Raw genomic sequence first — 54940 nt, 5'->3', positions numbered from 1 at the left:
ATATATGTGCAGCCTTCTAGGGAGTAGTGTCCTTAACGAGTTGATTATGGATGTGTTAAATTACAGTACAGATTCATTAACAAAATAGCCTTTTTTGTAATGTTTCACATTTCCATAAAAGTATAATATAATTTATAGTTAAATGTACACATGCATGCAACACTGTTCTTGATATCTTAGTATTGTCATTTGCAAAGTACTTCTATAACATTATATTTAATAGTTGCTGAATATAGAAAGAGTCTTTGCCCACTGCACATGAAAACACAGTCTTGTTAGCTGGTTATGGTAATATACATGAAAACTTGCAATTACTCTAAGTGCGGAGTTATTTTCCAAGTGTTTAGTAACGCAAGGCCATGGAGAATGGATAAAAATAAGTTGCTGAGTATAATCAAAATGAGTTTCTGAAAAGGCCATTAAAAGGAGAGGGCTCTGCTTTGCCCATATGGTGATGGTCAGCACAGCCAAATGACAGCCTGACAAAGTTTCTGCCAGAGGAGCACAAGAGATTGCCCCCATGTATTGATGGGGGGCAGGGTGGGGCGCGTAGCTGGGAGGCCACCCAAGTAGAGAAGAACCTGCATGTTCCTGCTGACCTTTGCACATTAACAGAACATTTCCTCAATTTGCCTCCTGTGTTCTTGAAGCACAAACTAATTTCCTCTCTTTCACACTGGCTTTTTTTTAAGGCATAGCCCCCACTACCTCTTTTTTTTTTTCTCCAAAGACCTTATTTAAGCTCGCTTTTCAGCGGAATGAGAACTTGCTAACCGCAGCTCCGCAAAGCCTGTGGAGGGCAAGTGGGCTGTTCGTGTCTGTGATAACTTCCAGAAGATTAAAAAACACTGGCTAGGATTCACCTTCCTATGCCACTCTGCACTGATATAGCAGTTGATGCGCCTAACTATGGCGCACTAAGAACTAATAACTATTGTCATGGCCTTTTGTCACATCTTCTCTTCACATTAGTACAATTTTCAATGATGGATAGTATTGTTCCTTGGAGTTTTTGATACTTCTCTTAAACAACATGCTTTTAACAAATGAGTTGGCAATCAAATGAAAGCCTCTCTAACACAGAGACTGTACTGCCTAGAATCCAGCAATCCCTCGCTCTACGAGCAACTGTTATATGTGTGTTTTGTTTATACGCAATAAGGCAATTCGTATCTGTTGTTTTTTTTTCGTTTATCAAGCAGATTTTCACTCTTACAAGCTGGGCTCTTGTAAAGCATTGCCCAGTTTCTTTTTTTCTCACATCTTCCAGGATAAGGAATTTTCTTTTTATTTTTTATTACATTTTAACTTTTTTATAATAAAGGCTTGTGTGTTAAGAGCATATAGTAAAGGATATTACCTAAAGTTTATGCATTTGCTAATGACTATAAGCATGTTACTCTACTAAATAGGAGTGTTACTGTTTCTATGCTTTGGGTACTGTTTGGTGCTGTATTAACACAGGAAGTAACGGGAACTTAATTTCTATTTTACAAGTTTTCGGTAATTTTCAGCAGTTTTTCAAGGAACAAATTACGTTTATATTACGAGGCTTTACTGTAATGCATAAATGATCAATAAAGTGATTGAAAATGATACTTGAAATTCCCATAATTTTTTTAAAACTAAAGGAAAAGTACTGATTTTCTAAATTTCCAAATTTTTAATACCTGTCAAAACAATACAATAGTTTTGTTAGCTGGTTATAATAATATACATTATAGCTGCAGTTACTACAAATTTTAATAGAACTTTTTTTTTTCTTGATTGCAGATTTTCTTATATGTAACGGAAAGCAAAATATACATTAACACATTTTAATTTTTTAATGTTTTAGTTTAGAAATTACATAAGAAAATAAGAAGAGGGCAAGTTGCCATTTTTTAGAAATTTCCTTTTTTCTCCCCACTTACGGTTGGTTTCATTTCGTGACTTGAAATGTTTAGTCATTTTTACATTTGATTGTCCCCATATTTGGCTCAGTCTTCAAAAACAAATGCATACGGGGGTCAGATTTTTTTCAGATGTTTCTTACGATCATGCAAGACGTATCACAGATTGGAGAAGAGGTTTTCCCTTAGTATATTTCATGATCTGTCTCTATGGCAAGGTCTAATTCTGTAATGGAGAGAATTTTTTTTCCCTGCATTGGTTTGTCCAACATCTGTGCCCAGCTATAGTCATGGCGTTCCAATCTACCCAAAAAATCCTAGGAGTGTTTGACTCTCCTCAGTTCGGACCAAATGGATGACCATCTCAGTTTTGGCTGTTCATCACAGTCTCTTGGCAGACAAGTGGCAACAGGTGTGGGCATTATCATTACCCACATGGCAGCCATAAGCACACTTGACCTGCGTCCAGGTGCTGCTGACCTGCAAGGCATCGGGTCTGGAAGACTCTGGTGGGAGACATGCATACTGTATTTCCCACTTTTTTGTCATGTGCTGAAAAAAGAAAACATTGGCTAAGTATTATTGTAAGTTATGAGAACGTAAAACATGCCAAAGTGATTTCGCAGGGGATCTTGGGCAAGATGGAACCCATGTGCAGTGACTTTATTCCTCCACTCTTCACAATGATGTCGTTGATTTTGTGTTTAAGAACATTGTACTGATCATAAGCGTAAGAAAGCCAGGGAGGCGAAATGTTCATTTATAATAGAGTTATGCTAACAATAATATAATTATTTGTAATGTTTTGGGCAAATTGGCCCTGGTATAAGTGTGCCCTGTGGTGGACTGGTGTCCTGTCCAGAGTGTATTCTGCCTTGCACAAATTACTTGCTGAGACAGGCTCCAGCTCCCTCATGACTCTGTACTGGATAAAGTGGTCAAAGATGGATGGGTGTTTGAGTAAGGATCAGTTTTGAGCGAGTTCTTATTTGCTTTCAACTGCAATGGAGATTATATTACTTGAGTTGACAAGAAGTTGCTTATTTTAACAGTTCTTGAAAGCTTAGTCAATATGTACTGGTTATGTTGCCAACATTTTATTTCTGTTTTTGCTGTATTTAGAGGAATTGTATGAAAGTATCATTTGTATGGCTACGGAATGACACTTTTATTTTTTCTATTATTTTATTATTATTCTTAAGACTTTGTAAGCCAATTTAAAGACAAATTAGTATATAATACAAAAGTCTCTTCTCTACCCCTGAAATGTGCACAAAAGTTTTTCTACAGGAAAGTAAACTCTGTGAAACAAATAGAGGGTGAAACGTAAAACAATTCGAAGGTTACTCATAAGGCTTGTTGAAGACAATAGAATTTGTACTGCCACCTGCTATCCCTAGTCTTACAATACCTCGGCAGAAGAGGAACAAAGATGACTGAAAAAAATCTTTTAGGGAACCATTCATTATATTGACAAAGGGGGAAAGAAATATATTATCATAATTAATCCTATCTCTGGCGGTGGGTGGCGGTCTCCTCTTTAAACGCTGTCGGGTTCTGACAATACCTGCATGTACACATACTATTGTGTAACAAGGCAGTTTGGAGGTTAAGAATATTTTAAGCTTTGTAAACATTATTCGCTGAACAAAACCTCACTGTTTGTCAGAAGGCTAACTTTGACTGTGTCCTTTCTTATGTGGAAATAGAGAACAGGAGTCCGTTTGAATAAATGGTCTTCAGATTCTTTCCACAATGAAATTCAGAGAACCGTATCTAAAAGAATTTGTAGCTCCAAAAAATGATTTTCAGACAAAATCTCTCGCTGTGTACATGTCCGGCAGTGAATACTGATGTTTAATAATACTAAACTGGTTTTGGAATCACATGTGGATTATAAGGTGTTATTTATATATACATGTTTTTATAAAAAAAAATTTTTCAGTTTTATAGGACTGTCTTAATATTTTTTAGTTAAAATAAAAGTGAAATAATGTACACATCTTATTCAAATGTTGTCAATTAAAGCATTTAAGAGAGGTCAGTGGATGGATGGACTAAAAATATGACAACCAGGCATTATATACTGTATCATGACTTGTGTTCATAGATGTCAATGGCAATAAATTCTAAGATTACTAACAGGAAACCGGTATAGCCTAATATAGAAGCTGAATAATGGTTATTATTAGGAATAGTTTTATTATTTTTTCTAATTTACAGCAAAATAATTGTCATAATAACCCATATATATAAGTGCTAAATCATCACATTAGTGAAAGAATTGATTGGGCACAGATGATGATGACAAGTTGTTGAATGTGAATCAAGAAAGATAATACCAGTAAGAAACCAACATGCCCCATGTATTGAGACAACAATGGCTTTATGCCATTAGTATGTTGGAGGCTGGACTAAGTTAGCTCAGGTGGACTCTTTGTGTAGACCACCCTGATGGATGTCAGTGAGTGGGACTCAGACGTGCAGAATAATATGCTAATTCTTTTGTACAGCAGAGCAACTGATGGGAAGATTCAATTGTGAGGTCTTGTGCACCAGTGTCTAGTCTGTCCAAATTTCATTTGTAATGAATGACAACAACCTGACTGCATGGTGCCACACTGATCAAGCTGTGCCACACTGATCATCTGTAGCCCTTCCTGCAGGCCCATGACAATATTCCACTGTATAAGACACATCCTTATACTCCTGTTGTAACAAGCACTTTCCTGCTAGATGAGAGTATTACAGTTATAATGTGGATGTCCTATTCACCAGACTTGAGCCCCATCAAACATTGGTGGAATGAGCTGGAATGAAGTGTGACACTTAGGGCTCTGAGACCAGTGAACAGACACATGCCTGCCCAGCCTCTACAGGAGGGAAGGACAAAATTGCCCAAGATGGCATCTGCAACATGGCAGATACTTCCTTCTCCAGCCTCCTATGCTATAACCTGTGATTCTCACTGTAGAGCCCTTGTTGATCAGTCCTGGTGATGACAACTGATAGTCACCAAAATAAATTCAACTATGTCATGTACGGCCAATTAAATCTCAGTGCAAGTACAACCAAAATTGATTTTAAAAAATTCCTGAAAATATTATTTGTTATAGCAATAAGTGAAATGTTTATTTCAATGTTCTGTATATATATATACAGTACATATTTAAGACTACAAAAATGTGAAATGCATTATATAGACAAGTTACATACTTTTATGATTTCTCTTGATTTTAACTTGATTTGAAGTCTCTGGTTTCTTCACACATTAACCTGAAACCTGAAGGTTTGTGTGGGGTGACATTTTTTGTACTTCTGTAAAAAGCACATCAAATTAAATCTAGCACCAATTTTACTAGTCTTGTTTGTACACAATTCTACTGTGTGTATGCACTATTCGATTATTGCCGTAAATAACCAATAATTGCAAGTTTTCAAATACGTAATAAGCTACATTCACTTTTTGGCAGAACTGTATTTCTTACTGTATGTTTTTAATCTATTACATTAAATCCAAATTTGTCAGATGAAGCATATATAGAAAAGGTTTATGCTACTTAGTATTCTGATGGTATGTAAAAATACCAAAAACACCAGTGAAATAGGAGGGAATATGTGCTCAATTTATAAGGCAGAAAAAGAATGACAAATGTCGGACAGGAGACAGGCGAAGAATATGTTCTTAAAATGTCAAGCATTGACGTGAACATGATAGAAATTTATGTCCCAAGAGATGTAAATAAAGAGGTGAAACCCTGAAGGCATTCATTCTGTTTTCCAGATGTTTCCAGAGAAGTTTAGCCATATCAAGAGCTTTGAGACAGAATCTGGTCCTTACTCTAAGCAATATCAGTCGTAAAGGGACAAGGGGTAGAGACAGCACAAATTCTTAATTCCACTATTAACTATGAAAAAATTACAATGGTTTGATTTTCTGGATGATGGATGGCAATTATGACCCAGACTTTTGAACTGCAAAGGAGCTGTACCTTATGACCAACACAAAAAGATTCTTCATAAATTAACAAACTGCCTTTTTTTCCAAAAAAAAGGTTAGTTTTTGATAGAACAATTCCCATGTAACATTAAAATGGAATATTGAATGTATGTGGATTGTACGAGATCAATCCTTGTCAATTCAATCCCAGTAAACCTCTTTTCTAGGCTTTTATACAGATTTTGTGCTATAAATGAACATGCCAAGTCTGCTGAATTTTCAATGTATTGACAACAAGTAAATGTATGATATTAGCACAACATATTATTTACCACAGTTATATTTTGTCAGTGCTAAGACATCTCTTTACAGTATTTCTCTTCTTACTGCATACTTAAAATATGTACTGAATGTAACTGCGTAAATCTTTAGGATTCACTTTGCATCCTAGTTCTTATTTTACTGGATTTGCAACATGCAAATAACGATGAATTCAGTGGTTTAATTATTCTCAAATGACAATAATTCTAGGAATGTCTCAGATAACTCACTCCGAAATTTTTCTGAAATATCATAGACCTTTTAGTACCCATACTCTTATCATTTCTGCATTCTCTGGGTTTTTTATACGATAAATAAACCTCATGTTGTCTTTGCACATTGCTGCTGTTGAGCTAGAACCATTCCATGCTATGGAAATGAACATACAAAATTCACTGGGACTAGGGCAGTTTATGTTATGAGGCTGTGTGATGGCAGATTTCTGGACAGCGCATGGTCATCTCCCCAGTTTATTTATTCAAGGCCTGCAGACCTCAGCCCAGACCTCCCTCAGTTTGTTAGGCTTAATGGGGCCCTCTCTACCACACAGGGCAATTCTTCACATTCCACATTAGCTCCAATTTCCATCTGCTTTTTTCTTCTATTAAATTAAACAAATTGGGATTTCAGCGGGTAGGTTACGGGTGGTGCCGCCACCCAAAATATGCATGTGATGGCCATTTGTACAATGAACATTAGCACAGCTGTGTTTAATGTGCAATGAACGACCCTTTACCTATCTGCTGCTTTTGATGCCCCAAGTGTATATCCAGTTGTTCAGTCTTTATACATTTTTGTTTTCTTGGGACGTCCCATATTCAGGTTTTTGAATTTGTTTGAATAACAAATAGCCAGGAAGGTCAAAGTCCTTTTTAGCCTGTTTAACAGAACATCAAGTGACAGATTGATGACTGTGTTTTTCATCTTGATTTGACATTTGACATACAGTATACAGCACATTTGCCTCTATATGATAAATGTGTATATCCTGATTTTCCTTTCTTGATTGATTATTGGCTCTTATGCTTTGATCGTCTATGATAGTCAAACACTAGTAATGTTGTGCTAATTTCGTAGCACATCTGTCCACTACAGATTTATAGCAATGTATAGCTTTATTGCAATGCAAAGACTAATGTTTGTACTAATGTAACGATTCAGTATGTGTAATGTACTCCAAGACAGAAATGGAAATGTGGGTAAGTTTCATGCCACTTTGAAATGGAAATGCCAACAGAGCTGTGCGGCGTGTGCAGAGTGCAGACAACAGATCTATCAGTAGATGGCAGATTAGAAAAATGACTGTACCACCCACTAGAAGAGTTTACAATTGAGGATTTAGACATGTCCAGCCGTGGGGCTATTTTCTGTCATTCAGCACCGGAGATTACTAGATGCTAGTAAGAAGTACACAGAAACTACCTTCAAGAGCTTATTTTACCAAGATGTTAATTCACATGAAGAAAAGAAAAGCAAGCAAAGCAGGATATTGTAGTTCCTTGCAACACCTGAAAGATTAAAGAAACAGACAGAATTAGAAAAGTATACGAGTCAAGGGATATTAAAGTATACTTACATAATTACAATTTAACATTCACGGTACTACACTGAACATTGTATTTGCATTATAGCACTCCTTGTTAACATTTCGGAGGTCCAAAGTACATCAAATGCACAAGAAAGATGTAGAAAGATTGGGTGCTCACACAAAACAAATCAGGGGGATCATTAAACCAGTTTTTAAGACAAGGAAGGACATCTGACCATAACATTGCAGTTCTTGTGCTAAAAAAAACAGTGAAGCTTTGAATTAAGATATTATATTAGATCCCATTATAAATAGTTACTCTCTGAAGAATTATGTTTGGTGATGCCAAGTAATATGGTTAATATTTAAAATGGTTAAACTAAACATTTGTACCTGTGCATTTATTGTCTGTATCAGGGATATTCCGGTCCTGGAGAGCTGATGTGCCAACAGCTGTTCTAGATATCTTTAAACCAGCTGTGCAGCTTTGGTCCAATCAAGCTAATAACAAATGGATTTAAGTTATAAAAAGCTAAGATAGAATGAAAACCTGCAGACTCACCAGCCCTCTGGGTTCGTGACTGGAAAGCCCAGGTCTATATTGCCATTTATTTGTAAATAGATATTTCCTGAAATGGAAAGTCATTCAAGTTACACGGTAAGTAAATGACTGCTAACTGTAAGAGCATCTAGAGATTAGAGGAGATTGTGCCTGAAGGAAATGGCTTTATTTTTACAGAACGGACTGGAATCAAAGAACAACAAGTTAAAACGCATGCTTAAGTAACTGTCAGTCTCTGAATGCAGTGGGATTCAAATAGATTAATTCACCTTCAATATTTGCCCTTTTTATAATCCTCAAACAATGATCAGGTTTGTTGTTAAGTGTCATTCACAATAAGAACTGTTACCAACTGCAAGGCTGTAGAAGTTATTATTATTATTATTATTATTATTATTGTTGTTTTTGATGTTGTTATTATTATTAGCTGGTATCGTGGTGTGTGGACAGTCACAATGGGTGGACTGCAAAAGAGCTGTGTCCTCATATTTCTAGGGTGTAATTTGTGGTTTTGGTTCAAAGAGACAGGGCAGCATTTAAGCAAACTGGACATTGAGGATGAATAATCCTGCCCATCCCATGACATTCACCTATTCCTCTGTTGGGCATAGTTTAATCCCATTTACCACGGGTGAGATTGGAAGGAGTTATTGCTTTATTTGACATGGCACAAACAGTCATGATACATAAATGCTATTGGTATAATTTGTTTGAGCAAACTTTTTTTTATTCTGGTCCCCAAATATCGCATTTCTTTTTCATTAGAGATTGTTCATTACTATTTATATTGTTTATTATTTTATTCGGACGAAGACAATCCCTCTAAAGACACCCCCCCCCCCCCCCCGAACAGTGTCATTCTAAAGCCATAATGCACCATACCTGTAGATAAAATATTAAACTTGAAGATGGACATAAAGAGTAGCAAAAAGGGAATAGAATACATTTTCCTCGCATTTTGTACTGTGAGATATAATCTACGGAATTCACCAAACTAGCTGCTTTTATGTTTGCTGTCGGAGAAAATTAAATGAATTAGACTTCAAGTTTTCCACCGCACCTATTACGTATATATAGGTATGCTGGTTATTTAACGGCTGAGGCATAGCACCAGTAAATGCGATTAATAAGAATCACCTAAGTATCTTCAACACACTATTCACGAGTTAGAAGTCATAGATAAAAGTTACACTTTTACAGGCAACGGTGACAAGTTGTTATATATGCTCTTCGATGTGAGCATGAATATTATTTTTGGTACTGTTTTTCATTATCATATACAGTAGTAATCTATTTTAAACATAATTCGTCCGCACGCTTATCACACGTAGAGAAAAAAAAACCACCTTGTATTTTTATTTTCTAGCAGTTCTGGTTTGGGATCAATAACAATAACTCTATGGACTTCTTAACGAAAACTTTTTCGGCTCATTGATCCGACTGACAACACAAATGCATCCGGACACTCCGCGTAACGTGCAGGTTAGCCAGACCAGATGCATATGAACACTGAAAAGAATATTTAAGGGACAAACGCAGTGCGTTAAAGGCCCCCTTTATGTAAAACAAGGTATAAAATTGATTAATGAGACGGGGGAAATTGAACAACTGCAATGTAAAATTTTTAAAAGTTAATACTGCTAATCAGCATTGGCATAAAATGTGAATTGCTGTCATGCAAAGGGTTAAGTTCAAATGTTGGGATATATTCTCTGTGACAACTAGACCTCAGTAATTGTAAAGTGTAAATAATCCCATCAAAGGCGAACAGTGTGTCAAGGTCTGACTAATCCCTTGTTAATAACGGTAAGCAGAACTCCACCCTCCAATTTCTTACCTTAGGCTAAATTAAGTGGCAACATCGTTTTTTTTGTGGAAATGTTTAATTGCCATAAAAAAATCAAATTAATACTTTAATACGCAGTCACAGAAGTATAACTCTTTACGTTGCTATAAAACAGCCAATAATATACATTCCCTTTTTCTGTGGTCTTCAGTTTCATGCACCGTGACAGTAATCTTATTTGAAAAAATTGATTAAAACCGGATAATCATTAAGATCATTTGGAAGTGTGAGGCATTGCAAATAAACAGGCAACCTTTTGCAAACTTTCACGTAAACAGAGACTCCCAAGAAACATTGAGTTGCGTTAACATAACTGTAAATAAGTCCTAATTTTTTTTCTTTCTCTTTTCTTTTATCTGATTTTGGGGATTAAAAGGAGAGAGCCGTATCTGTTGTGTCACTAGATGGTATGTGCGATTTCTTCTTTAAAAGCGAACTGAACCATTTGGAAATGTGCAGAGCAGGGCAACAAGAGTGCGGGGTTTTATTGAAAGAGTTTTCCTCTCTCTGACGCCCCCTCCCCTCCTCCCCCCTCCCTTCGATGATTTGAAGGACTGTCTGGGTGGTCTCCCTCTCTCTCCACTTTGGTGAGCTGTTGCTTAGCAGCTAATAATAGGAGATGTTTGCAAAGTAATTTGCCTCTTCCTTGGCCAATGAGAACCAGAGCACTTTTCCATCAAACCACCCTTTTCAGGATTTGCAAAGGGGCTCCCTTCTCCAAATGTTACTGCAACGGGATCAGAAGCAGACTTAGAGATCTGCCCGAGATTTTCCTCTGGTTTTTAACTTTGTTTTACAAGATTTCTGGGCGAATGAAGACTGAAGGATCTATAAGGATTTGGGCACATAATGTTGGGATGGAGTTGCAAGACTTTGGCTCAAGGAAAGACTAGAAGATATTCTCCAAACTTTAACCCGGTGGATGCGCTTGTTCTCCTTCTTGGATTATTGTTGCTTTTGCTGAAATCGCAGCGATTGTTCTTCCTCATTTTCTTGTGTGCTTCGTTTTCTTGTTTGGACTATGGCCTCGGATCTCAGAGTCCAAGGGGCCGGTATCTTTGGAGATTTACCCCCAAGTTACACGCGTTCTCCACCGGCTGCGAACTCGGATCTGCTCCGGCGACCCAGTTACTGCCACGCTGCTTTCGCGTTAAAACAGATTTCTAAGGTGACAGAACACTTCTTCTTACAAATTGAGGGCATACCGAATGGTTTATGTCTTTTTATTCGTGTTAAGCTTTTAAGCGTTATACTCTTAACCAACCTTTTTCTTTTAAAAAATCGTAGTATTTCGACTATGGAAACTGAGGGGGGGTGGGGTGGGGGGGTTAAACGAGAAATGTCAAACTAGTTTCCCCCCTTTATAATACTAAGTATGTTTGCTTAAGCATTTCAGCCACAGTGTCACCACTGCCTAAGTTTTAAAATGTTACAGATGTCAAAGTTTCTATTCTCGTAAATGTGCGTTTATACGGATTGGCATATATAATTCTTCAAAGCGTATACGCTTTTAAAGTTTCCGTTCTTAATGATATTTAAGATATAAAAATTGTACATTGAAGCTTTATATCAATCGTTTAGTGTCTATATCAAGTTTCAGTTGCGTGCATTTTATAGTATAAGTGAGATTGTTTTTAAAAATGAAAGGAATCCATAGAACTTTGTTGTGTTTGTTTGAAGATGTGGTGGGTCGCCGAGAGGAATTCACTGATTAAGTTTTATCTGACAGACCCATCACTGAACCGCACGAAGGTTTGGATAGGTGTCAAAACCGGTGTAAAAAAAAAATCTATATCCGCAATTCAGAATAGACAATGAGATTAAAAGATATCCATGAAGGAAAGAAAATGATAGAAACAAACTGGAAAGGTGAATAAGACGTCATGTGTCTTATAACAGAGGGTCCCGTGTTCTGGTTTTCTTGTTCGTGTGCTACTGATTTCTAAAAGAAAATAGCGACAAAATAAAATCGCTTTTATTTTACATTTGTTAATAAGTGACCCTTCTCCGAAAATGCTGATCCGCTCATATTTGAACGCAGATTATGGAGATTCGCAGTTATTTTTTTTTAATAGATGTGCTTTTTAAACAGACACACGAGGCATCACATCCTGCTTCCAGTATCCAGATTAGAGGCGGTGGGTGCGAGTGTAATGACACTGGATTGCTAATAACATGCATTTCTGGTTCTAGATTAGTCATGGATGTGCGCTACCCCCCATGTCTGTCCGTGGCCATGCTGTGGACAGTTCGAAAAAATGGGCCGAAGAGACGGCTAGGGTTTACTTAGGACAAGAACTCCAGGGTCGCAAGCGCCAAAGAGGACTTCTCAATGAATTTAACTTAATAGTGTTATAATACACCTAAAACATTAGCTGTCTTTTTGCTGGGCATATTTCCGAGCTGAACTGACAGAACGTCAGCTGCTCGCAGTGTAAATTCGACAGCTGAAATGATCCATATTTTGCCTCATGAATAAAATACCGAATGTTAACTGAGGATAATATTCCCCTAATTTGATAGTATCATTTCTGATGTTCGCCCATTCACTCTATTCCTTTAGCTTTTATCGGGAACACTTTGCTGGAGACTATTGATAGTTATATGAAGTAGTCTTAACAGTGTAACCCGCGTGTTTTAGCTGTCTGAGAAAATACATTACTGTACGTCGATGGAAAAAACGATTGGTTATGATACTTTGTTCGTTATGAACTATGTTGAAAGTGACAAATAAGAGTGTGCATCTCGTATGTAACACGAAAGTGTGTTTGTTTTCTCTCCCCTCCTTCCAGGGTAAAGCTGTGGGACAGAAAGCCCCGTTGTGGGTTCGGGCGCGGTTCCAGGCTCTTCTTTTTTCTCTGGGTTGTCAAATCCAGCGGCACTGTGGAAAGGTCCTTTTCATTGGACTGCTTGTATTCGGGGCCTTGGCTGTTGGATTGCGGGTCGCTGCCATTGAGACGGACATAGAGCAACTCTGGGTGGAAGGTCAGTAAAAATTTCGGATTCGACTCTCAAAAGGCACGTTTTTAGAAGGGGGCGCAGCTGGTAGCCACACTTCGCACACATTTTTGTGCCGTCAAGGTGGGAGGTAGATAAGAAGCGTGGTACCATCTCAGCTGTCATTTCAGTTGATCTGTTTGCTGTCTATTTCTGGAGAAGGTCAACCATTTATCACTGGTGTGTGTAATGAATATGGTGGCAGGTTTCAAGATTGTATTTTGAAAACAGTTCTTGCAATACTAAACAAACTCAGACATACTGCAGTTTATTGTTTCATATCTTTGTTTTTCGTCGTATATAAAAATTACAGTGCAGTAGCTTGCATTGTCTTTGATTGTACAAATAAAGTTTTGGCTGTTAAAGTGAAATCCGGGGTTTTACATTGTACAACACGTGAGCCACGATTGATCCTGACACAACACGCCGTTTTCGGTTACAAAGTAATTTTGGAGCGCTTGTCTGTTGGGGCGCGTTTCCTCTGTTTCGTTTGACGAAGTTACCTTCCCGTCATCCTGCACGACTGTTGTGGGATTCTCTTATCTTGCACATTTGGACAGCTTGAAGCTGGTGGGGTTTTATTTGGTGTTCACACCCCCAAATTCTTTCTAAGCCCTCTAGGCTTTAGCACGCCGCTGATCCCAAGAGCAGATGTGCTGTGTGAAACGTTAGCCATCTTTCGGGCTCCGACCCTCCCCCATTGCTCCCTGTGTGGTCTGAAACTATTCTTGGATTCCATTCAACAATAAAGGAACCCCCTTTCTTAAAAATAGTGAATACTACTGAAGTTTACCCACCTGTTTCGCGCACGGTAAAGAAATGTTCTCGTTTTAACTCAGCCCTTCCTTTTCTTGTCTTATTGATAAAAACGCAAAATTGTACATGACAGCTTCAATCTGGCCAATAGTTAAATAGCTTACTTACACAGATTCCCGTTGCTTTAAACTCATTGCGGTTTCCCGGAGCACTGCTGTCGCTTACATTGCCAAACATACTCGATTTATTTGCTGTTGATGCGCTTTAATGTTTTTCTGGACGGACGTTTTCAGTATATTTGCCATCTTAGTTGTAATGGCTCTTTAAAACATGATATTTCAAAACCCACTACCAGTAAAGTTTTTACTGTTCTGTTGAAGAATACTGAATCTAGCAGTTTCAGTTGCGTGATGTTTTAAAGCAAACTGATGTTTTCTATTGCTGTGAATGAAAGGCCAATAGCGTATAAAAGTGCTGCTCCTTTAAGAGGCTGTGTCCCTGTTTCTAAAGTTTCTGCCTGCGTTGTTTCCCCCAATAGCCCATTGACAAAGCTGCTCTGAGTTGAATGGAGAGTAAGTGGTTTGGTAACAAGGAGAGTTTAGTTCTCACACACACACACATGAATAGAGAGGGATTCTATGGGGGGAGTTAAATTAGTACACAGAATTCTATATTGCAAACAGGAGGCTGTTTATATGTTATCTTTTACAATTGCTAACACATTGCTGCTGCAGTATAACTGGAGTTAAGTTTGACATGCAAAGGATACCTACACTGTAGCTATTTACGAGGCTTATTGCCATTTTGTGCTTGTCTGAGGATGTCAAAATATTTTAGAAAAGACTGAAACATAATGTTACAAGACAGCTTTCTTTTTCTGCTTTGATTTTCCATGAAAACACATTTTATGTTTTGGAAGCACTTCAATAGGCCTGTAAGGGTTAGACTGGATCTGAAATAAAGAGTATTTGGAAATCAAAATCTGTTGTGCTGCAAATACAAGATAAAGGTATATAGGCTATAGATCCTATTATCTATGTATTTTGTCAGATGTATATATTGTATATATTTGCGCCCTCAAGCATGTACAAAGCTTTGTTCGCAGCATCTAGAATACCCCTTAAATATGTTCCGTGTCTTTGTAAAAGCTTTGCCAGTGTAGCGGCATTCCAGTTTTGTAGGGCATGTGAATATTCAAATCTCCAAAGCCTAACCAGGCACAAATGTCTTGGTTTAGCTTAGGATGTATCTCAGATCTGACCCAGTTTTACTGACTGTTACATCCTGAGGTTCTTTGTTTTCCTCGCACCAAGTTTGAGATGTTGGGCTCTGCATTTGTGTGCTACACACAAGCAGCTCAGCTGGAGCTGAAAGTGTTAAGGTGATGCTCCCTCCTCTGACATAGACCAGCTGTGACATTTGCAGCTTGTGCCTCCATCAGATCTCCAAAGGAGTCTTTGGCCTACACCTCTTGTGCTTGCAACTGCTAAGTGTGTTTACCCTGCATGTGAAATGGGACCACCAGGCAATATTTTAATTGCTTCCTCCTACTTGTCAAAAATGAAGTGTGAATATCTTTACTGTTGAGTAAAGAGCACAAGAAGGTGCTTCCCACATTAATATTGCCTGTTTGCAAGTTCTAGAACAAATATTGCCTTGAAAAATGGTTCCTTGGCAGGCAATTACTGTTTACGTTTTGTTTTTATTTGTTGCTGTGTTTCACATTGAACAGAAGCAGCTGAGAAGACACTACTTAAAAGAGAAGCTTTTGCTCAGACGTAAATTCACTGCAGAATGAAACATGGTGATTGATGAGGTTCTCTAGCCAGTGTCTGGTTTAATTTTTAACTTGAGTAATGCTCATCTGTGCCAGTACACATCAATGGAATGCACACAGTTTACATTTTGTTTTATTGTTTTTTTCTGGGGATTCATTTTTGTTCCTTTGCACTAAATGGCACTGGGGACATCCATGGACATGCTGTTAGGGTTTAATGATAGAAATAAGAACATTAAAGACAGGAAGGAAAACCAAGCACAGAAAGTAAAGCTCAGTTAAGGGGCAGACCCTATAGATAATGGGACTCTCGGTGTATTGTCTAGACTAGGAAGAATGGGATAAAGAAGAGAAATGTTGAGAAGGAACAATGCAGGGAAGCATTTGAAAACTATGTGTTTTTAAATTTTGTTCCTTAGATGTGTATGGTCCGCTACGTCCTACATGTCAAGCTTATAAAAACTAATATAATAGAACTTCCATAAAAAACAGTCATCTCTAGAACAGTGACATACTGATTAGTGCAGCAGGGAATATTTTAGTTTGCATCTAGGGACACGGACATTGAATGCATTGTTAGGATGTTTGAAATGCTCTTTAGGCATGAAGAATTATATTGTGGGTTGATGCATTTAAAACAGAAAAGAAGTGAAATTTAACAGAAAATGTTTAATCCATACTGGAAAACCAGTCTTCCCTGCTTCCAAGCCAGGCATACCCCAGCCGACATCTTGCTTCAATATCACAGAACAGATCCATGTGGGAATTTTCACATCCCACCCTTTCTTGGAAAAAGCGGCTTTCTCATGTTGACAAAATGTCAATCAAAAGAGCATAATACGGCTCAGCTTTCTGGTAAATCCATGCTCCAGACCGTTGAATGGACGAAAAATGGAAGGACAGCTAAATCCATCACATTGAGCAAACATAAGGACATGAACTGTACATGTTTTAACTACGAAAGAGCATCAGTTTGAACTGGCTATTTAGAAAAACAAATACTGCTATGGTTTCTGTTTTTTCAGGTTGTGAAAAAGGGTTATTTTCCTGGCCAAACTTTTAACATAATTGTGTCAGACACATCTCAAATTCTTTACTGCTGTAGATTAGGGTGAAAGGAGGAAACAAAATTCAGACTCTTGTCTTTTTAATCTGTTTCAAAGACCATAGTTTCTGGCTCCCACACCTTGAAGAAAAAGATCAAATGCTGCTTTCTTCACCAAGAGGTGACTTTTTTCGATATATGTTGTCAGGTTTGTGGTGTAACTTACACTTCTTTTAAGATGATTTTCAAACAAATGCATTCAAAGACTAGAGGGATTTAATGTTTTGTGACTTTGATTGTACGACTTGAGTTGTGGCTCTCTATAACGCATCTTGAAATGTTTTATAATGAGACTCTGTGTAGTAAAAAATGGCACGCACACATGTACGCACAGCATGAATAGAAAGGTCCAGATGGAGCACTGCTGACACCTTTTAGGACTCAAACAAACAAGGCTTTCGAAGGAAATCAGTAGATATGTTTGCATTCAGGTTGGTTATCTAAATATAAATGTAAGGTAAATGCAATAATTCATCAAAAAAATACACAGTTCCCCTGTCCCCAGCCTGGTACAAGAGAAAGAAAGCTCTATCAAGTATTATCAGAGGTGAATGGCAAGCCACAGGGCTCCAGCTACATAAATAAACTGTAACTGCTGAGCTGCAGACCTCACGAGTAGAAAGAATAACAAGGCCAGACTCAGCCTGGGTCAGCAGAAAGTGTTTATTCCACACATCCCCTACCTGAAGCCCCCCATCTCTCCAACTACATGTGTAAATATCTATGTATATGGCCATTTTTTGTAAATGGTAAACTATACGTAGTTAAAATGTATCTAGTTCTTTACGGAGAATGGACTAAGGTCCTTTTGCTTATCGTTTGATCGCTTCTGTAGAGTCTAACATACAAATCACTAAACAGCAAATGGGCTGTCCAGCAGTGGGCACAGTATTCATTTATGGACCAAGTCTAAACTCTTTCTGCATTTGTGCAAAGCAAGTATTGGATGGTGTTAAGCGTTATGTCATCACGTTGATATTAGTATTGGTTTCCTTTTTGCTTATGGTGTAGGTTTGTTACACGAACCTGCAGCACGATCTCGCAAATGTTCATTTGATTATCCCTGAATTATGGAGTTTCCTATTGGCACTTGTGGACTTTGTCATTGCTTGTGATACACGTCTCACTTCAAAAAGGTTGACAAGCAAGGTCAAAGTTATTTATTTTTAAATTCAATGCTGTAAAAATGTAATCCTGCATACGTAAACTTGTTGACTGTGTCCAAGGATCTGTGCATTATGCTGACCCATCAGGATAGGTAACTGAAACTTCTGTAAAGCTCTCAATTTCAGTCATTTTTGATCCGTTTTTTTTTTCTGTGAAGAAAGTTAGTTTTCTTTGCTTTGGATCACATAAAGCGACACCAGTCACCTCTTTTTTTGAATATTTTTCCTGTTACCATCTCTCTGCACCATTTCTCCCCTCAAAAAGAAGAAGAAGAAGAAGGAAAAACATCTTCTTGGTGCTTGGAAAAAAAAAACGGTCCCTGGGCTCAATAAATTCATTTCTGGTCTGAATGAAGCCAGCAATGTGGAAAAATTTTGCCTTTCACAACGGGATGAATGTATGTTTCAACCACACATTAAGCCGCATTAGCAGGCAGTGGAGTGCTTAATGCGACCATTTTTCACAGCAGCCAACAGTGGGGATGATTAGCATAATTAGTACAGGCAAGCCTATACATATGGAAATGGCTAGTGCCTAAATGCCAACACCAGTGGAAATTTATGTCAACCCTGACAGGAGTATCAGGTCTGAATAGATCCTAAATGAATCTTTTTTTATGGTGCTTTCCTTAACCTTAACACGTTTTCGAATTCTTGATTTTTAAGTTAATCTTAATTTCAGTTTCATGTTGTGGTAATTTTCTTTCGTCCCTGAATGGTGGGCCTTTCCTATATACCAGAGGCCTGTTTAGGCCCCAAGCATGAAGCAGGCCTCAACAGCATCCCCCTCAGTAATTGAGTCTTTTTCTTCCCCTCTCTCTATCTCTCTCTTTCTCCGTCCCTCAGACTCACACACACGCTGTATTTCTATAGCTAAGGTATGAAGCCACCCCCCCCCCCCCCTTTGCATAGTTTTATTTGGTAGAGAAGCCTTGGTTCTTTGCTTTTGTTGTGAAAGTTTGCTTTATTTTTTCCTGTTTGTTGGGAAACATCTGAAAGACATTCAGAAGGAATGACAAAGGCCTGCATTCATTCTTTGGAGCCTGAGTTCTTTCTTTTAGGAGCTGAGGTGCAGCACCCATCTGCTACTGGATTCTAGCAAAACAGGGAGGTGGGGTGGGGGGTATTAAGAATGAGAAGGGAGCAAAAAGATTTATTTTTAAAAGACTTGTTTTCCTGTAAAAGGGCCAGATTCTAGACAGTCTTAAGAGTACGGTCACAGCTCTGTAAGGAGTAACAAAGGGGAAAAAAAGGACAAGATGTGTTTTGACAAGGGCCAAGCTGAAAAGCAATATGGAAATATTTGCTCTGTAACCCTCCCTGTGTTTTACTGGGGTGGCTGGAACAGGTAAAAATGGCTCTTTCAACACTCTCCCCAGTGAGACTTCCTCCAAAGCAGCATGGGTCCTTTGAGTGGTTTCCTAATCCAGCTAATCTGGTCCACGGTACTTTGAAGGTGGCCCATGCCATGTCAATTGCACCACAGAGCCTAGAGATGTAGAACATTGGAAGAGATATTGTGTGTAGCTTATTAACTAAACCTATATATAACTTAACATTCGTGTCTCTAAACATTAACAGGGATTGGCTAATTTAATATGGGGGTGCCCTTAGCAAATACTTAGATGTCAGTCATTACAGTTTTTGTGGATTTATCCATACTAGACTGGGAGGGGGATCTGATGGTTTCCATTGTGCTTTAAACCAGAATGCAAGGGAAGGAATGCAGCAAATATTAAGATGGGCCACTTTGATACTTAGAATACCATGTTCCATTTCTGGGACTGATTAGCCTGCTTTTCAGAAGTACTAAGTAAAGTGAAATGGACCATTGGATCAAATTGATTAGCAACGGCAGGGAGGAAAAGGACCTGAAAAAAAAACGATTGTCACTAATAACAAATGTTCTTACATTGCCTTGAAATGTGGTATTTCAATTAATTAAAGGCCTTGCATACCTTCAGGAAAACAAAATATTTTAACGGAGGCTATTTGTGGATTTGTGATGATAAAGTCTGTGCTTTTTGATACCACTTGAAAACAAAACTCAGTCATTCAGTAATACAACTGTGGCATATTTTCAGCAGGAAGTCAGTGTAATTTAGGAGCATGTTCTATAACGGACTGGCGTCCCGGTCAGGGTGTAGTCCCACCGTGTTTCCAGTTAGACTCTAGCTCACCGTGACCTTCAAAAGATGAAGCGGTTGCTATAAAACGCCAGGTTTTACCAAAAAAAAACAACTTTCTTTCAGTCTGAGAAGGTTGAAGTCTTCTAAACAAAAGCTAAGCACGTGTGCTGTGTATAAGAAATCCATGGCAAAATAGCAGAAAATGGAAAGAGCAAGTTCTTGGTCATGTATGGCATGGCTGGGTAGTGTTCGTGGTGTTGTTGCCATCCTGAGAAGATAAATGACCTCCCAACAGAAACAAATAAATACCATTTCCGATCCGGTGATAAATGAAACCTGACACATGTGGAAACCAGCATAATCACCTTCGCTCCACATTCTGTCCATAAAAGAGAAAAGACACTGGTGTGTGCCATACTGATACCCCAAATCCAACAAGATAATGTTCTGCATCTTCCCGCAAGGGGCGAGCGTTTCTGATCCCGCGTGCAGGGTGAAGGCACGGTTAGGATGGAGTTGAGTGAGATTGGGCCTGACAGGGCCCAGCCGTGGGGCTGACACCAAGGCACAGGGGGCTGCACCTCAGCAGTTAATTACATGTCACAATTCATACAGCTTGTGGGCCCTCTGCGTTGGCCTGATCCGTGTGCTTTACCCCGGGTGGGATTCCCCCCCACCTCCTAAATCCTGTTGCCATTGTATCTGAAACCATTGTGTTGTTTCTACTGTCCATAGTGTGCACATATGTGTATGTATAAAATTGTCTGACAAGATCCTGGATTTTGTTTCCTTTTTTTCTGGCACGGACAATAACTAGAATTAAAAATATTGGAATATATGTACAGTAAATGCCTATTCCCTCACAGTTACAGTATATAAATATGAGTACTGTGGCATCCATAAACTACAAGGCAGCTAACCAGACTGTAGGGTGTTGTTAAAAGAGACATCTCACAGAAATTCAACAGGAAAGCAACAAGGTCTCAATTTTTTCAATTTAAGGTGTTGCTTAGGACTTCACTTATCGTTGCTCAGCTTTTTTTTGTGTATTAAGAACAAGTTAATACAATGTAATCCCTGAAGAGGGAACACAGAGCGTCTTTTACCCCCCAACATTTCAAATATTTTGGTGTCTGTTTCTTTAAATGCGAGGGCCTGCAGCCACAGAGAGAGCAGGCACCAGAGTTCCCATCTGGTGAGTAGCTGAGCAGTCACTGAGTGGCGGGGCCTAGTCCCTGTCTGGGTGGTCCAGATGGGCGGAACGAGACACAAATAGCTATAATTTACTTCAGGAGCCCTGTAATTACAGAGAGAGAGATTGAAGCTCAGTTCCTGCAGATGCCCCAATGCATTAAAAATGAACACAAAATTCAAAATGAAAGAAATGTGTTTCTTTATAGATAGTATACGTTCTCCATACGGTATATGAATGTCGAGATCGATACACACACACTTGAGAAAGATTCGGAAATGTTATTAAATTGCTGAGAAGCTCCCTATTCAGTAGTGTACTAAATACACAAATAACCTTTAAAATGCAACCAATGAGCATTGAGATGAATAGCATTTGTTGGATTTTTAATGCCTCTTTGTACTAAACCATCACTAGACCTTATATGATAAAAGGTAAAGCAGAGTTCTAATATCCTGCTTAAGATCCATAAGCTATACTTTGAGTCTGCCCTAACTTTGAGAAAGTGTCTAAAACGGCATTGTCTTCTTGCATATGTCTTTTTTTATCTGATTCTGGATTTCAGTCACAACATGCTTGAATGTTGAATAGATACTAATTATTGCGAAGCACGGCTGTGGATGTGACATGTTTAAACTGGAGAAAAGGCGAAATTAAACGAGACAGGGGGAGCTCATTTCGAGACGTCTAGCAGCTACAGCAATCAAAACGCTCCTTCCTCTCGGCGTTGTAAGAAAGTCAAGTTCAATAAAAACAATCGTGACAAGAGGAGTAGGGTAGTGTAAAACACAGCTCGGAACGATTTGTTTGGGTCTAGTCTGGTGCGCTTTGACTTAAGAACAAGCGCAGCCATTTCTCTTAGGCAGCAGTGTAAATTCCAGCTCTGAAGGAATAAATTGCGTTATCAATTAAAACGAAAGGGGGAAGGAGGGGACGAAAGGGGGAGGAGAGACAGCGAAGCTGGCCTCTCCTGGTTGCTGTTCTAACGTAGGATGGTGTGTTAGCAGATCCAAGGGCAGAGCGGCTTTCTGTAGTGCGGTGCGGTGTGTTTCATGTGCCCTTGGCGGAACAGCAGATACCCTGCCTTGTCTTTTCATGCTGGTCCCTCTTAATTAGGGGGTTGGCCTATGAAGTTTCCTCTCAGTGCTTTGATGCTTTTATATAAAATTCTAAATGCCACATGAACGACGTTTATTCTGGTTGTTTTATGAAAAGTTCTCATTAAATGCCTTACTTCCCCAGGGGTTTTTGATGTTGTCATTTATGACAGGGGCTGACCTTTTGAGATACAAAAAGCTGTCATCCTCATGGAGAGACTGGAATTTTACTCTTATGGCATCTTTGTGCGAGAGCGCGAGAGAGTTCCTACAGGCTAGTGTCTTTACTGTATTCACCTCAAACATTCACTTCTAATTGCTACCTGAAAGAAAAGAGAAAACAAGGCAGGTGAAAATGCAGTTTTCTAGCCTTGACCACTCCTGGCAGGATCTTTCAGTTACTACTGCTAGACTTTTGTGATGGGATTTAGACAAGATTCATTTGGCTTGGTTTGTTTCGCAGAAGTAACCCAATGAGTAGCTTTGACTCATTGCCTTGGCCAGATTTTTGTGTCTGACGTTCCTTCAGCTCAAGTTGGCAAAGAGGCATAAATGAGTGTGCGTGCTCAAATGACTGCCCTATTTTTTCTGCATCTGTCTTCAAATGTATTTGACAGAGCTTTAACAGGCATGTATGTGGTCGGCATTGTTTCAGAGATGCGGCAGAATGCACTCCTCAGAGCTCTTCCCAAGGCACGACAACCCAAACAGTGGAGGAATATATATCTTGTAATAATACGGCAGTGAGATTGCCTGCTTGCAGCGTGTCTCTCTCTCTCTGGCGCTGCTGTGGGTCTGCTGCTCCCTGGAGCTCAGCCAGACACTGTGGTTAGAGCTGCAGAGCTATGTAGGAAGTAGAAAATCAATGAGAAAGGGAGGTGTTGGGTGAAAATTAGAACTTACCACATAGAAACTCTATATAAGTCATTCTTACACATATTTATTACCCTGGCTGTAATCCTGTAAATCCTTAAAGCCCAGTTAGAAGCTCAAACAACATCTACACACAAGCCACCTATAGCTCTTTTTTATGGTTTGCTTTCTGGAACCATTAAGTGTGATGCAATCTCTGGTTGTGGTTAAGTATTAAGGATGGATGTGAAACCATCAGGTGGAAAGGCTAGAAGGTTTGATGAGTTATCTCCTCTTGTCAAGAAAGGGAGACATTTTCACCCAGCTGGGGGAACCTGCAATACGAAATGAATGAACAGTTTTGAATATTGACTCAGCAGTAAGACAATGTGCGGTCTTCTGTCTTTGCTACAACTTTGTCACAATTGTGCATACTGTCTCAACAGCTGGCAGCCGCGTGAGTCGAGAGCTGAGGTACACGAAGGAGAAACAGGGAGAGGAGGCAGTTTTCACCTCTCAGATGCTCATCCAGACTTCGAAACATGAAGGCACTAATATTCTTACACAGGAGGCTTTGTTGCAGCATCTGGAGGCAGCATTGGCAGCTAGCAAGTTGCAGGTGTCCTTGTATGGAAAGTAAGTTTCCTTCTGAACGCGTACAACTTTATATTTTAAAACTGCTACGTTGCTTGGAACGTCTCAGCCTCACTCTCATCTTTGTTTTTATTTATTTAGGTCTTGGGATCTAAACAAAATCTGCTACAAATCTGGCGTTCCAATCATCGAGAACGTCATGATTGAAAGGGTAAGTAAGCAAGCAGTTTGTTAATTTGTCTTTGGTTTTGAGGAGTGTGGCTTTCTTTATGAGGAAAACGATGTGAAAAGGATGTAACACGAAGCAGGTAATTATTTTTGAAAACTATTACAATTTCAGCCTCGTCTGGGGAGGCCTGTCATCGTTATCACGATTGTTTCATTGCTACTTCTCTGATTTGTTTCTGTTTCCTTGTTTTAACCCCCAATGTAGCACCTAAATGCAAATTAAAACCATGCACTGCATGGGACGTCTTTACCAAAATAGGCTTTCAGTGTGATTTGTCTTTTGTTAAGTTAACATAAACACGGGAGGTCCATAACAGGTTATCGTATTGTTCTTTGCTTTCCAGATGATTGATAAGCTGTTCCCCTGCATGATTGTGACTCCACTGGACTGCTTCTGGGAAGGTGCTAAACTCCAAGGGGGCTCTGCCTACTTGCCGTAAGTTTCTCACCTGTTTAAAAATAAAACTGTACAGCAATGTTTTTTGAAGTGCCGAATGCTGCAACGGTTTTGGCATCATCATGGCTGAAATCTTTGTCCCTTTTTGCAAATGTTCAGATGCCAGGCTTGTCCAAGCACGTCAGCACTGGACTGCTGCAGTACAAGCGATGCCTGCATCTTTCCTGCAGACAATGTTCCCACACCCACTCTTAGACATTGCCATGCTGGGCGCTTATCAAGCAGGAGAGATACCACGTAATCCTACACTCCCCTCGTGTGAGAGAGTTGCTGTTGCTATTTACAGAGCTCCCTTCCTCCCCCAGGAAGCAAAGTGGTTAGTACTACTGCCTCACAGCTCCAGGATCCAATTGGGTTCAATTCCAGTTTCTGCTGACTGCATCTGTTAGGTTTACATGTTCTCATTGTGTTTGCAGATGTATTCACTGCGTGCTCCCACTCAAACCAGTACAAGCTGTGGGATTATGGAGAAATAGAAACAAATGGGAACCAAGAGCCATATGGCCTCCTTGTATTCTGCTGTTCCTTTCTGGAATCCACCACTACTTTCTGGCAGTCACGATATCTGCCTTTTTGCCGTCGTAGTTTTTCCAGCTGTTCGGATCCCTGGTTTATCTTGCTCACACCTATGGCTGTGCTGACAGGACAACCCCTTAACTGGGGGCAGAGATCTCTTGACCTCCTGTTGCCACAGGTCCATTCTCACCGTAAAATTGAGGGCAAACAGCCACAGCAGCGTCTGGCATACACTGGGTAGACCTGACTGCTGTTTAAAAAGGATGAAAACGATACATATATATGACGAGATATTAAAAATACATGGACCTAACGGCCTTTTAAAGCTGTTTCAGCTTTTAAAATTTGAACAAGTTGATGAAAGAAATGGGAATTTCTAAGTAATTTGAGGACAGCAAAAAATCTGGCTATCGACAGAGATGGCCTTTGACGCAACTGTCCGTGTGCCTCAGCCCTGGCAGAGGGACCTGCAGCTCCTGCTCCACTGGAAAGCCAGTGCCGATCGGCAGAGAGTGGACAGGGAGAGGGAGGGGATGGTCTGTGGGTGTGTGGGGGGAGTTTGGGTCAGACAATGGTAAGCATTCTTTCAGTTTACGAGTGTGTGTCCATCAGTGAGGGGGCCCAGGAGGGAGCCCTGCTTTGTCAGCAACCGGTAACACCGCTCATTCTCATGTTAATCACCGTTGCTCAAAGCTGTAAGTTGCCCAACAAATAAAACAGGCATTATTCAAGCCACGGGCCTATAGAATGCCAAAAAAACTTAAGAACAGGGACGGGCTCAGCAAGCTTTCGTTGTTTTTTTCTCCTAAATTGAAGTTTATTTAAACGCAGTGTGCCTAAGTGTCGGTAATGTATGTACAAATACACAAGTATACATGATTGCTACAGTTTTAGGTAAATGGGCATATACCCATTTCTATACAATGTCTTCAATTAAAAAGTAACATTTTAACCGTTTCAGCAAATTTGAATATGTGTCTGACCTGCCCACAAATATATACACACCATTATATCATTTGTCCCAGAAATTGTGCTTAGCAAGAGCTTAATGAAACAAATCATAAGACGATTTCTGAAGTGAATTCAGATAATGTGCGGTTGCCATTGCTGGGACGTAGATTAACTAGCGACTGAACCAAGTAGTGGCCACTTGTGGCTGGAGTGAATGGGGATTAACCTGGGACATGAAGAGAGAGGGGGTGACCTTATGCAAAGGGGTGATTTTAACAGTGCAAGGCCCTATCTGGGTTCAAAGGGATGACCAGAAATATTGCATGCAGTTTTTTTTCTTAATCAGCTAATACACCAAAACTGCTGAAGAGCATCCATTTAAAAAAAAGTATTTATTTTTCCTTAGGCCTTTTCTTTCAAGTTCGGATCAAAAGTGTGTGTGTGTGTTGGGGGGGGGGGGGTGCTGTAGCTAATGTCCTCTCCAGCTTCCGCTTCAGTTCAGCTGAGTTTTTTTTTTTAAACGGGGAAAAAGAGAGAGAGAGGGAGAAAGAAGAGAGAGAGAAAAACTTTGGAGAACAAAGAGCAGCAATCTATGGAAAAACAAAAGGGCCTGGGCTGGCTCACTCAAGCAAAAAATAGCAGATAAAGGAGCCTCTCTTTGCAGGCAAGAGCAGGGCCGCTTGGTATGTGGGAATCTCAGAGACCCAGCTTTATTCCAAGCCACTCTTCATGAATTATTGGAGTGAGATTCAGCCCAGAGTTTGGCTGCTTTTTGAATGTGTCCCTATTTTTCTTCCATTCTCTTTTTTGGGGGCAACCCTGCACAAATGACTTTATGTTTCACTTACGTATGGAAAAATAAGAGAAGCAGGTGGATGAATGTGTGCGTGTGTCACCTTTGTGTACACATCTATGCAAGAAATCTCACCACCTTGCTCATAAACAGAATATGTAAAATTCGGAATCTTTAAAATTGATGCACCACAATGCTTGTAGTGTCAGCTTTGTTTTTCAGTAGGTGTGCAACGTTGTAATGGCATTAACAATTCAAAAATGTTCTGGTCTGTATTTTTACAGTATTTGATATTGTGACAGGTTTTTAATGTGGCTTTTGTGCTCAGGTGAGAGTGCCGCATATCTTTTTAAAAGCGGGTGTAGAATTTGTTCATTTTTGAAAGCTTGTTTAAAAAAGGGCCCTTTCTTTTGAGCAGGCTCAGTCAAGGTAAAGCATCTCATTCAATCCCCTGCCACTTCCCACTTTTATAGTAGGACTGGGGGCATAGGGAGGTCAGACAACTGCTCTGCCAAAGGGGTCACACAGTTAGTAGGTGGGTTATTGCACTTTTTGCACCACAAGCAAATACTCTTGGAAAAAAAAAGAAAAAAGCAAATCACCTCTTCCGAAACTAGACTCCGCATTTCTCATCAATGTCCACAGATATTGTGGGGTACCCATGCCAGGCTGCAAAATTGTCAGTTTTGTCCTGTTTCCTTTTTCGTCGTTCTTTAAAATTGCAATTCTGAGATGGGTGTGAGGAGGGAACAGGAAGGGGGAAGGGGGAAGCCCCCAAAAAATACACTCATTGTAAGTGTGAGAGAAAAACCGACAAAAGGATATTTTACAGATGAAGAGATTAATGGTTTAACGTCCCCTCAGAAGAGAGCTGTAGCTCATGGGGAGGGAGGTGAGGGGGGAGGAAGAGAGGAGAGGAAGAGAGGAGCCCATCAAAGCAACAGTCAGTTCAGAAAAAGTGAGAGTGTTGAAAAGGATGGAAAGCAGTTCAGGTTCAGTACAGTCAAGCACAAGAACAAGAGCCTTATTCTGAGAACAAGGGTCAGAGAATTTTCACTGGAACCCCTAGGAACAGCACACCAGTCAAAATATGACCTTTCTGGATCTAGAACATCAGAGTCCTTTCCAACGGAGCCAGTACATTTCCTAGCAATTCAACTACCTGTTGAGAACCAGTGTTCTGATAGTCGCATATGCTAATCCTTTCAGTTTCCAAAGCTTAAAATTCAAATCACTAATTATTTCCTGAGGTTTTGTATTTTTGACAAAGGTTATATATATATGTCACTGTCACTGAGCGCAAGAGAGACTCCTCTTGTCCCCTTGTGTTCTACCCACTATTCAGATCCCCAGCCCTCTCCAGAGTGATATCAAGATGTTTGAGAGCCAGTGGTAATTGTTATGACTCGATGCACAAAGTTAAGAAATAGGAGCGAGCAGCTTGCAGATTGGGTTTTCCCTGCATTGTTGCCCCGTGTAACAGGATAATATACGGTACTTTACATTGCATCTGGCACTGGCAATGAAGATTGAGTGAGAGCGACCAAAAATACTCCCTGCAGCCCGAGGGGAGGGATTGCACAGATAGCCTGACGTTCATTTAAAATCAATTCAGTTTTTCAAGCTTGTTATTTTGCGATTCAGGAATAACAAGAAATTGGAAAACTGAAAATGACACATAAACCACCTGGCCTGATAGCTTATCCTGTATTTATTCTGCCTGCTTCTATGCTAATATTCTAGGGACATTAACATATGTACAGACTAATGGTTAACAAGCGGGTATCGGAGAGTCCAAGGATAAGTAGTACAGTTGTGATAGTTTTGTGGCCAGCAGTGACTTTGCTTCTGTATCTAATATCCTTATGGCAAATCTCCAGCCAGCAGTGTCTTCAGCCAGCAGAGATCCTGTGTTATCACCATATGACTCATGTGCGTATTGCTTCAACAGGGGAATGCCAGACATCCAGTGGATGAACTTGGACCCAGTCAAGCTAATGGAAGAGCTGAGCCAGTTCACTTCACTCGAGGGGTTCCGCGAAATGCTGGAGAAGGCACAGGTGGGGCATGCCTATATGAATCGTCCCTGCTTGGAGCCCGATGATCCTGACTGCCCACAAAGTGCCCCCAACAAGGGATTGCGTGAGGTGTGTAACACCGTATGGCCCCTTTTCTACTTTACTTGGGCTGTAAACAGTGCATTCTGATGTATTGTAACTTTGATAACTTTAAGTGGACCTCGTTGTTCATACTGTATTCTTTACCTGGTTAATTTTCCTCAGGTTCCTGACATTGCCAAGGAGTTGCGCGGTGGCTGTCACGGGTTCTCTAAGAAATTCATGCATTGGCAGGAGGAGCTGATCTTGGGCGGTAGGACTAAGGACTCCCAGAATGCATTGCTGAGGTGAGAAAAGCAGAGAGTTGGTGTCTGTCACAGGAAAATCCTCCTGGAGGCCAGGGAGAGAGGGACTTCTGACTCCTAATAACCTCACACATCTGAAGAATTCCTTGCATGAAGGAAGATCAGTTTCCACCTCTGACCCCCACATAGGAGTGACCAATTAAACACGATGGACAGCCATATAAACCTTGGCCTTATTTGTTTGGGAGTATCCGAAGGAGTGTGTCTTTCAGTGACCTAAAAAAGGATTATATACCTTAATTACACTTTGAACTTGTTTTTTTTAGTTATAAATGTAAAAGAAATGCCAAAATGTCTTATTCTTAAAAGGGATTCTAGTACCAAATTTAAAATAAATTTTTAGAGCCATGTAACCTGAGCTCTGGGCTTTCCTAAGCATTTTAAATTCTTGTTTTAATTTAAAACCACTGTGAAAAGGAATAGAGTGACAAAGTTGGGATTTTGCCCAGATCTTGACCCTGGCAAATCTCAGTGGAAGTGATACAATCCTTTACAACGGGCCATGAAAACCCACAAACATTACTTTGAGATATGATTTATTATAATCTCATTCACTTCATTTTTTCTAACCATAAGCTACCCAGCCTGTGCCAAGCTTAGACTGGGCCATCTGTTTATACATATTGAAATCAGAACACCTGTTTTAAGCCACAGACCCACAAGTGCTTGTACACACACACACACGCACGCACGCATGTACAATCAGAAACGCTGAATTACAAGATAAGATACAAATACAGCATGTTGCTGGGGATGATTTGTGCCTCCTTTCAGATTACAGCGTTGCTTTTCAGTTTCTGCTTATCTGTGCACATGTGCTTTTCCCAAACTACAAGTATATTTACAGCACTTAACATTAAAACCTTCCTTTTAAGAAAAAATGTTTTCCTAATAATGACTTTTATAAACAGCTTAAGAAAATTAAATTTTCATATAATGTCAATTTCAATATGGAACTTTTGGATTGTCTGCGTGGCCTGTGTTCATAATTACTGTGGTTTTCCCGCAGCGCCGAAGCCCTCCAGACAATGTATCTCCTTATGAGTCCCAAGCAACTCTATGAGCACTTTAAGGATGACTATGAGATTCATGACATCAACTGGAACGAGGAGAAGGCCGCTGCTATCCTCGAATCCTGGCAGAGGAAGTTTGTTGAGGTAATGCATTTGTCCTCGCTGTGTGTTCATTTCCATTTAGTGTCTTTTGCTAGAGGAGAGGTGCTGCGGTACGAGTGATTTGCCAGAGCTTAGGCTGTCACTTACCTGAAACAAGCATGGTGTCCCAACTCTTTCTGAAGGATTTGGAACAGTGCGTCTGCCTGAATTCCATCAATCCTCAGCTGCCTCGTAAACGGAGTCTGCCGAGGAGGCTGCTGACAGACTCCCAGTTATAGGAACAAGCTGTTTTTGTGATAACTGACACCCTGCGCTGACTGAGGCTGAGTCGAGGGGGAGACCCCGCACTGCCTCGAGCAATGCCTGTTCAGGAAGGAGAAGGGGAAGGTGCTAGATGGGGCGGGCAGCGTTGCTGGAAAAACAAAGTGGAGGGCGTTCCATTCCCCCAAGGCTGTAGGCCATTCAGGGTGGTGATAGAGTGGCTCGGGAGACCATGTGATCTGATTTGACCCTCAACCCCCTTGACCTTTGGCTTCTGTGGTCATTATTTCTAGTTGTCAGGCTTTGCATGAGTCCAAACTACCTTGTTTCTTGCTGTTTGAAGAGAAGAGCTTTACGTGAAGAGCTTTACTGCATAGCGATGGTCCATATGTTAGTCTAGTAATGGTATTTTCGTACTATAATCGATTCTTTATAGTAATAGTCCATTAAGCACTACATCAAACATGAAATTATTCTTCATATTTCAATAGTTGATGCCAAAACTTGATACAAGCGACATGATGGGACTTCCCATTATAATATGTCTAACCCAACTAATAAAATAAACCCTGAAAAATGTATCTTCCATTAAAGATGATTCCCATAATTATAGGATCCATTTATTATATTTTGTCAGGCTATGTGGCATTGTTTATGTCACCATTTTGCCTTCACCACATGGCTTGAGTCAGATTTGAGTCAGGTTTTCTCGGCAATAGTAAAAGGCACCACATCCTGCCACATTTGCAAAGATACAAAATCTTTTGACGAGAGAGTAAAATAAGAGCTGTTCTTTACTTAAAGCAAAACATGTTGGTCTTACCTGTGACATAAACCTCCGTCTTGCTTCTGCAGGTGGTTCATCAAAGCATTCCTCAGAACTCATCCCACAGCATCCACGCCTTCTCGACCACCACCCTGAATGACATCATGAAGTCCTTCTCTGATGTCAGTGTCATCCGTGTGGCAGGAGGGTACCTGCTCATGGTGAGTAGAAGGCATGCTGTCGGTTTCCAGCTTTTTTCTGTAGGTTGGAAGCAACTGAGGGCCCTAATGAGACAACAAAATGGTCATTCGCCTCTTTCCTGTGTTGCAGCTGGCTTACGCCTGTGTGACTATGCTGCGTTGGGACTGTGCAAAGTCTCAGGGAGCTGTTGGGCTAGTGGGAGTCCTGCTGGTGGCGTTGTCTGTAGCTGCTGGCCTGGGGCTTTGTTCCCTGCTGGGTATTTCCTTCAATGCAGCTACCACACAGGTATGCCTGGAGCCCTCCCCTCTTGACTAGTCTGTCAGAGAATTCTAACTGCGTAGCATCGGCTGAAACACTTCCATCTAATTAACTTTCCTCTCCGCTAGGTTCTTCCCTTCCTTGCTTTGGGAATTGGAGTGGACGACATGTTTCTGCTGGCCCATTCTTTTACAGAGACGAGCTCCAACATCCCTTTCAAGGTAAGCATCTTTAAACCTGTCCGCCATGCTGTCTGCCTTTATTAAAGTACTTGGTTGTATTCGTACATCGCATGGATTACTATCCGAAATGCCTCATAACCTGGAGTCTCCTTTTGGTAACGTGTGTGTGGTTATTTCTCTAGGAGAGAACAGGAGAATGCCTGAGACGGACTGGAACGAGTGTGGCTCTCACCTCAATCAACAACATGATTGCCTTCTTCATGGCTGCCCTGGTTCCCATTCCTGCCCTGCGTGCATTCTCTTTACAGGTATGCGTCCGCTGCTTTATTCTGCACAAGCAAATATGGCTCTAAATCAAGGAATTGTTAATTCCAAGGTTTCTTTTTGTGCGTGACTCTCTGGCCAGTTGGGTGCAGCTTGCACAAAGGAGAGAAAGGCTTTGATAAACTGTCTTCATTCCAACCCCGGCTTTCACATTTTATTACCGAGAGACGCTGTTTCATCCTCAGACGTAAACCGGTAGGAAAAGCTCCCACAGCTCGCAGCTCAGGTGGGAGGGGAAGAAATAATCAAATGAGAGAATATACCAATATATCACTGGGCCACTGGGCCGTCAGACTGGGCCCTGTGATCTCCCCGCTTGTCCTTGGGTGGTCTGGAGTCTGATAATGCAGAATATAATGTCAGCCCAAGGGGCTGGCAGTAGGGTTGGGGGGTGGGGAGGAGGCGTACTGTGTCAGACTTGCACAGGCCCACTGCGACCCTGGGACTCCCCTTTCTCATGATTGTTTCTGTTGACTGTGAGGGGGGGTTGCAAGTGATTTAGGGTCCATTTCTGGCCTGAATGCGCTGCACATGAAATGCTTAGGATTTGCAAGGATGTGGATTTCACTTGCCAATGCATTTGCTTTTTCTGTGGAGCGCAGCCCAAGTGCCGCATTCAGCGGCAACTTGAAAGGGTTTGGATGTTTCAACCCCTTCCCTAAAACCACTTCCTGTTTGTGTTCCCTACAGGCAGCCATAGTTGTAGTTTTCAACTTCGCCATGGTTCTCCTCGTCTTTCCTGCCATTCTGAGTCTGGATCTTCACCGTCGAGAGGATAAGAGGCTTGACATTCTCTGCTGTTTCTACAGGTATGAATTGTTACAAAAAAATTGAGCATGCTTGTATTTAATATAATACAGTCATTAATCGATCAAAAGAGCACTAATATGCAGAATAATTTGGTCAGTATTCATATTTTGTTAACATGCACAATCATATACTTTATGATATGATGGATGTGTTTTGGAAGGAATAGTTTCGTTTGCATTTGGTGACGCCTGCTCTGTCCCTGACAGCCCATGTTCCAGCCGGGTGATCCGGATTCAGCCGCAGGAGTTTTCCGACGCCAACGATAACCATGCCTACCCTCCCTCCTCTTACGCTGGCCCCACCATCACCACCAGCACTCAGATTACCACCACGGTGCAGGCCTTCACACAGTGTGACGCCACCGGCCAGCACATCGTCACCATCCTTCCGCCCACCTCCCAGATCTCCACCAGCCCGCCCTCTGTGGTGGTACCCGCAAATCCGGATCCCTATGGCTCCCAGCTCTTCACCCCTTCCAGCTCCACCAGGGACCTGCTGGCCCAAGTGGACGAGTCCAAAGAAGGTCGCGAGTGCGTGCCCCTGCCGTTCTTTCGGTGGAACCTGTCGGACTTTGCACGAGACAAATACGCCCCACTTCTGCTCAAGACTGAAACGAAAGTAGTGGTGGTGGTTCTGTTCATGTCGCTGCTCGGCTTGAGCCTCTACGGCACCACTATGGTCCATGATGGACTCTACCTGACGGACATCGTGCCTCGTGACACCAAGGAGTACGACTTCATCTCAGCCCAGTTCAAATATTTCTCCTTCTACAATATGTACCTGGTGACTATGGGGGGATTTGACTACGCTCGCTCCCAGAGGCAGCTCCTTCAGCTCCACAAAAGCTTCAGCTCTGTGAAGTACGTGGTGCGAGACAGCAACCAGCAGCTGCCGAGAATGTGGCTACACTATTTCCAGGACTGGCTACGTGGTAAGACTCCTTACATTACCAGCATAGAGATTTCTGTTTCTCCCTTGCAGCACTTGCTATGCTATATAATATCTGCAATCATCTGTTTCATTTAAACTAAAAGAAGCTGAATGAGTAAACTTTGGTGGATAGGAGTAAAAACTGCATGATGTTAAAAATATATGAAGCTTGAAAATGATTTTTTAGCACAGCGCTTAAAGCATTGAAACTGTCTTTTTAAATTTTTTTTACAGAAAACAGTTTTTTCATTGACATAAGAGCCTAAGATTTTGTGACCCATACATCCTGACTTGCTGTGAAAATGGGCATTGATTTACAATGAATACAATTAATTGACTTGGATTGATTTAAAATGTATGGAAAAAATGGTGGAAAAACCTTAAGGGGAATTAATCTAAATAGATATGTTGCCGGCTGTGCTTTTTTTTTTCACAAACCATGCCTTGTCAGCCTGTTGAGCGAGTGTGAATGTTTACCTGAAGGAAGGAGGGCTGGAAGTTAGTGGTGAAAGTTCACAACTGGAGCGAAGCCCCAGGGACTGGTGGAGGTTGAGAGAGGTGGATTTGAATATGTCTCTGAGATCTCAAAGCCACTTCCTCAGATTACAGGAGGGAGAAGCCAAAGGGGGTGGGGTAGGACAGGACATGTTCCCTTGTGGATTTAAGAATTAATAACAAGGTGAATTAAGGGGAGGGAACAAGAGTGAATGAGAAGGAGAGAGAAAGGGAAAATTGTTAATCAACTGGCGTGACTTTAAAGAGTCCTTCTCTTTTTGGGGGGGAGGGGATATCCCTATAATTACAGAATCTGTGTGGAAATAATTTTCTTCTTAAGACTTTGTAATTGAGGAAGGGAAAAAAAAGGGTGCTAGTCTCATTCTTAAGCCCACACATACACAACAGGAGTCACACTGTGTCTGAAAGAGGACAAGCTCATAACTAAACTTTGCAGTTGGAAATCTGTGCCTGGTCTAACGTGCTCGTTGAGATCCGTGATGTTTACAAAGTAATACTTTCACACATTTACCAGAGTAAACATGAATAGTAAATGATGAGTTAATTTATTTAAATTATGGCAGAATGTTTTTTTTTCCCTGGTTATTTAATGCAATAACAAACGGATGGGTTCAGCCTACAAGTTCTATTGCAGAATCAGACACACAGATGAGCTAGATTCAAGTCAGTTAGAACTTAGAAGCATATTCTAATACTTATCTTCCCTTACAGGGCTACAGGCAGCATTTGATGCCGATTGGGCAGCAGGCAGGATCACACAGGATAATTACCGCAATGGCACTGAGGATGGCGTGCTGGCATACAAGCTTCTCATTCAGACCGGTGCCAAGAAAGATCCATTTAACTACAGTCAGGTGTGTACACCTCCCTTGCCTTTGCTTGTCTTTGGTATTGTTCAGTCATGGTTAACAGAGCTCATCCAGGCTGTCAGTCAGGAAGGGGTATTCCTCCCATTCTGACCAATGCACTCTTTCTATCCGTGCAGCTGACCACCAGGCGTCTGGTTGATGAGGAGGGCTTGATCAACCCCGACACCTTCTATATCTACCTGACTGTCTGGGTCAGCAACGACCCCTTGGGCTATGCGGCCTCCCAGGCTAACTTTGATCCCCATCCTCATGAATGGATCCATGACAAATACGACACCACTGGCGAGAACCTGCGCAGTAAGTGACGATCCTGTCGGGCTTATACCCCCCCTTGTTTTAGGAATTTCAGCCATGTACGACAAAAAAATAGTAGTTCAGGAACCTGAAAACGATGTATTAAGTGTTTCTTTTGAGTAATCACCATTAGAGTCAATTAGGGAATGGGGGCATTTAGTATAAGCTCACTCCCATTCTGACTCCATTAATAGAATAAAATGAAAATATAAACGCAAATAGTTAAAATACAATGACCCCTACTAACTACAGAATGTGATCTGTTATGTGTGTTTATCCATCCATCCATTTTCAGTCTACGTTTCCTGCCTTGAATGTGTTTAGATGTAAAATAACTCTATATACACCAAATGCCTCCCCTTATTCCTTGTCTGGAATGTGTCATGTGTCACAGTATAGTATATGTGATTTAGTCTCTTTTAACTTTTGCCACATTGCGGCAGTTCCTCATGTGTTTGCTGAGCAGAATAAGAATTGAATCTGAACGTCATTTCATTGCTTCTCTTCTTAGTTCCTGTTGCTGAGCCCCTGGAGTTTGCCCAGTTTCCCTTCTACCTGAATGGTTTGCGGCAGACATCCGACTTTATTGAGGCTATCGAGAGTGTGCGTGCCATCTGCGATGAGTTCTCCAGGAAGGGAATCCTCAACTACCCTAATGGCTACCCCTTTCTCTTCTGGGAGCAGTACATTGGGCTTCGTCATTGGTTCTTGCTCTCCATTAGCGTGGTGTTGGCCTGCACCTTCCTGGTGTGTGCCATCCTCCTGCTCAACCCCTGGACAGCTGGCATCATTGTAAGTGTGTTGCATGGCTTATATTTAGAGTTGCTAGTGGTGAAAAGCACCTTCTCTGGAGAGCGCTACTGTGGGTTGGCCAGAGGGCGCTAGCTCCTGCTTTGTTATTCTAATAAGGGCGACTCTGCTTAGAAAAGGAAATGCAAAGAAGCGCAAAGCCCTAGAGACTTTACCTCAAACTGTCTTTGTCAAAATTGGGGACAGAACAGATTGGCCCTGCCTCGACCTTGGCCTGCCAAACCCATCCATCAGGACATAGGGGACATACTGTCAGTGGAGCGGCTGGGAAACGTTTCACACAGTGGCTGGTGGGGCTGTGCTTGGCAAGGGGAGGCCAGGAAAAGCCTGGAGAATTCCAGACTTTAGGAAAGGCCTGGAGACAGAAATGAAAACAGAATACATCCCAGCACAAGCACCTACCAAAATGAGAGCTCGAAACAGGTTCAGGTGCAAAATCCATGAGCCTTAAGCTGAGCTAAAACAAATACAGGTTTGGTTTTTTTAATGAAAGCAAACCTCACAATAATACCTTGTACTTTGGGTGTGATTCACAGCATTTTTCGGGTTCACACATAGCTACAATAAAACGCTTTTTAAAATTTCTCATTTGACCGTGACCAAGCTGGGACTCCTACTGACATCAAAGCTGTTGAGGCCTGGGGTTTCAACAGAAAAAAAAGTACCATCCAAAGAAAAACATGAAATAAAAATAAAGCTAAAACAGTGGAGCCAGAGAAAAAAGAATTCAAGGCACTAATGAAGGGCCATATTGTCTTTTGTCTGATAGTGTCAGTCATTTTCATGAAACTGAAAGCAGGGAAGAATGGTGAGGGGACAGGAGTCACTTGGGGGAGGCGTAATTTGATGCTGTGCGGATGACAGTGGCATCCTGAAGGTTTCACCACAGCCCTTCTGTGTGCAGTCCTGACACTGTTTCAGTCAGGTCTGAAGCCATTTCCATGTAAATAGGCCCTGAGAGGCAGAGATAAAGAACTGAAGGGAGGGTTGCAAACTATGGCCAAAGCTTGGCTTTCATTTCTGCCTTCTAGTGTTACAATCACTGATTGATTGATCCCAGTCTCCTCCTTTTCCACGCAGACACACAAACCCCTAAAAAAAACAGAACTGTAACTGGCATTTCAAACTTTTGCTGCTTCGTGAATGCTAAGCAGGGAGATCCTCTTTTATGTACAGTAACCATCAAAGCCGAGTCATCCTCGCTCAGAAAATTTTAAAGTGTGTGTTTTGGATTTTTACAACCCCAAAAGGCATGTTTTGATTTTATAAAACAAACCAGGCTTTGTTTTTTGGGTGGGGGGTGTATTGGAGTTTCTTTCTCATTTTAAAATACTTACCTTAAGGTTTGATTTTGTCCCTTAAAGACCCTAATGTAAATAGATGGGAAATCATTTGCTAGGGTTTTGTGTACTGATGCATTTTAATGAAACATAAAGTTTTGTGAGATTAGTTTAAAAGAGCTGAGGAACAGAGTTTTATTTGTTGTTAACCTCCTGTCCACCCCACAGGTATTCATATTGGCCATGATGACGGTGGAGCTGTTTGGAATCATGGGGCTGATCGGAATTAAACTGAGTGCCATACCTGTCGTCATCCTGATCGCTTCAGTGGGGATTGGTGTGGAGTTCACAGTCCATGTGGCACTGGTAGGTTCCTCATGGCCAACTGGGTCACTGCCTTGTTAATAAAAATAGTTCCCTGACTGAATTCATAAAGGGCTAGTTTAGTAGAAAATAACCCTAGGCTTCAAAGCTGTGTCAGGTTTTTTTTTTTGTGTTCCCCATTTTATAGAAGGTACTTCTAGGCCCCTGCAAACCAATTGAAGCTTATTTCGTAGTTGTTTTGTAATATGGCTGATTCATTGGCTTCACAGACATTGAAGTACATTATGAAAACCCATGAAGGCATTCAGTTGTGCATAGAGTGTAGTCCTTTCTGCCTGTGATCCATATGCAATCCTAACCTGTGGTTCAATTCTTCAGGGCTTCTTAACAGCAATTGGAAACAGGAATCTGCGCTGTACTGTAGCTCTGGAACATATGTTTGCCCCAGTGATGGATGGAGCCATTTCCACACTACTGGGAGTGCTTATGCTAGCAGGCTCCGAATTTGACTTCATCATGAGGTAAGACTTGTTTTAAAGCGAGCAGATATTATAATTCTACCCCCTTTTTTTTTGTTTGTTTGTCATGTTCCACAAAATATTAGCAGTTGTCGTCTTCACTGGGGAACAAGGAGGAGTTCGTTAACAGGCTGTAGCTGCAGGTGGGAATGTGTTGGGTGTATTATCCCCCTCTTCCACCTGTCTCTGTCACTCTCCTTCGTAGTACACAACAAATGGAGAAAACATTAGTGGTGTGTAGCAGCTGCCCGTAAACACACAAGTGTACTACCCACTGGGCAGTGAGTCACGTTCACACACCAGAACTGCTGTCGCCACCACACCCTCCAGCTCTCCGTGAGTTTTATACCCAAGATAAAAGCCACAGAAAAGGGGGGGGGGGAAGCCAAAGACACCACCCCATCTTTGGTTTGAACTGGTCAACTCTGTTTAAACCAATAGTATACTATGTCTCATGCAGTTTTTCACCACAAAAATGCCTCCTAGGAAAAAGTACAAAAAAAGCAAATAGAAACATTTTTTAAGATGAAATGAGCTCAACGGAGACAGACCACAACCTTGAGAGCAACCTCAAACAATCCTGTCACATAAAAGTGCTTACTTGGAGAACAGGGCTTAAAAAATAAATACAGTGAGGGTGGCTTCTTGGCACATTTCTCAGGCATTCTCCAAGTGATTGACTTGGGTTAGATGGTGAAGTGATAAGTCTTTTTTTTTTGCCAGGAAGGGAACACAAAACAGAAAGAGAAGGAGAAAGGCAAGCTTGGGGAGCTAAAAAGAAGGGGGTGGTTTGGTGGTGGTGGGGTTGGCAATGGCACCATAAGCCAGTGTATTCATTCTGGGAGGTCCTGTTTAGATACAGAGAAAAACGTCCTGCTAGCAGGGGAATAGCATAAATACGTTGTTGTAAACATTTCCTCTCGGTGGCACATAGAATAAACAGCTGAATAAGCTCAGCAGCTCCACTCCGAGTAAACCCCCCTTCCCACCTCCAACTCCGAATGGAAAAGATTACAGTTCATATAAACAACAGAATTCCTAACACTCGGGCTCCTTTGGAGGTCTGGCCCAACCGAGGCCCACGGATAGTTTAGGTTTTTTTTTCCCGCTTAAATAAATCACGCTCCATTTTCGGAATGTTGACTTAGTAAAATAAACAAGATGATTTTTTTTTTACACACACTGGATAGCTACAGAATAAGGGCCTCTCTATATAAATAAAAGGAAGTGGATGATGGCAGTTTTAAGGTGGCTGTTTTATCTTTTTTCTTTTCACTCACTCGTTTTTATCATTTAAAATGCTTCAGGGTTGGATTCATAAAGATTTTGCATTTTTCTGGTCTAATCCATTAGGAGGGCAATTCAATTGAAGTGATATCTGGATTATTTTTTTAAAAGCTACACGATTCATTAGTAACCCGAGGGCAGCCCTGTACTACTGTTGTTTTTTTGGGGGGGGGGGCAAGTTGCATTTGCACACATTTATATAACTGTATAGTTTACTGGAACGATGTAGGTGAAGTATTGTGCTCAAGGGTCCAACACCAGCTGGGCTTTGAACACATAACCTTATAGTTACAGATCCAGACCCCTAACCCACTGGTCCACATTGGTGCCCTTTCAGCATGCCAAGTACTGTGATGCAAAGATGTTGAGGGACTGACATGTTTAATAGCCCAAACAGTGAATGGGAACTGAAATGGAAGAAAACTGTGTGTGACAGAGCCTGGGTCCATATAGTTTTGTTAATGAGGTGAAGTGAGAAGGGTGGAGAGGAAGAGGAAAATATCCAGTACAGTACTTCACAGCAGTACAGTCTGTAAGACTGCAGCCTTCATAGGCAAATTTTGCTAGGACCTAAACAGCTATCCTTAGTCCTTTTTGTTTAAATAAATAGGAGGGCCTGTCTAGGCTAGCTATGTAATAGCTCTAAAAGGTGGGCAGGGGTTTATAACAAAGTGGAATTTTTAAGCTTTTTAAATTACATTTTAATCTATAAAGAGAAGCCTATCTCTAGGTCTTAGTTTTGTAAGGAGGAGTGTCTGTTTTTTTATTTTTAGACATCAGATAACCTCCCTATCTGAGCAGACAAAATCAGACAAGCATATAGGAGGTAGTTTTGGTTATTTTGGGAGAGGGAACTTTTAGAACCAAATGTGAACAATATGTTTTCTTACTCTTTGCATCTGCACTGGTATTGGAGTGTGACATTTAGGTTTTGGAATGGGGACTGTAGTCTGGTGAAAATGATGACACGTGTTTTCAGGATTCATTATTTTTTCTTTCTTTGCAAGTCTGCTCTTACCTCCAAGAGTTTGAACCACAAGCTCAGAGAGTGGGTGGTACTTTGCTCTTTCATCTAAGTTTTCAGACTGAGCCCTCTCTAATTTCCACATCCACCATCTTTTTTGTGGTGACATAAACCCACTTCCAGCTTCTATCCACACAAGGATAAAAACAGACTAAATTACAGTCCTACAAAGTCAATTATGGTAGACACTGCGCAAATAGAGTAATCAACGTAGGTTCTAGGAACATAATAGTTAATTCAACGATTAAAGTCTGTATAGAAAAACAACAGTGCTTTGTCAGATTTGAAATATACACAATCTACACAATTGAGTAACATAATTGATTTCAAACCCTTTCATTCATTGTAGTATTTTTGGACTGTTTCATACTAAACTGATTTTTAGTGGCATGCATCACTATAATGAAATTGTTTGCTGATTTTAATCAGCTTTAAAATCTGATTCCTCTCATTATCTCCTTTCTTAACTCTCTCTCATTACATTGTGACAAAGTGGAGTTTTCAGCCTCTGGCTAGTTTTGCTCCCATTCACTATTTGCTCATTTGAAGGACTGAACTTTAAGTGGCCTCTCAAGCAACTGCTTTTTCTATGCCCCGCTGGATTAATGATTCTCTGGCGCCTTGCTAAATCTTAAATAACAGCAGCTTGGTTGTGGAGGTGCTTCTCCAGTGTTGTACCACTTGGGTATAAACACTTAAACCAGTTCCATTACTGACCAGATCCATTTCCTGGCAAGGAACAGGGCTTAATATTGCAGCCTATTATCCAATAGATTATTAATGTCAGAGCTGTGAGCAAGATTATTGTCAGCGCCCCTGTACTAGAAGATAAACAATCAAGGCCTAATGGGTGAGCAAGTCAGTTGAAACCCCCAGGGATGGGATTTATATAAACAGCTGAAAATGCAGAAACTCACTAGGCGACACAGGACACCCTGTTACTGCTACTGCACTGGAAAACCATTATTCACAAGGCATACACTTATAATAACAAGAAATAGACAGATATACAACAACTGGCCCTGCATTGTACTAGTAAAAATGTGATTGTTAAAACTGATTAGACCTATGCCAAGGAACTATAGCTTGTGCCCATTTGTGCTGATGATAGAGACTGGAGCTGTAAGCACAAATGCATTCTATGTGTAGCACTCATGTCATGGAGTGTGGATAGTGAATTCTTGAAGGTTACCTTGCAATAACAGCTGCCAAGAAGAGGAAGGTGTTATTATTTTTCATGAACTGTGGTTAAGGCAGACAAAGGAGGGCCGAATACTTCTGGCGTGTAGAATCTGCACATTAATGTAAACACATATTTTCAGGAAGTGGCAGTCCTGCGGTGATAGATGAGGGCACCCCCAAGGGAAACTAAAAGCTGTGGATTTTGAGCCGAGGAATTTCTCCTGCTTGTCAGGGAGCCAGTGAGAGGATGCGAGGAAAGGAAAACAGAGGGGAGAAAAGAAAAAAAAAATGAATTGAACTCTTATGATTTAAGTCAAACTAGGATCTCTCAAATAGGAAACTGTTATGGTAAATTTGCTAAAGAATCTATCAGGAAGGGATTTACCAAAATGTTCTTTTTTTTTGGGTTGCAGATATTTCTTTGCTGTCCTGGCCATCTTAACTGTACTGGGAGTTCTGAATGGACTGGTCCTGCTGCCGGTCCTGCTATCTATAATCGGGCCTCCTCCTGAGGTGACACCAGCAGACAATGGCAGCCGTTTGCCCACACCATCCCCAGAGCCCATTCCTCCTCCCATGAATCACCACGGCTTTTACTCAGGACGCTACCCACCTGGACAGCCCTACAATGCCTTCTCCGAGTCATCAGATTCTGAATACTACTCAGAGACCACCACCACGTCAGGCCTGGGGGAGGAGGAGTACCAGTACTGTGACCGCAGTGCCTACATCATCCCCCCAGCCACTGCACCTGCCTCTCACATACTCCTGGAAGCCAGCAAGAGCCCCAGTTTCCCCAAACTCACGGTGAGCCAAGCTCTTCTCTCTTTTCTGTGCCCTACCTAAGCCTCATCCAAGCTCATTAGACATCACAAGGCTTATGAAAAAGAAGTCATAGACTTGATCTTTTCATAGCATATCTTCCTTCTGTCAGTTTGAAGACTGCAGATTAATAATCGCCTTGGCGTTTATTTTTAGTTCATCAGCTCCAAAATTGCCGCAGCTTTTGGTAAAGAAACTTGAAAAAGATCGGGATGTAGCTAGTTACATGCTGACTCTTTTCCACAGAGAAAAAAATAGAGTCTTAGGTTTAATTAATCTTTGGTTCTGGCAAGGATTCATTTTTTTTAATCTTGTCTTCTTCAGGTGGTAAAACCATATAATGAAAACCAGGACATTTCCAGCAGGAAGGACAAGCTCAATGGGCAACCTTCTGTCACCTCTGTCAGCTCTCAGATAGCAAGGCAGGATCAGAAGCAGTACTTTCATCAGGATCATGGACCTAAGAGGCAACATTTGCCCAGTGACAGACCACAGGGGCCAGGAAGGACTAATTACTATGGCCCCAGATCTCAGTACAGAAGCAGGACCCATCATAACAGGACTACAGTGCCTATGTACAATGCAGGAACCAGAGTACAGGGACCTAGCAACGCAGTTACTATGGTTACCGCCACTGCTTCAGTGACTGTTGCTGTGCACCCCAGCTTACCTGGGTCATACAGGGGGTACACACATGAGGGCTTTGAAGACAGTGAGTTGGACTGCTTCGAGGAGACCCAAAAAACATCTCATGTGACTTGTGGGGAAACTACAGAGTCTTCCAAGACTGACACTTTGGAGCTTCAGGACCTGGAATGTGAAGAAAGTAGTACACACTAGGTCAGTAAGCTTTTATTTTTTAAAAGGGTTACGCTTTGGAATAGGTGACTCTTGTAAGGCATGTGTTATGTAGGAATGATACACTAGCATGTATCAAATGATGGGCAGCTCCATACAAAGGACTATTGAGTATACTCAATATTCCTTTTGTAATACCAGTTCATGTAACAGCAATAAAGCATATATGAATGAGGTTTTTGCCTGCACTCTGCACCTCAGTAAAAAAAAGTGTCTCCTTTGTTACATACAAGTTTGTGTGCATTTAGAACTACTCATAACACATCATTTGATTTGGTCAGTTTTAAATTGACTTTTGTAATTATCTAATGGAGGAAGACTGCTGAGAATGGAGTATCTAATAGTAGTAAAAGGACATGATAAATGTCATATTTCTCTAGTGCAAAATGTTTTATATTAACCAGGTAGTAGTATAGACAAAATAATAATAACACAGAAATAGGCATTTGAGGAAATGCATTTATTGATAACAATGGCTGCTTGGTCTTTACTAATGTAAATTGTGTTTACTTTAATTTGTTTTTTTTCTTGGTATTTTACAGGTGGCCGACGTAAACAGGCTTCTGAAGACAACTAGGCCTTTCTGCCAGGACGTCACCTCTGACTGTGTGGGACATTCTGTTCCCCAGTTCTGCTCTATTAACTGTAAATAGACCTCACCCAGACAAGAGAATTTATTTTAAACTATTAAAAAGTTCTTGTTTTATGAATATATAAAATATATATTTTAATACTAAAAAGAGGGAAAAGCTATTTAAAAGAGTACTGTATAACTTGTGTATTCTATTATGTAAAAGATAAAGTATAAGAGGATAGGACTGTTCCTTGTATAGATAAAGAGATGTATTTTATGTACAAAAATAAGAAAAGTGAATTGGTGTAATGATAGTTTATTGAAAAAAAAAGGTCAGTGTTTTTTTTTGTTTGCTGCTACTCTGAAATTATCTGCCTTGAAAATATGCAGTAACCTCCTTCCCTCAACATAAGCTCCTTAATAAAACACCACAATTAGCTACATTTTTTGATACAGCAACCTGTCAGGTTTTAAAGACAAATGCCATGTCATTTCATTTTTTTGTTCTCCTTAAAACTCCTAGCGAATTATACTTGCACTGTAAAAATGCAAACCAGCAGGAATACAAAGTTAAACATTATTTGCTGGTCCTTTTATGTATCACAGATCAGAACATATTTTGTAGATTTTTTTTATTTATGTAGAAAGAAAGTGGATTTAATTATGCCTTTCTCTGAGTGCATTTTGGCGTGGTCATTGCCATGCAGCTTTTGAAAGGCCTGGAAATGTTTTCTTTTCTTTCATCAGTTGCAATTTGAAAACAAAATCTTCATAATCAGATTTCTCTTTTTTTACAAACATCCGTGCAATTCAGGAGACGTATCGATCCATTCAGTGCCATTGTGACAAATTGCCCTTTCAAGATTACGTTTGTTGTCGCTCATTATGCCACAGTTTTTATGTTGTTACTTGAAGAAAGCTGTGAGATCAACACCTTTTTTTTTCAAACAATATGTAAGCTGTATGCTCCGTAAAGTTGTAAGTTGTCATCTTCTTGTCTTTGCTTTTAAAAAGCTTTTCATGTTTGCAAATGAAAACTTTATGCCTTGTTATTTTCAAAGGGAATTTTAAATCTGAAAGGGAGTATTCTTTTTTTTAACACTTGTTGGCTGCTTTGTACCATTATGTATGCCTTTATGTAAGGTCATTGGTAGGACAACTTGTAATGTCACTAAGAGGATCTTATTCTACAATGAAAGGGTGCTCTTCCTCTCAGTATACAGCATAGGACGCGTGCTATGGCGTTTTTCTCATTGTATCTTTGTCTTTTAGTGTCTTGACAAAAAGGCCAATCCTTCAGTATTGGTCACATCACTGCCAGTTTAAATGCAGGGAAAATTTTAGAATTTAAATGGCAGCTTCTGTTCTTTTTTGTACAAATGTCAATCTTTGAGTGGAGCATTCTCTAAAACCGTAGCTACTGTAGAATCTGGAAAAACAAAACAAGACATCGTATATTCACTGCTTAATATCACATATTTAATGGTAGGAGGATGGGTGGTGGGGGGGGGGCGCATCAGGTTGTAGTTTTATTTCAATTTTGTTTGTTTGTTATGCCATATAAATTATTTATATAAATTTTTATTTTTGTAGTTTGTACAGATGTTAGCCATCAGACTGAAGTTTTATTTTTAAAGAGTAAATATATATTATATATAATTATATATATATGTATTTGTTGCTGAGTTTTTTTTGTGTTTCTTGGGGGTTTGGGGGGGGATTGGGGAATTCGGATGTTGACCTTTGAGCTAATGACTCTTTTCTGAGGTAACTGAACACCTGGGAAATGAAGGAGTTGGTGGAGCAGGTTCTGCCCACCTCGTTGGTTCCCTTTAGCTCATCTTCCTTCGTGTAAATGTTTGAAGTGTTGTTGTTGTTTTTTTTTTGTTGGACAAAGTCTAAAACACTGTGACTCCAGAAACTGATAAGAAAGACTGTTATCATCATTTTCCTGCACCCTTTATAGGAGCTGAACTAACAAAATAAATCAAATGAAAAAAAGAAATCTCTAGTGATTTATTTCTACGCGCTTTCGGAATAATAACACACACACCATCTGATTTGAACAGATTGTCCTGCATAACTGTATAGCATAGCAAAGAAACGCAAAGCTGTTTTTACAGGTTTTTTTTCTAAATTTCTATTGTGTAAGAACAAGATCATTCCATTCAATTTCCTAACAGGAAACCTTCTGTCTCAGAAATACAAATAACTCAGATTAAATACATACAGATTCTCATACCGACATCCTAACCTCTTACTGCTTTTGAAAACAATTTCAATTACATTCAAAAGGTTTCCCTCAGATCAATGGCCAAAACGATCTTATCTTGAATATTTTAATCAAAGTTCATTAAGCACAATAGCTTTCCTCAGGTAAGCCTGATAATATACATTACAATCATAGCTTTTCAAATATGTGGTTTTATAAAACCAAAAATTAATAGCTTGGAAAATTTGCTTTGAAAATCCATAAGCAAGCAGGTTGCTACAGCTCTGTTTATAGTATAAAAAAACACATTTACAGATTAATTAGATCTGACATGTTCCTGTTCATGAATTCAGTGTGTTCTTCATTTTTAGCATTGACACAAACAAACAATACTTATGTGTATTAGCTTAGAAAAGGGTTAACATGAATAGAGTTGACTAATTTTACAGGGACATGGTTGGTTCAAGTAATTGCAAACAGTTGATTACATTATTAGAACTGACAACAAGAAGGCATCAGTGTTGTGTGTGTACAAGTGTGAAACTCTGACTACCCAATGTCTCCCTGTAGCCATTTTTATCAGATTGTTGGGAATTAGTTTAAACAGAGAGGATTTACATGAAAATAAGCCCCCAATCATTCTTATGGCTGTACAGCCACCATTTCTGTGTAGCAGGCCCACCTATTAAGATGAAGAACACATGGTAAATTCCACAGCAACATCTCAGGTGTCAAAGACCTTGGTCTCATTTGTATCTGACACTTCCCACCTCCTAGTATTCCTGTGTCCTGAGTGAGAAGTACAGAACATGAAAATAGTTCTCTTTTACATCACCTGACTGATTGCAGAAACAGATTCATAAGAAACAGATTCAGACACTACAGTGTGATGTGCAAATAGTTTTTATAATAATTACAGTAAATATATGCATTACAAATATATTAGTCTTGTGGTTTTCACAAGGCAAAAACTTTATTTTCCTGAGATATGGAAAAGGCTTTAGCTAGTTAAGGCAGGGTGAAAAATAATAGATTTCTTAAAGGGTGTCAGAGTATATCCTGCTCATCGTTCATTCTGATATTCAACCTGAACTTTGAAGTTGAGACATCAAAATGAGTATAGGAAAATGCCACAACAAGGTCTGGTAATAAAAATCAAGTTATTTTGGCATCTCTTCAATATCATGGTGGGACTCAAAAATGGCTCTGATTACAATATATTATCAACAAAACACCAGCTCCAAACATCCGTCTACAGAAATCCCTCATACTGTGATCTACAGAGGCTTGTGGCCATTTAAAATATCGATACGAACTATGAACATTTAGGAAGCTTATTAAATGAGTTAGACCCTTCCTTTTAAGAACATTTTTCCATCAATAATGTGACATCAAGACAAGACACAAAGAGGATCTTCTGAAGCATGAAGAGCTGTTGGATTAGCTTCTAATCACTTCTATAGTCCTGAAAAACTCTTCTGTAACTTAAAATGCTCTCTAGCTACAGACTTTAAACAGAGTGACAATTTAGGCTAATTAAATACATAATTAATGTGAATGAATCATTAAGAGTTCACGTAAACCGGGAACTAGATGTCCCAGTGGTTCTGCAAGACCATTTCTGAAAGTCTGTGCTCTAGATAGTGTGCACTGGTTTTGGAAACTCAGCAATAGACCAGTAAAATTGTACTTAAATACAACTCTAGTAATGGGGGACCAAAAAGAAAGGGCACTGAAGTAGTGCATATATATCATTCTAAAAAAATGAACTGAACAAATTCAATGAAAATGAACTGACATTTCTGCACCAAGAGTAGTGGGTGTCTGGAACTCATTACCAAGCTGACTCTCTGGGACCCTTGATCGGGCTGAATGAAAATCTGGGATTAATTATCTATTAGGAATCAAACTATGGGTAACCTTGCCTATGTTCTTACAATCTTACATTACCAGCACTTTTTTTAAATGTAAAAAACATTATGTAAGCTTACAAAGTTACAAGAAGTACTTCCCTTCATTTGAATATCTGTTAATACAGTTACACCACCACAGTGTATAGGTCAGTGCATTACCATGGTAAGTTTCAGGGCTTTTCTTTACTACATTTATTGAATAAAGTATAAGAATTTCAAAAAAGCACTCTCTGCATTTTGTCTGCACAGACTGTAGTGTCAGTGGATTAAAGGGATTTTTCATGTAAACCTCCAGTGTCCCTGCTGAGAGAAGGATGTGGACCTGCCCCAGCACTAACAAACAGCCAATTATAGCTTATAGAGAAAGCCTTACTTTAAAGGGTCATGTTTGTTGTCTGCAAGTTTACAATGTATTTGTGATCCAGTTACAGTATATACATACAGAGCATAGCTCTAGGAATGATTCAGATGTTACAATGAAGTCCTGTAATGAAAGTCCTGTGACTGAAGACAATTATGGAGCCTTTTTTCAGAATATCAGACTTTATAAGCACTGATGAAAAAAATGTTAAAATTGTCTCTATCGTCTTTGGAATCATCTCAAGAATTTGTTAGCTGTCTTAAAAATAAGGGATGGATTAACCAGGAAAACACATGATTTTTTTGCTTTCTAAAGAATATATTCTTAGTAACCCCTTCAACACTAATGCAATATATGCACCATAAACATGATCAAATCTAATAGTGGAACTATTAGAATAATTCCATAGATATTGACTAAATAGTTGGCAGTTTTAAGTACTAGTGCCAATAATAATTCCAAGAACAAACATTTTATATTTCGCCAACATGCTTTCATTCTCATATTTTATAACCAACATTCAGACGGGACACAGTACTACAATTTATGCATTGGCTGTCATGCAGTAAGTAAAATGGCATTACAAAATAGAACATAATATAATAATACAAGGAGATAAAATAGTAACATCCCAAGGTTGGCTGATAAAATTTCCCAATAAACAGAATCATTATTCTAAGAAAGAAAATAATTTGTGATCTTTTGAGAACATCAAGAACAACAAACTGTATTTGTTCTTTTAAACATTCTCTTCTCTAAAAGGAATGTGAATGAATGTTTACTTTTTTAAAACGTTTTGTAAAGGACCTATGGTTGCTGGGTCTAAGATGCTGTTAGTGGTATTGTGATATAATATGCCCAGAATTGACACAAATACTTCTGTATCTCATACTGCACCTATATAATGTCTTCTCTGACCTAAGGAAACTAGGAAATAGATTTGTTGGCAGTGACAAAATCAGCACTGCTTATTTACACACCTTGTTCTCTTGCTGCAGAATCCTGTGTTGTATGCCCAGAATCAGAGTGGTACTTTTGTGTAGCAAAATGGGAGGTCCATGCAATGAGAGAATTTTTATTTCATCCCATTGATTTCTGTAAACTTGATCAACAGAGATTAAGACAGACGCATGAACAGAGAGGGAACAGAGAAAGAACAAGGGAGAATGGAGATCTGGTAGAAGGGGGTGGTGGCTTGATGGACTAAAGACAGCAGCAGTTAGGAACAAAAAGCAGCTGGCACTAGCTGAGAGACCTTATCCCCTCTTAAATAGCAAGCGATGTGTGGGTGAGATAACAGCTGACATCTCAAACAACAGACAGCTCAATCTAGGTGGTAAAAATCAGGACAAACCGGCTCTTTTAAATAAAGAAGAAAAAAAAGAGTAGGAAGAGAACAAAAGAACCAACACATGATCCTCTGTGCTATCATCTTGGGTGGCCAGGGGATGAGCGACCATTGTTGTGCTAATATAATAGGGCTGATTAGTAAGATGTGTGTGTGTGTGAGTGTGTTAGAAAAGGGGGGGCATTTTTCTGCCTTTTTTACCTCCTTTTCAGGGTCTCATTTCCTCTGTGTCTTTGTTTCTGCGGCCATTGTGATGCTAAGCTAAAATGGAGGGTGTCAGTTAGAGTCGCAATGTAAAAATGAAAAAGAGGAATTAGTAACATACTGAGTTAATGTAATTTGAGGCTGGGGAGAGTGGGTGTGCATCTGTGTGTGGTTTGATAGTGTATGAGTTGTGTACATCCTATAGGGTTTAGTGTATGAGTTGTGTACATCCTATAGGGTTTACTCAATGCAACATTTAAAATGCTGAAAAACATTTTAGGAGGCAAATAAACTGGCATTAAATAATATGGCACATATTAATTTAATGTAATGGAATTTGACTTCCCATTCATTTAATTCTTGCATGTATCTCTGAAGGTTCTTTTGGACTAAACTTTAGTTCAATACATCTTCCATTATCAGTAGTGAAAACGAAATACACACATTATTTGGAATTTTGGACTGAATTGACCATCCATACTTATTTCATTCTGAGCTCTTGAAACTCAGTTTTTAATTCAACAGCTAAAACAAAACCAGTCTTTTGCTCAGGCCAGTAAGATATGTTGGTATAGTGCTGGTTTACTGGTCAGGATGAGGACTGGTTCATTCTGAAAACTTGAAATAGACAAAATCATGTGCTTTTGGAGTATGCAATGGTTCCTGAAAAAAACGAGCACAATTCCCCAAAAAATGTAAACATGAACATTAAGGCATATTATGGAGCTGGAGATGTGGAATGTGATTACAGAAGAACAAATCAAAATGAAAATCTCACAGATCCCACATTCAGGTGTTTGGATGTTCCAAATGCAAACCAAATGTTATGTGAAAAGATTGGATCTGTGCCTCTGCCATAGTAATCACTGCTAAGCATGATGTTTGATGTCACCTTCCAAAGTAAAAGCAAAAGAATCAAATACCTTTAAAATAGTAATAAAAATATTCATTAAATACCTGGTACTGACTATGAATTCCACTGTTCCCACATGTTCTCTTTAATCAGACATATTTCAGAATTGTTCTTTAAATTAATCAATTAACTAATTGTTCATAATATAACAAAATGAGAAACCAAAGAGTATTACCCACTGCTGATTAAACTGTGATAATTCTTTGTCTCCTACAGTATTGACAGATCACAACCACTGACAATGTATCTGTTTACAAATACAGTATTAATCTCTGCAAGAAGAGTTAAAAAAATGCAGAATATTAAGAAATCCAGTACAAAAATCTTTAGCATTATGTACTCTGTGCCTATAAACCATTCTTAAGTCTTATATGGGATATGTAAAATTAAAGACTCCCAGATGTTAGATACCATTACTACTTATTACTGCTTACTATTGGTATTCCAGTGGTTAAACACACTTTTTCTGAAATAAGGAATGTTCATATTTATTTTCATGTGGTGGGCACATATGATGTGCACACACCAGGATGCTCACACCCATCTTTCAGATATTTGCGGTAGCTTCTGTTTCAATAACAGAGCAGGTTTTGTACCATAAAATGCAGGCTGAAAATCAAAGCATTGTTAAAATTCTGTCAACCTTTTATAAACGATTTACAAATGGAATTAGCAGATCTGAAACTAAAATGTTACCCAGAGTAGGCGGCTTTATGCTACAACTAAACTTTACAAAAGAACCCCCAAAAATCAGAATTTGATTGGAAAACAAAATACAAAAAAGTTGACATCCAAACACGACTCTGTCTCCTTTGAACTGAGGTGAAACACATTTCCGTTTCTGATAGTTAGTATATGATGCCATGAAACACTGTCCTGGAGAAATAGCTGCCTATGATGAAAATTTGTTTCTTGAAGAAAAAACACTTGATTGACTAATAACAGAAAGTCATATTTTTAAAGCCTCCATTGTAATGTGAAAGTTTGAAAACCTGTAGCTGAGGTCCCTGCTTTCCTGGTGTGTTGGTTTTCCATAAACAATAATTCATAACCTTCTAGGGATATTCAAGTGTGCCCTACCCCACAAGGAATTGATTCTACTTTTGATATGATAATGGATTTACTTCAATTTCTGATTTCCACCTAGATTGAGAAGAAAGTGGAAACTGCAAGTATTTTACTGCTCAAAGTGTAACTTTGCAGGTGCAGTTAACGTGTTGGTTTTTCATATAATGCTTCTTTCTGTAGGTGTTAGTAAGCTTCAAGACTGCACAAGAGGACACACAGCAGTCTTCAGTCCCCAGCTCTTTAAAACTGCTGGCTGTAGGCCTGACTTGCAAAGCCAATTAAAGAACAATATTTCTAGAGATGTTGTAGCAAGAGGGATTGGATTTGAATCATGAAACCAAATATTAATATGACAGTTGTGGTGCAGTTTGTATGTCATTAAAAACTACAGGCACACAAGGCTGGTTGAAAAGCAACCAACTCCTCTTTTTTTGGGCCATTGTTATTTTTCTATTCCAGAAAAATTATTCAATTAAGTTGGTTTCATGTTGAATCATCTTACAGCTCAAATATGCCATTTACCAGATAGACAAGGATAATTTTATATGACATGCAGTATATATTTAAAATATTTTATATATCTATGGAGACAATTACATACTGCAGCTAAGTATTTTATTATGTAAGTTTTCCTGACTTCAGCCCATTATGGGGGAGCAAAAATCAATGTTTATAAAATACATTTCAAACTAACAAATGTGTTCACAATTTATAAGCTTACTTTGAATGGAGCAACAATATGAATTTTAGGCAGTCACAAGCAATGTAAACATGTTTTAAATAAACAGGAACTAACTTAATGCCCTTTTAATTGATTCATTCTGGCCTGAGATGTTTACAGAAGGGCATAAATATGAGGTTGTAATGCAAACCCAGTGTTTAGAAATGGTTTGTTTGGTTAAAACAATAACAATTTGAATGTGAGCCACATTAAGACTTGCACATTGTTGTCTATGAGGCTCCAAAAGGGACACAAATCTCTCTAATCATAAGTGTAAATTATATGCCACACCTAAAAATGTAAAATATAAAGTATACTGAAAGGCTAAACTTCCTGCATCATATGTATGAGGTACCATCAAAAGTTGAAGCATACTCTGTCATTTGCATGTTGCGATTAAATATATTCTCTTTATAAGAAAGCTTAATATAATTTTATCTATAAAGCTCATACAGCAGAGACCATACAGAATTACATATGATGTAATGCACATATCACATTATGGAGAAGCACACTTTCAGCCTGTATTTAGTATGTGTGCTGGTTTATGTTCTGAGTACTGAAGTGTCTGTTTTTATTCTCTTCAAACAGAGGAGAAAACAGTTCGGAGTGTGTGGTAAGTTCTTTAATCAGTGTTCTGTGTAACCATACCAGCGTGACCAGCTACATCAACATTATGCGCATGCTTCATTGTTTTTAAACCATTTTATTTCCAAGCCTAAAGCCCATTTTATTTCCAAGCCTATGAGTAAGCCTAAAATAAAACAGCAGTCTATATAATATGGCTCTCCTTAACAACTAAAGCATCTAATATTACAAAAATACAAATTTTGTATTTTTTCAAATACATTGATTATTTCTGTTGGCTGCATTTACAGTGTTTATCCACTGGGTGGTGCTATAAAACAAAGATATTAACTGGAATTCAGGAGGTGACTAAACACTGCCAAATGCATCCCAATTGCACATTGAAGATTCTTTTACTGTACACTGACAGGTTTTTTTAAAAAAAACAAATGAACAATTATATTGATATACAGTATGATGGTGTGTCCCTTGTGTAGGTGGGCTCAGAACATGGTGCCAAAATCACAAAAAAATCATTTTCAACACCTCAGCTTGTCTGTTATGTCAAGTACCTAGAGATTTCACCCTCACTGTGCTGGTGTGTCAGCAACTTCAAAGCTGAAGCTCAAAAAACCCAGTGGAGCTCATGCTGCATTTAACATTTAGAGTCTCCGCCTAGAGCTTTTAAGAAAGATGCAGATGTATTTTGTATTTATAATATTGAATTTACATGGAAGGAATGTGGTTTGAATTGGGGCAACACACATTTTAGTTTCCTTTTTTGAGGAAGCTCTGGACAAGAAATGTAAGACACATACCAAAAAAAAAAAACCAAAGCACTTTCATTAACTGAGGTTGAGCTACATTTAAAAACTGACTGCTTAACAGGTCCTATATTACACATCATTTTTTTTATAATAATAATGCATCAAATATATTCATTGGAATATTTGGTATTATCAAATGCCCACTAGTTTAACAGCAGCATTGTATTATATGCATGGATTGGATTAAAATTAAAGGTCCTGCAAAACAATCTGGTTTTATTCATGCGATGTATGACTCTCATGTAAACAAAACTGATGCTGGTTAAAGTGCACTTGAAGAGCTACTGTAATAGTGTTACTATTACATAATGTAGTGAGTCTACTTAGCTTTTGTTTGCACCAGCTTCCTGGTTTAGACACTCAAAGTGTTTTTTTTTTGCTCAGGCTGTGGTTTGTTGTGGTTGAATATGTCAACTGGCCACTGTATTGTCAGTTTTGGTGATTACCTGTTTGAAGTATGTTCAGGCATTGTCTTCTTGA

At 39.7% G+C, this 54940-nt stretch overlaps 1 protein-coding gene across 1 annotated transcript; it reads left to right on the top strand.

The window, feature by feature from the left end:
* Positions 1-10763: 10763 nt before the first annotated feature.
* On the top strand, positions 10764-45961 carry ptch2 (patched 2). Its single transcript, XM_088928417.1, has 22 exons — positions 10764-11257; positions 12882-13074; positions 23607-23796; positions 23896-23965; positions 24327-24418; positions 28651-28846; positions 28982-29103; positions 30131-30278; positions 31353-31484; positions 31594-31749; positions 31851-31943; positions 32087-32212; positions 32919-33037; positions 33245-33969; positions 35196-35338; positions 35470-35650; positions 36159-36439; positions 37966-38103; positions 38440-38582; positions 42486-42879; positions 43219-43734; positions 44295-45961. Exons 1-21 carry the CDS (start codon positions 11111-11113, stop codon positions 43732-43734), a joined length of 4305 nt encoding a protein of 1434 aa, XP_088784543.1. The 5' UTR covers positions 10764-11110; the 3' UTR covers positions 44295-45961.
* Positions 45962-54940: the final 8979 nt, after the last annotated feature.

The sequence above is a fragment of the Atractosteus spatula genome, chromosome 11, assembly GCF_055471065.1.
Source record: "Atractosteus spatula isolate fAtrSpa1 chromosome 11, fAtrSpa1.hap1, whole genome shotgun sequence".
Taxonomy (NCBI): Eukaryota; Metazoa; Chordata; class Actinopteri; order Semionotiformes; family Lepisosteidae; genus Atractosteus; species Atractosteus spatula.
Note: the sequence above shows the minus strand (reverse complement) of the source record. Positions and strands in the feature narration are given on the sequence as shown.

What these genes read in the sequence shown, in the direction of transcription:
- ptch2 (XM_088928417.1), top strand. Translation starts at nt 11,111, where the DNA reads ATGGCCTCGGATCTCAGAGTCCAAGGGGCCGGTATCTTTGGAGATTTA. An exon ending in CCTGGACAGCTGGCATCATT is followed by an intron (nt 36,440 to 37,965) that starts GTAAGTGTGTTG and finishes TCCACCCCACAG; the next exon opens with GTATTCATATTGGCCATGAT. An exon ending in TCACAGTCCATGTGGCACTG is followed by an intron (nt 38,104 to 38,439) that starts GTAGGTTCCTCA and finishes TCAATTCTTCAG; the next exon opens with GGCTTCTTAACAGCAATTGG.